Below are 72089 nucleotides of genomic sequence, written 5' to 3' on the forward strand. Positions count from 1 at the left end.
ATGAAAACCAAGAAAGCAGTCTTCCAATACTACCACCTGAGCAAAGCTGTTTTTCTTTTTATTCAGTGCATTAGAAAAACAGAAAAGTGAGTAGACACAAGAATGCATTTGGATTCCAGTGAACCTGCCTGGTACATTGAGCCAGAAAAAAAAAAAACCACTTATACATAAAATCTATGGAAGTTTGCTAAAACTGATCTAAAGCTGACATGATGAAAACCAGGAGGAAAAGGCTTTTACTGTGATTGTCAGAAACTCACGTTTCCCATTTTTCACTACAGACCATAATAAATGAGTTGAACATGCTTTATATTTCCCACAACTAGTAATTTCCTGTCTTTGGAAAGTTTTAGAGGGAGGAGCTCAGAGGTGCTGTGGGAGGGACTAAAATTCATATTAAAGTTTTGGCATGAGAGAGAAAATTGTCAGAGTAGAAGGTTTCTTCTGAGGTTTTGCCTTTTTTTTTTTTTTCCCCTAATTTAGGATGATAAGTATTCATGGTCAGATTCTTCTAATAATGCTTTTTTGGAATTCTGATTGTCAGATTATTCCCAGGATTGAAGAATGTGGACTTTCATGTTCTCAGGTAATCTCTTACTTGTTCCTGTTTGCTCTCTACTAACATAGTAGTTGTATGTTGTGAAAATAATTGGAAGAAATGCAAGAAAGCAAAAATGGAAAAATATTTATTCTGTCCTGAACATTCACTTTATATTCCTGTCATTCTGAATTAAGTATCCAAAGTGGCAAAGATGACTGTTAGTGAGGGAGTAAGGAAATGTATCTTGCACTATTTCCAGCTGCTGTTGTTAGTACCCTTTTTTATTTGTCTTTTGTATTTGAAAAAAAAATGATTTAGTTCATATTAATCACTTTGGAGAGTCAGTTTTTACAACAGCAGTGGTGCCAAAGAGATGAGGGAGGGAGGACTGAGAGGTTTCAGAATTGCTAATTGTATTAGGAATATATGAAACACTGACTTTCCTGTGAACAAATGAATAAAGTGTGAGAAAGAGTGAACTCTGTTTTTCATTTTGTGGGACGAATGTAACTGCAGTATTAAATTTAATGACTTATGTATGTGCATAAATGTGGAGTGTGAACCAAACCATCTCTTTAAAAGCTTTGAATTTTGTATGTTTCAAATATGCCCACAAAGGGGCAGTATGGAGATGTTCTGCTTCTGTTGGCATCCTGAAACTGTAAAAATTGGAGTAAATTGAAAGATAAATTAAAAAAGGATAAAATAACAGGGAATCTGACTTCCAGTCTTATTAGAGGATGGTAACTCTGTACTTGCTGTGGAGAAGTGGAATTGATGGTATAAAAGAATTTGGCTGTCTGTACAGGCTTCTGCTTGAAGATGTCAGTGTTTAGGACAGGCAATGAGACATAATGAAGATTATCTAAATGTTGTGGTACTACTAAGATATTAAGTTAGTACATGTTACAGCAATTTATTCTATATTTTATGTGTGTATCCTAGAAAATATCAGGAATAAAGATGCTTATAAAATACTAGATTGAGGGAAAAAATACCCCTCTATATTTAAACTTGTTTTATATTCCTGCATTAAATTTCTGTAGTCTCTATCAATTTAGATGATGCTTTTAGAATAATAAGATATAGTCATAAGATATTAATCTCTAGACATATCTGAGCACTTTTCAAGAAGTATTATGTGCTTATGTTTATTAATGCAAAACCACATGCATTTAAAAAAATTTATGCTCCTTGGTCTGCTGCAATGAGAGTTCAAAATAGAAATGATTTTCTGTTCTAATTTATTCCTCCAAATAGTGTATGACTATCAGACTCAGCATGTAAAAAAACAATAGCAACATTATCTGATGAGATTCAGTCTAAGGGATAGGATTTACCTCTGGGGACCTTAAGGGACGTCTTTCTCTGTCATATGTGTTAGGTGTGCATGTTAGGAACACTGATTCACAGGATGCCCGAGATATAGACACAGCCCCGAGGTTTGGTGGGTGGTAGGCTGGAGCCCTTTATTTGCATTCAAGAATTTCTTACAACTTTTCCGATACTGAAGGTTGAACAACTGAGAAAGGTGTGGATTTTATTTTATTATTAGTTTTTTTAATTTACAGGGGAAATACATAGCTTCCAATATAATGAATCAATCAATCATTTGTGATGTTCAAGATAAGATTCAGTTCATGTTCTCTGTGTAATGTTTCTCCTAGTTGTATTCAGCAGAATCTTGAATGCGTTCATGGCTTTTTAGGACAAAAATATTTTCTCATTAGGAGCAATAATGGTCTCAATGGGACAAATTACTGCCAGCGTAGCATTTTCAGTCTAATGCAAAGCATTTTAGCTACATGAACTTTAGAGTCTCATGACTAGCTTGTTAGAGAAAACTTGCTTGTCCTTTGGAAGTAACTTCAGTTTCCCTATGTAACTGCCCACAATTTGTGACCTCAATCCCATTTCTACCTCAGTCACTTTAAAAGCGAGCAGTTTATCTTCTGCATAATTTATAACTCAACGGTCTTCATAGGGGCACTAACCAGGGGTTACAATTTATCTTTGTCCATGTGCAATATATGTGTTCTTGCCTTCTCCTATAGCACATCATGTCACAAAGTAGCGAATCAATGGCTTTTTTTCAAGCAATATGTTTAATGTTATAATGAGATATTGTAATTTTAAAACTATAAGAAGTTTTCTGTAGCTGATATGGCTACAAGTGAGTATTAAAGGGTTTTTTCCTTTACAAAGTTCTCCCATATTTTTTATAGGGGATTTCTCTTCTGCAGAGTCAACCCTGAGGCCGTGTGGTTTTTCATAAAGCAATAGGGGAATGAAAAGCAATTAATTTGCATTTTTCTGCATTTTTCAAAATATCTGTGTTCTCAAAAGGTTTTGAGTAGGTTTAATAACTGTTGAGTTTGACCAGCAGACTACAATTTGAGGTGGCTGTGTCCCTTGAATATTTGCAAGCAATTTTGACCTTCTCACGCAATCCTGATCTGAGTAAAGTGCTGGTTGTACTTCAGAGGGAAATAGTGGCATAACTGTTTTCAGGTATGTGACCTAAAAACCCTTACACCGAACTGTTTAGATTTTGGATCTTCTTACAAATTCATGGATCATTCTTAGTTTGCCATGAGTATTCAGCAAGACATCCTAGCATTGCCCTGTATAAGGCAATATCCAGGTTTCATTACTATAGCACAAACTGCACTTCTGTCCAGTACAGGAAAAGAAAAAACAAAAGGACTTTGGATGTTTATACAAGTATTACGTGAAGACTTAAACAGCATGAAAATATACAGTTGTGGGTTCAGCAATGGCAAAGGAACAACCAAGCTTTTATGTCTTACAATTGATTTCTCCTTCCTTATTTTAATGGCTTGGCTTTAGAGCTTGCGTGATATTCTGGTATTGAAAGGTTAAATACAATGGATTGGTCTCCATGCCTCACCCAACAGCAAACACAATTATCAACCAAGTTCCCCTGTAAAACATTGGGGAATCCCAGCCTGCAATTGAAATTGGGTTTGTGCACTACTCATTTTACAATCCACATTGTTTGCAGGCTGTACACAAAGCAACAGGCTTACACTAAATTTGATTCAACAGCTGGTAAAAATCAAGAGCCCTACATTTAAAAAAAAAAAATCTCCAGAAAATTATGAAATAGTATTTGTATTGTCTGCCATTAAATGTAGTGATGCTTCCAAAGTCCATGGGTAAAGAAGGAAACCCTAAACTGAATCTGGGATTTCCCTCCAATTATAAAGGTTATTGGCAGCAGATTCTTGATATAACTGCTGCCTGTTCATGCTATTCATAGTCAGATTATGTGGTGTTTCTTTACTGAATGTTTATGCCACAGATCAGACCAATCTGGCTGAATACTACCCACTGCAAAACCAGTGAGATAATACAGCCCTTAGGCTGCTAACTCGGCTGACATAAATCGACATTCTGTGTTCATTCTTTAGGTGAACAATTTCTATTTTAAAAGAAATCTCAAGCCTCTAAAAGATGGACATGATAATCCAGGTGACATGATTCAGTTGTTCTCTAAAATCTTATTGAAAAACTAGTTTTAGATGTGGAAAGTGTCTTAGGAGTCTGATCGGAGACCTGGTTTCCTCAGAATGAGAGATACAGCGTGAAATCCAAACACAGGAAGATGATTTATCACAGACTTTTTTGTGTATGCAATGATATACCTGATGACTGGAGGAGATGCATGAAAATATAAAACATAGCCTTTGCTAATATTTGCTGAGATGCAATACAACCCACGGCAGCATGCCCTAGGTAGAAAGCCTGGGTTTTGCATCCCTGCCTGTCATTGACTCACTTGTGTGGCCCTATTTGAGTAATTTCCTTTCGCCAGTTTTCACGAGCACAAAATAGTGCTGACCTTCCTGTGTATTAATTATGTGTTTTAATTAAGTGCTTTGAATACTATAATTAAGTGTTAAGTACTCATTAGTCAAACAAGTCATACTTAAGGGGCTCAATCATGTTGAATCACTGTATTAGAGTAATATAAATTATTTGCTTAGATATCACAGAATCACAGACTGGTTGGGGTTGGAAGGGACCTCTGGAGATCATCTGGTCCAACCACCCTGCTAAAGCAGGTTCACCTACAGCAGGTTGCACAGGAATGTGTCCAGGTCTCTTTTTAATATTTCCAGAGAAGAAGACTCCACAACCTCTCTGGGCAGCCTGTTCCAGTGCTCTGGCACCCTCAAAGAAAAGAATTTTCTCCTCATATTCAGATGGAACCTCCTGTGTTTCCGTTTGTGCCCATTACCCCTTATCCTGTCACTGTGCAGCACTTAAAAGAGTCTGACCACATCCTCTTGACACCCACCCTTGGGATATTTATAAGCATTGATAAGATCTCCTTTCAGTCTTCTCCAGGCTAAAGAGACCCAGCTTTCTCGGCCTTTCCTCATAAGAAAGATGCTCTAGGCCCCTAATCATCTTTGTAGCTCTCAACTGGACTCTCTCCAGTAATTCCTTGTCCTTCTTAAACTAGGGAGACCAGAACTGGATGCAGTACTGCAGATGTGGCCTCATCAGGGCAGAGCAGAGTGGCAGGATAACCTCCCTCGACCTGCTGGTCATACTCAATGCACCCCGGGATACCGTTCGTTTTCTTGGCCACATGGGCACGTGACCACGGTTAACTTCTTGTCCACCATGATTCTCAGGTCTTTCTCTTCAGTGCTGCTTTCCAGCAGCTTAACCCCTAACTTGTACTGGTGCCTGGGGTTATTTCTCCCCAGGTGCAGGACACTACACTTGCCTTCATTGAGCTTCATTGGGTTCTTCTCTGCCCAACTCTGCAGCCTGTCCAGGTTTCGCTGAATGGCAGCACAGCCTTCTGGTGTGTCAGAAAATCAGGACAATCAGCCACTCCTCCCAGTTTGGTACCATCAGCAAAGCTGCTGAGGGTGCATGCTGTCCATTAATTTAGGTCACTGATGAATAGTTTGAACAAGGCTGGACCCAACACAGACTCCTGGTGGACACCACTAACTACAGGCCTCCAACTAAACTGTGCCACTGATCACAGCCCTCTGAGCTCTGCCATCCAGCCAGTTCATGATCCATCTCACTGTCTACTCATCCAACCCACACTTCCTGACTGCACCTATGAAGATGTTGTGCGAGACAGTGTCAAAAGCCTTGCTGAATTCGAGATAGACAACATCCACTGCTCTCCCCTCATCTACCCAGCCAGTCACAGAAGTCTATCAGATTGGTCAAGCATGAATTCCCCTTGGTGAATCCATGTTGACTACTCCTGATAACATTATTTTCCTCCACATACTTAGAGGATACATCTAGAATGAGCCGTTCCATCACCTTTCCAGGAGGTGAGGTTGACTGGATTGTACTTTCCTTCTTGCCCTTTCTGAAGACTGGAGTGACATTGGCTTTCCTCCAGACCTCAGGTCACCTGTCTCCGTGATATTTCAAACATGACAGAGAATGGTTTAGCAATAACACATGCCAGGTCTCAGCACTCGTGGATGCATCCCATTGGGGCCTATGTATTTGTGAGTGTCCAGTTTGCCTAAATGATCTCTGACCTGATCATCCTCAGCCAAGGGAAAGTCTTTGTTTCTCCAGACTTTCTCTCTTACCTCCAGGGTCTGAGATTCCTGAGGGCTGACCTTAGCAGTAAAGATGAATCAGTAACTCTGCCTCCTCTCTATCCTCTGTCACCAGGCCACCCACCTCATTCAGCAGCGGGTCCACATATTCCCAAGCCTTCCTTTTGCTACTGCTTGCCTTCTCTGATGGCAGTCAGGAGACCTGCAGTTTTGCAAGCTTAGGTGATTTATCTCTTGGACTGTGTTTCACATTTGCTCTTTTAGGATAAAAAATAGCTTGGCAATGACACGAGACACTTAAGCTTCTATATTTCATATTCTGTCCTATGCTGCTGGTTGGGAGCCGTCCCATTTCCTCACTCCCTGAGAAGAAAATGGCCAGTGGCAGGTACAAGCAAGGACTTAAAAACTCTCCAGTGTTCCTCATTATTAGAGCATCTACCATCACTTATTCCAGGAGAAAAAGAAATGGAGAAAGCACTGCAATTCAGAACTTGCCAAAAATGCAACAATAGCGCTTTTTTTTCTTTCTTTCTCATTTTTCACTTCCTCAAGAACTCTGGAAAAAGGTTACAAGGTGTGGAAAGAGATAAGCCACCGGAGCAGCAAGAGCAGAGGTACTACAAACAGTCATGAAAGCTGGGGACACAAAATTAACAGATGTTGGAACCGGAACTGAGAAGGTGTCCTGAAGCTGAAACACAAAGCAGTGCTAGAAGCTTCACCACTGTCAGAGGGCAACATAAGTATGTGCAATCAGTATCTGTAGCTGGAGGTAAATGCTAAAAAAAAAAGGATGTATAAGCAAGCTCAGAAGGAGATGGGAGCATCTGACCTTTATTATTGGCAGTGAATTTTATCTCACAAATCTCTCAGCCCTGATCTTAAGGAAGAAAGATACCCTTCAGCTCCATTTGGACCCAGAGCTCAGGGGTGAATATTGAGATTTCAGAACAGGTGCTGTCCACAGCTGCAGAATGTTGCTGGCTGACTGACTGGTTTGCAGTTGGAAAGCTACTTGTAATTTGGTCAGGACAATTTTTCTAGGAGAGGTAGTAACTTTAACAAGAATTCTTGCAGTAAGAATTCTTGCGATAAGTATTGTTGCAGTAAAGTCTGGGATTAGCTTAATTTGTACATTTGCTGGAGCTGGCAATGCTGTACCTGTTACTTTGTCACGTTTGTTTATACTGTCCCATACTTCCTCTCTTGCCAGTATGTCTGTTCATGGAAGAGAACCAGGAATGGTCAAAAATGAGAAGAACCAAGAAGAGGTTTTAAAAGACTTCTTTCTGAGGATAGCTTTGGATTCTCCACTGCTTTTTGGCTCAGTATTGAGAAACTAGGCCTCAGTCCCAGATAGGTAGGGAACTTGGACCTAAGAATGGAGTTTCCTCCTATCCTTGACTGAAAATAGCTTAATTTCTGGCAGCCATGAATTCCCACACGCTGTGCTGTGGCTACCAGGCTGTTCAAACCAGGAACCCACAGTTGAAGGTTTATGCGTTTTGTTACCATCATCCCCACAAAAGATCCCTAGATTTTATATATCAACTCCGACACAGGTTTTTTCATAGTAGTTTTCATACTTTCAGGAAAATATTTGTCTTTGTAAAACCTTTTGTTTTCCTGATTTTGTTAACACTTATTTGCCGTTTTTTGAAGGCCAGGAAATTATTTGACATCTTAAAAACACAGAACAGAAAATATGCCCTGGACAGCACTGTGTTGCTGAGGAAGTTCCAGACCAGCTTTGAAGTACTTGGCTAGGAATTATCACAGAACCAGTAAATTCATGTAGACTCAGGTGTGATATGGACACATCACATCCTTGATTGTGCCTTCACAACTGTAGGAATTTAGTGGGCCAGAATTTCTGAGGTCATGAATAAGTTGGAAAGTCACTGTAACAAATGATGCTGAGCACTGGAATAGATTTCCTGCAGACCTTATAGAGATCTCCACACAGGCTAAACAAATATCTCTTGGATATGTCTCTGATAAAGATTGTTCTTCCTAAGGCAGAAATTTATTGTAGATGGCATCTTGAGTTCTTTTCTAACCCTAATATCTCTGCTTTCATGCATAATTTTCTCTTTTGTGGGATCTAAAGATTTTTTTGAGTCATAATTAACTCATTCCTCTGGAACAGTCAACGGAGTCTAAGACCCGTCTTGCTTTGTTCTTGCTGTGCCCTTTTAGCATGTGAAATATGGGACTCACCGTAAAAGCTATGGAACATACAATCTTATTCAGGAAGTGTCTGTGGAAAAATGAAGAGAATTTTAGTTCTACTTTGCAGATTATCTGTGGCTCTTTCTCTTGCAAGAAAAAGTTTCAACTTAGTTGCTTTGAGTACATATGGTAAATTTCAATAATTTCTGGAAAACTGATCGTCTTGGAGTTGCCTCTACTTGCCTGCACGTTTTCAGAAAGTATGAATCATAGAAACAACATTGTACACTACTAGATGTGCATTCATTGTCTTTTCTTGGAAAAACTTTGAGGAAATAGAATTTATTGCAGTTAATACATTTCACTGTCTCTAGTTTTGTTTTTTGCTTTCATCCCTACATATGCAAACTTCCTCGATCTTTTTCCCCCTTCATCTCCCTGATCGCAATGGCAGATTGCAATGGCAGATTTCTTCATTACTTTTCAAATTTTAAAAACCTTGTATTATATTTTTTCCTCTTTTTTTTTTTTTTTTTACATTTATTTTTGCAATTCACATTATAGTGTCATGCTTCATGACACTATAATGGTGGGTAGTAGGTGTTCTTTTATTTTTTTCCCTCATTTTCAGTATATTATGTTTACATATAATAGAATAATTTTTAAACCATGGTCACATTTGCATCAACCATTCAGTTTGCCTTTGTGGCTTATTTTCTCCTCCACTTAGGGAGAAAAAACCACATACACTTTTTAGGCAAGTGTGTACCATAGGTGCTTTTCATTGAGTAAGCGCTATAATTAAAAATGAGACATGGGATGAAGCAACATATGCAGGTACTGAACACTGATAGGTTTATGAAGCTGGGGCCATGCCCAGGAATTATCGCTGTCTCTAGAGACAACAGAGTGTTGAGGAGAGGCAGCTGAAACAATGCTGCTGTTGCGAAGTTGGTGGAATCTTGCCTTTTCGGAAGTCCTTCTTTTGGACCTCTGCCTCCTTTAACTGGACTGTGCTAACTTTAGCAACTACAGTATGTGGAAGGTACAGAAGGTGAAGCCAAACTATATGACTATTCCACGTTTTTTTGTTGTGTTTTTTTTTTTTTTCCCTCCTTCTCCCCACTCCCAAATTCCCACAAAATTATGTGTTAACAGTAAAAAGCTAAACAGACAGTGTAAAGACTTTATGAGTAATTATTTTTTATTTTGTATTTTATATGATTTAGTCTTCCTGATTAATTCACAACTGGCTTCTATATTGGTTGTCTCAGACTGCAAATGTTTCAGCTGAAATGCACAGATGTTTCCAGTAGGCCTTCTCTGCATGCCAAATTCTGAATGGTTTTTAATTTTTCATGTACTCACACTGCTAGCTATTTCAGGGAAAGGTATTTTTGGCTTTTGTTGCTCTTGATAGGGTAGAAAAGACATGTATGGAGAGATCGTGCTATAAGACTTCTGATGTAGGATTAAGACTTTCAGGTGCCATAACAATACAAATATGAATAGTTAGGAAATAATCCTCTCTTTCAAAAATTTTCAAGTATAAAGCTGCAAAAAAGCTGTGGCTAGAGTGTTTCTGTAACTCAAGCAAGCACAATTAAAGCGACTCAGGCATGTTTATCATTGTCTTTAATGGAAGCAGTTCATTAATTGATGCTGTGGCACGAGGAAGGAATGCAGTGGCCTCTCAGGGTTGCCATCCCCTACTACTCTACCAGTGCTTCTAGATGGCCTGAGGAATCATTTGTGCAGCCTTACAACAACATAAGCTAAGGCTACAATAAAACCAAAGCCAACATTGAAAAATATTTCTCAGCAGGAAGAGCTATAATCAAGGGTAGTTCCAAGTTAATTTAGGTATGAGATTCTTCTTTGTTTAAGGAGAAGAGGGAGAAACACCATTTTTATGGGAGCTACAAAAACCATAAACGTGCTCCTGCATTTATCTCCATGGCTCAGCCCTGATGTGCTCTCTAAAGTCTTTAAACTGTTAAAATACATTATTGGCAAGTGTGCTTCGATGTTCTAAATTTTACTCCAACTTTGTGATCCGTGCTGGCAAGGTTGAGATTAACAAGTTCATTTTTTTTTAAGGCTCTCTGCCCCCAACATTTCCGGATAGTATCTGTAAGACATCGACCCATTCTGTGACCCTGCTCTTTTCCTATGATTCCAGGTTATTAAATACAAATTAAATGGAGATCATGAGAAAGCATTAGCAACTTCTCAGGGCAGTATGAGAAACCAGCATGGTCAGCATGGTGCTGCCCCAGGTTAGGCAAGGGAAAAAGTTAAGCACTGAGTTAGTCTGAGCTCCACTCTCCAGAGCCCAGGCACCTGAGTTGTGAGCCAGAGTCTGACATTCTCTATTCAGAGCACTTGCCAAGAGCCACTCTTCCAAAGTTGCAGTTTCTGTTTTTTTTTTTTTTTTTTTTTTTTTCTGATGACTGCTTAAAATAAAATGTAAATGACCTCTGAAGTAGGAAACAGATGTCCCATTTGAATGTTGAAAGCATTCTACTTTAAAAATTAAGCTGTATCTTGGCTGTCCTTCTCTCAGACCTTCATTCTTGCATTTCCTCTCTATACAATATCGCTGCTCTGACAAGAGGCCTGGGAAGCCCTCTTGTATACCGGGCAGTGTGGCAAACAGACAATTTAGGGTTAGAACTGCTTCAGGCTAAGGAGGATGTTGAACCTCGCTGTCCTTTGAGACAAGGACATGGAAGCTAGAGTATTAAAGTGGGAACATGCCCATATTCCCCTTCCTTCTTCTAATATTTCCAGTTTGAAAGAAGCTGTGCGTGAGCTTTGTTTGTTTGACCCCTACGACTGTTGAATCTCCTCAAGCCACCTGCTACACTGGGGGATGCAGGTATCTCACAAGTGACTGTGTGCTCTCCCAAAAAGCTTTTGTCATTCCAGCTTTGTTTGGGTTGTGAACTAGACACCAAACTACATGCATCCAGGGAGCTTTCAGACCAGAAAAGGAGATAGGTGCCTAATAAGCTTATGCGCCTCTAGTGTAGAGGGGGCAATTAATAAGGTATTATAGATCATGACGTTTGTCTGAGATTACCACGGTTTGCTTAAATCATGTTTCAGGTACGGAAATCCTCTTTTTGATTTGGTTGACAATCTTATTTTGCAAATGATGGAAAACCTTGTCTTAATTTCACTACCAGTAGTAGTGCAAAATTTGCACAGCCAAAGTGCCTTACTTGGAAATAATGTGACAGTTTTCTCATGGAGAAAGCTGAAATTTCTAGAGGCAAAAAATTTTTCCCCACTTGGATCTCATTCAAAGTTCATTCAAATTGGTGGAAAGAGTTTCAATCAACCATAGTCCTCCACAACTTGTGAATGTGAGCAGGATGGAACTTACCGTTTGTAAAGGTCATAGTGTAGGGCAGAGTGCTGTTCTGCTCCTGGGACTGACTCTAAACATAAAAGATCAGTAGTCTATTAGAGCAATCTGGTGAGGATTTCACTGTGTGTGCCAGAGCACTGGGAAGCCAGGCCTACAATATATTCCCTCTTTTACTGAGCAACAGTGTAAGGATGTATAAGAAGACAGTAAATTGAACAGGAAAAGATCTTCAGGCCAAAAGAAAAACAAGTATTTCCAAAAGAAATAGCCACTTCCTCCAGCAGCAACAGGAGCATTTCTATCCTGGATGGTCTCTTCTCATGAACTTCACTTCAATTCTGCTTTTTTCTTTATCCCTCTTCTGTGACAATCTCATGGCCCACGGATTCCAGTCACCTCTGAGGCTCCAAGTCTCAGTTCTGTCAGTGCTGCTGAGGGATCTTAACTAAATTTTTCTTGCAGCTTCTTTTGTGTTATAGAGATCATTATACGGTCCTAACCTCGAAGCATGGGATATCCATGGTTGTTTGGAGAGCTTATGGACTCTACATCCTCCAGTTTTTCAAGCAATGGCCAAAGTAATGGCTGAATTGATTTGATGTTGGTGACAGTATTGCATCTAGCAGGAGGCTGGACTTAATGACCTCCAGAGACCCCTTCCACTCTAAATTTGTTTGACTCCATTTTATCATACTACATATGAAATTTCCAGTCATTCATTGGAAGAATCATTAATGCTGTGTTAGAATGTCCCTGTCTCATTGTTAGGCTAGAAGTGCTGATTTGGTGGATTAGTTGTCCTTTCAAGTAGCTGAGTGATCTGAAATTTTTGGAACTCCATGTGTGGGATTGTTCTGATTTATACCAGCTGAGGGTATGGCATTCAAATTCCATTTTAATTTTACTTTGTCTATTATATGCAATTCTATTTTGTTAACAACTTGTATTAGTATTTTAGGAAATGTAACATGAAAATTATTGACTTTTTTGTCTTATTATTTTTCTGTTGTTTTTATTTCTAAAGAAAAAAAAAGCTAGAGTATAGTGTTGCTTCAAGCAAATTCTGCTTCTTGCCCTGGAATTGGAGCATACAATAGAACAGGCAGCTTTTATTTCAGCCTGTCATAGCTCCTTTTGGTCTAATGAATCAAGTGGTTTCTGTGTAGGCCGTTTTTGTATCACAGCATGATTTTTACACACAATTCACTTAAAAAAAAAATACAAGGAGGAAATTTTCTTCCCAGTCGTGAGGATGAAAGCAATATTATTTTGACCATGCATTCACTTATAGGAAAAATGCACATCACTGCAAAGTGTTCCCAGAAATATAATTACTGTGCTGCCAACTCTTTCACTTGTTTGTCTTTGTAAAAGGGATCCAGCAGCCACAGTGATGGTGAGAAAACGTTATATGCCACATGCAGTCCAGACAAAATACGGGACAGTCCATTTAAAATATGGAAACAGGATTCCTCTGCATCAATATAGTACAGGAGGAAGAACATACTGACTTGAAGACAGAAATCTCTGTTATACCTGAATAGTTGCAGATAAATGGAAGGACAAACATCTAAGGAGCCTGAGGATCTCGTGTTAGTCATTGCTCCTGCACTACTGGGGTGCTGCTGGGCTGTAGCTGAAGTGTTGGCCTTGCGACAATCAGCAGGTTGTGGAGGACAGGTCCATACATTTGCATATACATGTGAAATGGCAAATGGTGCAGGAAACAGCAACTGGTACAAGGCTATGCTTTAGACTGTTGTGGAGCCTTACTGAAGCAGTAAACCAAATAATCTCTTCCATGTTTGTTCATCATCAGTTCACCATTTAGTTGAGAAAACTTTAATATGTCATTAAAACAGGGAGATGTTACCTTGCTCTGTTGGACACAAGCCAGCTCAAATTCAATAAGTGTGTGACCTCGTTAGCACTGTACTGAGCCAGCTTAACATCCCACTTCTCAGCAGTACTTATCCTCTCAGGTTCAGCACTGCACTAATGTGATGGGCTCATTTTTGTTCAGCTTGGAATGCACACAGAGGGGCTCAGAGCTGAATAACGTATAGGCATGACTCTGTTTTGTTTTTAGCATTCTGTAAAAATTTCCAGCAATATCTAGGCCGTATTGTAGAAGCAATAGTTTCAAGTAGTCCAAAATAATGCTTTGCCATAAGTTCAGGTGCCTATGTCTTTTCTGCATGGATGACAGTCCAAATATTTCATTCTGCTGTTGCTTAGCTGATCCCATTGCACACTGTTCACATGTATCTGATTACCACACTGTCAGTCAAAGTTGAAGAGCAACCTTGTGGTTTGCCAAGAATTAAAAAGGATCATCAGTAAGATAGTTTTACTTTGGCAATGAAAGTAATTAGGCATGACATCAAAACAAATGCAGTTGCTCCTATTGATAAAAGGTATTTTTGAGATGCTGTATCAGCAATACTAACTATGAATTTTTAAGAGTTCTAGATTTTCATATTGTTTGTATTTATTATCTCTGTGCTTTCTCTTGCTATACAGAATTCTGTTTCCTTACATTTGGTAAGATAAGTACAGGGGTGATCTTTAGAAGAATAGAATGAGAAAAGTCCTGCGAGGTTCAAATCCCCACCAGCATCATGTAAAGTGCAAAGCCATTATCTCCTTCACCTATGAAAATAGCTCTGGAAAAAGTTAAAGCATACTCGTTTTTTTCCATTTGTTAAGTTCCCCCTAGATAGCTTCTGGGACTGAATGCAGGAAGAAATTACAGTCATTTGTTTATGGTCAGAGGAGCTCTTATGATGCAGCTCTAAATCCTCTCTGTTTCCATCCAAAGTGTTTAAATTGTATAGATCCATAACACTTTGCGTGTGGCTGTCCACTGCTCAAAGACCTTTTCTTTATGGAGGTGATTGAGATCACATTAGCATTGTCTAGTTTGTCACTAGAGGCCATGAGAAATCATTTAGGAGTCTTATGACCCAGCATCTGTTGGCTCTTCCCTCCATGAACTGAATGGGGTGAGCAGATGGAGAAAAGAAAGCTGCTGGTAGATTGCCTACATAGAAAGGGGTAAGTATCTCCCTCTGTTTCGGAGGATAACTACTGATTTGACATGGTTGTGGTGCTCCCAAATGAGAAAAAAATATCACCACTTTACAAGGCTCCAAATGAACCCTTGTAGGAAACCATCTTCAGAATGGTGTATGGTTCTGGTCACTCCATTGGGAAAGATGCATTAAAGTGGAAACAGCTGCTGAGAAGGGTGATGGTAAAAAGGAAAGCCTGTTTTATTAGGGAGGAATAAAAGAACTTGGCTTTTATAGTCCACAAAAAAGCTGAGAAAAGTTATATTACTGGCTGTGGACAAATGGAAAGTAAATTCCAGGGTGAAAAGCATCTGTTTAAGTGGAAAGATAATGGGTGCTATCAGAAGCTGACCATTTCTGTGTTCAAGTTAGAAATGAAAAGATTTGGTGCTGTTAGAGAACAGGGCTTCTGGAGTAGCCTCGGCTATTGGAGCAGTGCACACAAAAACCTGACTGATTTTAAAATGAAGCTTCACTAGTTTTTGAAAGGAATTAGATGACGTAGTATCTGTGGTTATTGGGGGTTAGACCCAGTGATCTGGGAGATCCTTTCTAATTGTGTGCAGAATAAGACGGATTTCTGCAGAGCATCACCTCTTCACTGGAAATGAAAAAGAACATGATTAGATTCATCACTTTTATCAGCCTTTTGGCTACAATTTGCACATTGGTTATTGCAAGACCACACCACATTAAGACAGTACTTTTTAACGGTGGTGAAAGAACAGAAATTGTTGGAATAGATGGAAATGTCAGAAGACGGCCATGTTCCTTTTTCTCTGCCCTGTTTTACAGTTGAACATAAAGTAGGGATGTGGGCAATAGCTTTGCCACCGAGGATCTCTCAAAAGGGTGAAAAACTGACCACTGTACATTCGCTGACTCTAATGTAGGCATTTTAATGGATGAATGTTAAGTGTCTGACAGCAAGATTCCAATTAAAGAACACATTTTAAGGCATTTTCAGGCTTATTCCTTATGGAATTGTGGAAGAGCTGCCGCCAACTCTGCTATGAACAAGGTACAACAGAACTAATAGGTAGACTGTAAAAACCCAATTGTGCCTTAGAATCTTTCCTGCATGACAGAACATTCAGGGTATCATTTCCACACTTACGTGCTTGATTCAGTGCCTGGAGATGTAAGAGGAAATGGGGAGCACATCTAATCTTTGGGTTTTTTTTCTTGGCAATTTTAATTCATGAAAATACTCTCTGTGCCCCCAAATCCAAGTGTTTGTCTGCTGATCTCACTTTCTTCTCTATGGTCTTTAAATAAAACAATGTGACATTACAATTGGGTCAGATTAAGGAGAAGTTGGTGTGCTAGCTAAAAAGTTGGCACCACACTTTCTATTCAGAATGCTATGCATTGTTGGTGTCTGTTCAGATAACCTCTAGCTACAGTTGAGTAATACCACAAATGGGGAAAACCCTAGAGAAATAGGAAAATCCCTAACTGTTTCTGCATTGTGTAAGAATATTTTGCTTAGGTTCTTTCCCTGAGCAGATATGAATCAAAGATGCTCTCTATATAGGAATAAAGTGTACTATCATGTTCAGGATCTTATTTTTGCATAAAAGACACCCACGGCATTTGTGAAAGGGGAAGAAAATTTCCATTCTGGTTTTAGTGTGTTATGTTTTTCTGTTGCATTCATCACTGAAAATTCCTGAAAATAAAAGGTATGGAAAGTGGGAAAGGAGCTTCATTAATTTATTTGAGTCCTTCTTTGAGACAAATGGTCTCTTTTGACTATTCTGCAAAATGGTTAGGAGGTATAGGAGAATTTCTGCATTGTCTCGCAGCCCTACAGAAGTGAGTAGTTTTTTTTAATGTTTATAACTTAATTTATTTACATATGATTTGCATTTTTCAGGTGTCATAACAGGGGCTCCAAAACACTGGCCTTCTCCAAGTAAAAGTCTGAATCCTCTGAGTTTTGTGAGATTTTTGTTGTTTACTTCAATGGGATCTTGATTTTTAACTAATGTATGTTTGTACCATGATTGTAACCAGAAAAAATGCTTGGAGAAATTAGCTTAAAGATGATATTCTAAGAAATTTTGACTGGGAATTGGAAAATTTCTCAAGCCACCTAACCAAAATATTTTCAGTAGTCTGGCTGCAAAATGAGAAGTAATTTCCTGAATTATCAGCCCCATGAGAGATTAATTTCTTCCAGTAAGCAGTGTCTCAGTAATTAGTTCATCCAACAGTTAGGTTTTCTCACCAAGAAAGCTCGCTCCCTAACTCACTCACTCAATTTTTTTTGCAGTCATTTTGTGTATTTGTCTATTCCGCTCCCTAAGGCTGTGGAGAACGCCAAGTAAAGAGACTAAATTCAAGTTGTCCTTCTGCGTATTCCAGTGGGGTTTTATTAGAAATAATTCAAAAGGAGGTCCTTGAAACAGCAGTTAAAATTCCAGTGGGGTTTTATATGAGCTGGCATGTTCCACTTTTATTGGTTTAATGTTGCACTTAATTATTCAGAAAGCTGCAGTCTTCTTTCTATTGATGAATGTGCACTGGGAGAATCAGCAAACTACCAATGAAGCTTTTTTGGGAAAGGCAGAAATAATCCATAAATGACAAATATTTATATGAACTCGTTACTGCAGAAGTGGAGTTGCATCAGCTACATTTTTCAGTCCTTCGGGGGGATTTGAGGAATTTATGAAACCATTGAAATTGAAGTACCCCAGTTTTAGAAGAGTTATGTAAACAAGTTTGATTTCCTTTAGAGAGTAATAGAATCATAGAGTAGTTTGAGTTGGAAGGGACCTTCCAAGATCATCTAGTCCAATCCCCTTGAAATGAGCAGGGACATATTCAATGAGATCAGGTTGCTCAGAGCCTGGCCTTGAGTGTTTCCATGGATGGGGCATCCACAACTTCTCTGGGCAGCCCGTCCCAGTGTCTCACCACCCTCATCATAAAACATGTCTTCCTCATGTCCAATCTAAGCCTCCCCTCTTTTAGTTTAAAACTATTAGCCCTTGTCCTATCGCAACAGGGCCTACTTCTTTGAGTGTTGTTGTAGTATTCTGTAGCAGCAGCCAAAGAAATATCTTTAGCAATGTCACAAATAATTTTTATAATATTCAGTCTAAGAAAGTACATGACCATCTGTGTCTTATTATAAAAAGTGGTTTAAAATACCACCTTTTACGCTTCTAAACTTTTATGAGTAATAGTGACAAACTGCCAATTGTAAAAGGTGACAACTCACCTCCAGAAGTGATTATTAAAAATAAAAGTGCCAAAAGGACAAAAGAATGAGAACTAATACAGGTTAAATACTGGTCACTGGTTTTCCAAAGGCCTTCCTTAAAAACAAAGTTATCTAACAAAAAACTTAAAAGCAGTGATGAAGGACAGAAAACACACTTCTTGGGTACTCTAGGCAGCTGTCACAGGGTAGCCAACCTCCTGTCATTTCTTGCCTGCAGCAATAACAGGATTTTGCTCTCCAGCTGTGTTCATGAGGAGGACAGAGCTGCCTGTGGATGAAAGCCTCCTGGAAGACCAAGCAATAATTATTTTATGATGTGCTAATGCTTACCCAGGCTGCAGCCTCTGTTTTTCTACAACTTGAAAACTTCCCAGTGTCCACTGAGAGACTTTTGCTGGCTCTAAAACTCACAGGTTGTTGGCTTGTTGACAAGATCCTAAAATGTTTTGAAAGAACGGAGAGCTCCCAGTCCACCCAAGAAGAGAGGAGACAGGGTGGTGCCTGCTCCTTCTGGGGGTGTGACAAAAGTGTATGTGTATGTGAATGAGACATCGGTTTTAAAGGAAAGCAGAGGGGAACATATATGCTGCATACAAAGAAATACTGGTATAAGTAATATGGCAGAAACTTGAGTGCCAGAACAGGAGAAAACAGTATTCGCTGGCTAAGTCATAGCCTTTCTTTAGAATGTCATGCATAGCATTCGAATTAAGAGCTGTTGTTTTTATACTCTACAAAAATGTTAGCGTGTGGTTAAGGGTTTATTTTATTGGGAAAATGGATGCAGTCTGTCTGAAAGATAGCTGGCAACTTTTTAAAATCTCAGTGTTGGGTTCTCTTCGCCTGTTACAGTGGTAAGTACTGTGCCTGAGTAATTTAATTTTCAGGAATTGGAGCCAGATGGTTCTCAGGAGTAAAAAGGCAAATCTTGTTTCTAAACTTCATTTGCAATTACTGTAATACTTCCTTCCATTGGCCTAGTGTGATCTTCTGAAAATGATACAATATTCAGAAGTGTTCTAGCTCTCTTCCACCAGAGAAATCACTTGCTTTCTTTGCCCTGGTATGAAGCAGTCCATGGTAACAAAATAATAAATAAGCTACTGATCGATGCGAATGACGGTACCTTGTAAAATGATGTCTGTATTTGTTGGAACTGTTATACTTGTTATAACAATTACACCTCAGCAGAAATACGTGAAAAGAAGGATAATGCTGATCTTGTGTCCCTCTACGTATTAGGCTGTCACATGCAATAGTCATATGCGTTTTCGCTGTGTTTGAAAATCTTTTTTTTTTATCTTGAAAATGATTTATGCTATGGACTTTGAATATGTATACTTGTTAAAGGTATGTTTATGTTTGTGTACAATAACTTAGCAACATTTGTTTTTATTGCTACCTCAGCTTTTATAATATTTTTTTTCTATTTGCAGGGGATTCATTGTAAAAGCAAACCTTCCAGTGAGTATACATCATTCACGTTTTTACTAATTTGCTTTTGAAAAATAAAGATAATTCATTGCTGATAATAAATCCACTTTCCTGGTGAAGTCAGATCACTGTCATGAAAGGGTATTTCCCACCGGTTTCCTTGTACAAAACACTGGAAATTGGTAAGTTCTGATAAAGAATAGGTTAATAATGACTGTGCGTTGTTGCTTTATGATCTTCCTTACGATAGATGGTCATTGGGAGAATTTGTTTATTTATTTGATATGGTTTATTCATTCTATTTATTATTATTGCCTACAGTAATAAAAAAGGCTCTTGGATTACCTGAACTCTGAAGCCCCCATCAGCTGCTCCTCCAGTACACACTGTCACTTGACAGGGGAGCATGAGGCAGCTGCCTTCCAGGCATCCCCCTGAGGTCAGTGCTGCTGGAGGCCCAGCTCTCAGCATCACTTGTCTCCACGGTGCCTTTCCCGCATCCCAGTGGGAGAGAGTCCGCAGAAAGGAGAAGCTGCAGCACTGAGCCATGAGCTTGTGAGATGCTGATGCTGCGGCATGGGGCGTGAGCTGAATGTCAGCTGTCATGAGTCTTACTCTGAAAGCGTGTCATTTGTGGGACACATGTTGATGCAGAGAGAAGGGACATGGCAGTGGAAGGGAGGCAGTCCAAAGTCCCACCTGAATAAAGTCTCTGGTCTTCTGCCAGTGAGCAGAGTGAGCTGTTGGTGGTTGGTTCAAGGACTGTAAATTAAACTTCTTAGGATTAGGCAGCTGAGCTGCTAGTTACACAAACTATGTGGAAGGAGTCCTAGAAGAAGAGAGAAATGGGAGTTAACCTCTGCTCTGCCTAGCTGAAGCATGCTTCCATGCCATCTGCCAGCACAGGCTGAGGAAACCAAACCCTTCCCCCACGTCTCAGAGGGAAGGACACTTGGTTATGAGTTAAAATCTGTGCTGGGTATTACACAAATGCAGATCTAGATAGTGGAGACTCACTGTAGGTACCACGAGGTAGTGATTCATTCTACCCACCTTAGAACAAGGTGAATTATGTACTGGGAGGGAGTCAAGAGGGGTTCCCTCTGCCTGTTTGCTACCAAAGATGCTTAGATGATGCACATGAGCTTAAACTAGATGTTTGGCTATTAGCTGGATGTAGACTTTGGGCACTGAAAAGTTTGTAAACCAAAGATCCTTATCTCGTAGCATGATGTATGGGAAACAGAGCTGGTTGTAGGTTTTCCCTGCTGCCTGAAAATGACTTATCAGCTATCTTTAATAGAAGTAACGTGTAGGATGACTCAGCCTTATAGGACTGATGAAAAAACATTTTTTCAGTCTTCATCCTACTTCACTTGTGCAACAGTGGGTGTATACTAATTTCCATCATTTGGCACAGTATATCACCTTGTTGTCCATTATTTTGAAAGTTTGAAATACTTGCTGAAAGTACAACTGTGAAACCCTTCTAATTTACTGTGCATTGAAATCTGTCATGAAAGAGAGGCTCTCAGCCTGAAATTTAATCAATTTCATAATTGGTGTAAGTACTTTTTAAGTAGCAAATTTTGGTATTTATTAACTGAAGTGCACTATATGGTTATTTTAGGAGAGTATATTTAGTTTGTGAGGTTTGTTGGATCATCGTCATGCACAAATGCAGCAGATACTGTGGTAAATCACATGCAAATAGTTTGAAATGCCACTGTAATTTATACTCATGGAATGATGCTCCAGTGAAGCAATTTTAGTGTGCTTTAGATGTGCTCACAGATGTAGCACTGTCATTCAAATTCTTAAAATTCTTGCAGGAAAGAAATATCAGACAAAAAACCAGTTAGGATTTTCTATTGGGTGTTAGCCTGGGCCTGTCATTAATGGGTTTTTCCTGCAACTTTTTTGCTCTTTTTCAATTTCATCTTCTTGCCTGAGGCTGCAAATTAACCATCTAATCATTTCTATTGTGTATTCATGGCTTATCTCTGGCTACTATTATCCAAGTGTACATAAGGTGTGTTTTGCTGTCATGACAGTTCTGGGTTGATTGCTGCATCATCAGATTAAAAAATAATCTGCTGTGGTTGAGCTGATGGCAAGAGTACAAGGAAAGTATCTACACGCTGAATAATAAACCTTGGGTTCTTTATGCCTGGGCTAACATGTGTCCATAATTAAGGAATCTTACAGCAACAATCACTCTCTCACGTAGGGCTAATTACAGTTATAATTCATAAACATAAAATGTAGGCAAGATTTACTCCACAGGTGGTTTGTGTAGCAAGATGTCTCTTTATGTCCTCTGGGGTATAGATCATACCACTCGTGAGAAAAGAAAAGAGGTGTGTGTTCCAGAGGAAACTATCCAAGTGGGGGGGATTAAAAGATTATAAGGTAAGAGCTTACTGAAGAATTAGTCAGAAATGAGACTCACACTGTGATGACTTATAGAAAGAAAATTGTTTTCTGTCAGCTCTTCCTTGTATCATATATTTATTATGATCCAAAACTAATATCCTCATGCATGATATGGTCCATTTAAATTATTATTAATGAGTTTTGCTGCATCTTTTGCAATTCTCAAAGTGCCTCATAAAACTAATGGAAAAACATCAAAAGTGGAAGAGTAACTTCATTTTATCCAGTGTAATACTTATTTATTCTCAGTTTGAAGGTAGAAACCACAATCAAGGAAGACAGTGTCCCCACTTACAGACAGAGCATAGTCCCTAAAACTGTGTTTGTGCAGCTGCCTGATACTGATCCAATGACAGTAAAACACCTAGATATGACTTAGGATTCTTCTGAGATAGTTCCAAACCTGTTACATCTGACAATACCATAACTCAGGCAGTAGTAACTAGGGACCAAATTCATTTAAGTCGTGACAGTCTTTCCTAAAAATAAGTAGGGTCAAATAATATAGTAAAATTCACCCAAAGAGAATACTTTGTGAAGATTTGTCAGCTTTGACTATATTTATATATATACACATTGCTCTTCCCTTAAATTGTTTCTACATAGACATGGGAATAAGAAAGATTAGGCCTAGATGAAGAAATTTACACTAATAACCAAGGAGATGAGCAGAAAGAGTTGCTCCTAGCTGCCATTTGATTGCTACAACTCTATGTCATACGAGGCAGTCAAGAGAATATAGTTTTCGAGCGAAGAGTAAGAGCTAAAACTAATCATCACTCATCACATTATTAGTAACAATTATCAGGTAGTTCTGCAATATAATAATTTCCCAGTTGACTGTGAGTGGATTGATTGGGTGTTGTACAATAACTCTTAAGGATTGTTATACCACCCACTCTTGGAACACGGAATATAGTGTTCACATCTGGCTGCTGTGCACTGTATTTCTTAAGGCTGCATCATCTCTGTGGAAATATGTTTACAAATTCTTCAAAAGTCATTGTACTCTACTGCTCTTAAGTTCTATTTTGTGTATTTTGGATGACCTGTGCTTTTTCTTTGGTTTGCACAAACTGTCTTTTCTTGTTGCCAATATTACCTTAGATAACTGAGTGTTGATTTCACTGTCAGTTGAGGTAAAATGTCCTTGTTTTTCCACTCTTTTCCACTTGTTTTTTATCAGCATATCCTGTTGCCTCCAAAATATGCTTAATGGCAAAAAAACCCAGGATAATGGAGTGGATGTTCAGGTGTGAAGTGCTTGTCTTTTCTGACTTTTGATATGTATCATGCAGGGTTTATTTTTCCTGATACCAAGTGTGAGGGCACCTTAATGCCTGACAGAATCAAGCCAAGGTACCACATTCATGTCAGTCTATCTTCACACTCCACCTGTATCAGTCCCTGGCAAGGGGCTTCAGCTGCAACTGGACCTTGTGAAAGTGAGGATCTCATAACATAGAAAGAGGTCCTGTGCAGGTTAATACAGTTTCAGTCTTTAAATTTAGAGCACTGTCCTTCATTGGAGGGGTTGGAGAAGTAAGGCAAAGTTTTGCCCTTCTTCCTCCACATCCTACCCTTCTTCCGTGAGAACTGTAGATGTGTCTTTGTGTGAATTCATGGGCATCTGTGCTTGACAACAATTCTTGGCTAGATGTTGAGGAATGCACCTTTTCCTGATGATTTAAGACTGTTATCCTGTATTTTGTGGCAAGGACAGTATCATGGTACTGGTGTTTCGTACTATGTTCTTCCCCAAACTAGCCAAAGTCCTCCTAGGAATATGTTCAGCCATATGACTAATAAGAGTCAGATTCTTTTTTGTTCTTCCAGCCTGTCGCAAGGGAGGCAGGTGGAGAATATGTGAATTGCTTTGTTTCATTCAGGTATCTTTTAACTTTCATACTATGTACTCAAGTTGGAAGGGTAAGAAATATTTCAAAATTGCTATGATGTAGTTACAGCTAAAATGAAGTGCACTGCGTTGTACACCACAAAACCAAGGGAAAAAAAAATCCCTGGCATCTGTTCTGATGGTTTCTTGAGCTCTTATTTTTTGGGACTACAAACAATGTATGTGAGGTAGAGAAGCCCAAGGAATTTCCTGGGGATTAGATCCACTGTGCCAACTTCAATTCATAAATAAATAACTGATTTCTGTTCAGGGCAGTCTGAGAAGCAGAAAGAGATTAAATATGGCAAACTGATGAGCACTGGGGCCTTACGACTGTTTTTTTCTTTTGCACTTGCCTACAGAAGGTGGCTGTGCAAACAGATGTCCTTAGGTTTTGGGATAACTAAATTTGCATAGGAAAATAAGACAAGACACAGTAGCTGTGTTCCATGCCTACTGTTTACACCTTGAAGAAGGCCTGGATAATATTTATTGTGCTCTTGCTCTTCTGGTTTTAAAAAACATCCTGTAGGTGTAAGGGATTTTTCCACTACTAGGAATGCAATGGTGCCCTCTTGTGTGAAAACAATATTTTAACAGTAGTTGGGACCATCAGCCAATCCTAAAATTAAAATACTACCTATGAGAGTTCTCACAATATACAAGTAATGGTTTTGAAAAAAGTGTAAATAAACGATTAGTCTAGATACGATCTAGCAGATCTGATTATTTAAAAACACTGTTAGTCTGAGTTCACTCTGATAGCCTTAACTGTTTCAAGTGTGAATCCTTCCTCTTGTGGGTCAACACTTCCCTAACCCAGGAAATTTATTATCAAACCCCATCTGTAATGCAGTTTTTTCAACCCCTACTTGCATTGCTAGCAAAGCCCATCAGCTCTGTTGGCCATGTGGGAAGTCTTAGGTAAAGTACTGGCTTTGCTATTGATCTCAGTGGAGCTGAAGCTTCACCTTTGGTGATTTCACTTGGTCAGATATCCTATGCACAATGAGATTTCTCTTTCTTTGTATTTGTGTTTGCAGGTGGCATTTTTAACAGCTTCTGCCATGATGCGCCTGCATCTTTGTCTTCTATGGTACTGAAAAGCATGAAGATCTCAACAGTGATGAAATGTGTCCAAGGAAGCCCATGCTCTCTTCATTTGAACATTAAAGGAACTCTGAGTCTGGATGGTAGGAAACAGATTTGCTACTGAATAATTTCTGTTTACTTTTTTGTTTATAGCTGTTCAGCCAAATTTTGTTCCATATTGCAATATTTGTGTCAAAACTGTTTTCATGTAATTACATCAGAAAGCAATTTTTTTGTGAAAGCCCTGGCCCTTCTTGAGGGGATGAGAACTAACATAATGAATTCAAGACAACTGAATTTTTACTTGTAACATAATAGATGTAACTTGCCCTCTACCAGTACCCCAAGCATACTGCTGCCCTTTTCTTTCTTGCTCTGACATGCGTGCACGCACACACACAGGGTAATTTTGTCTGCCTGGTCACTCAGTCATGGGCGACTGCCCCAACAGGAGAAACAGTTTATGTGTCTGAAGTTACAATTCTGCAATAAAATAGAATGAAAGCACTCAAACTTTTGGGCATAGTCTATTTTTATTAACATCCTGCCACTCATGTGCTTAGTGTGTTACCATTGAGATATTTCCTGGTGTGCTTCACTCAGAGTTAATAATTTTAGTATTTTAATTTGCATAATTAAAACTTCAATATATAGCTATCTGCATTAAAACCTTGCTCCCATCCCCATGCATGTGTTATATGTAATGCCCCTTTTTTAACAAAGATGAAATACATGTGCCTTTCACCTAAAAAAAAAGCTTATGACATGGTATATTTTAATTTATTTTTTGTTTTTCTTAAAGATGCTCAAATGATGTTTTTGAAATCTATTCTTATCTCATTTAGAGAGCAGCTTTAGAGAGCAGCGTAGCGGAAAGGGACCTGGGAGTCCTGGTGGGCAGCAGGATGACCATGAGCCAGCACTGTGCCCTTGTGGCCAAGAAGGCCAATGGCATCCTGGGGTGTATTAGAAGAGGGGTGGCTAGTAGATCGAGAGAGGTTCTCCTTCCCCTCTACTCTGCCCTGGTGAGACCACATCTGGAACATTGTGTCCAGTTCTGGGCCCCTCAGTTCAAGAAGGACAGGGAACTGCTGGAGAGGGTCCAGCACAGGGCAACAAAGATGATTAAGGGAGTGGAGCATCTCCCTTATGAGGAAAGGCTGAGGGAGCTGGGGCTCTTTAGTTTGGAGGAGACTGACGGGTGACCTCATTAATGTTTACAAATATATAAAGGGTGAGTGCCATGAGGATGGAGCCAGGCCCTTCTCAGTGACAACCAATGACAGGACAAGGGGTAATGGGATCAAACTGGAACACAAGAGATTCCACTTAAATTTAAGAAGAAACTTCTCAGTGAGAGTAACAGAACACTGGAACAGGCTGCCCAGGGGGGTTGTGGAGTCTCCTACTCTGGAGACATTCAAAACCTGCCTGGACACCTTCCTGTGTAGCCTCATCTAAGTGTTCCTGCTCCGGCAGGGGGATTGGACTAGATGATCTTTTGACGTCCTTTCCAATCCCTAATGTTCTGTGATTCTGTGATTCTGCCATTTCAGAAAACATCCGTGGGCTCGAAATATGTTCTTTTTCACTGGACACACAGCAATCTCAATGCACGAATATAAGATTCACTAGGAAAAAAAGCAAGCTCCTTAATGGAAAGAAGGTAAACTCCCTTTTTTGGGGTTGCTTTTCATTTAAATGTTGAACCTTTAGAAAAAACAATATTTTTTCTCTCTCATTTTCTTCTCCTATTGACTTTGCAGAAAACTGCAATTAAATGTATGTTTCAGCATTGTGAAATGGAACATCATAGAAAAATATCCTTTTATAACCCATAAATTCAATTCTCTACCATTTTCATACTTCTTCCACTTACCTTTTTCCAAGAGAAGGTGCCTCTCCAAAGCCTAATTTTCATATCAATCTTGCTGGCTTTGTTTTTGTGCCTACCAAATTATGGGGAAGTTTTTGTAACTCCAATTGATAGGAAGTACAATGCCACAGGGATTTTAAATGCATCCATATGATTCATTTAAGTCCAACCATGTCAATGGAATTTAAACATCTAGAAGACAGCCAAGTGCCTAAGCACTTGTGCACATCTGTCCTAAATTCGTGGTAATAACTGCAAGAGCAGAGTATAATTTTTTACTTAATGAAACCCAGAAGTATTTGTTATTAAAATTTGCAGCTGGAAAAAAAAAAAAAAAAGAAGAAAAAAACCATCCTTGACCAACTGTTTAAAAGAGATGAATTTTTGCTTTCAATTACTGGTGGATAACTGTTAGTAAACCCATACAAAATGTGTTACTTGATGTTATATTGATTGCACATGTGAAACAAAGTTCCTCTCCTAAACTGCAATTGCAGTTTACCCTCTGTAGTACCATGTGATGATCAAATGTCTCTGTTGGCAATGCAGGGCCAGCAATAAACAATTGGAAGCTTTCAGAGTAAGCTAGGTTTCATAGGCGAGACTTGACAAACATATTTAATGAAATTTTCTTAGTTTCAGTTCAGTGACTAGGATGATAAGGTATCTTCTACCCTCCAAATGGCTTGTACCAAACAGGAATATATCCAGCATGAAAATCTATATGGAATGTAATAGTTTCTGATATCAGTGAGGGAATGACCTGCTATAATTGGACCTCAACTTTTGTCTTCTAAATTACTTTCTCTCTCACAAACAGTTACTGAAATGAATAAATTAGCTGAAATTGCCATTAAATCTTTGAACGGACATTTTTTTCCTCTTCTGCAAATGCCTATGCTTGTAAACTGCCTACAAACTTGGACTTTTGGTAGTATGAAAGACCTTTTTGTTTTTGAAATTCAATAAGCATTGGGTATGCTTTTAGGATTATTTGATAGCTTGTATATATTTGGATTTCTGTAAGTTAAGAAGATAGCAACATCCTGGATTAGAAGTAATGATGCTTTTTGAAATCCTTTCATTAAGTGTTATCTGCTTCTTTTACATTCTTAATGTTACAATATCTGAGACTATTTAATGCTCCTTGCAAATATAAATAAATCTAAACAAATAATATTGCTTGCTTAACTCTGATAATCAGTGGTTTTCATGTATTCTGGAAGTCATGCATAAACTTGATTTTATACATGTTTTAAACAGGTACAGATACAATTCAATTGCATTGAAGTCAATGTAGCACAACATATCTATGTGACCATGAAAACAGTACCAAATTACTGTGAAGTCAAGCTGAGTCAGGAATACTATGTGGAAGGTAGGAAAACATCTTAAACCAGATGGTTTTCAAGAAACATCTTTTCAAAGAAAAAGAAACAACAAACCAAACCAAAAAACCCCAAATGCGATGCCAAACCACGTTCTGGAATACACTGGTTTAACTGATGGTAGATTGTGCATGCCAGGACCAGTCTTACTCTACATTTCCATGATTTAGTTTGTGCATATAAATGTTTGACTTGCTATATTTTTATTAGTATTATGTAAATTATTATTAGGTACTAGGTAAAGAAATGCAGTGTTATATCCTATATTGCCACCTTAAAGTGCTGGTGATGTTTTCCAGTAGAAACCCCAGGCAGGTGAGATAGGTCCTTAAGGCAAGTTATGATATAATCTCTGTTTGTGGTAAGGGTACTTTTATGCTCTTTATGTAGGAATCGATATAAATCTGCCTTTAAAGAGGTGTATAAGAGATACGTTTCCTGTTGGGAAGCTATTGGATAATTTGGTAGTTTATTTAGACAGTTCTATAAAAAAAGCAGCTCTGAAGAAAACTCTGGTTCTGTTTTGCAGATTGCCGAAACAGTGATGTGGGAAAATACATTCCATCTTGTTCAGGTGAGCTGATCTTCTGTGTAACTTAAAGCTGTCAGGTATTTCTGGTGACCTATATAGTGATATGTTTTCATAGCTGAATAAGTAGGGAAAAAAATGTTGATTTAGGACTACCACTACTACTATGTAATTGATAGGTAATTGTGTTTCCTTATGTTGATTTGGAAATGCTAGATAACACATAGAGATATTAACAACCTATTTAATATTTAAATATTTGGAAATAAGGTTGTGTCCTTTTCATGCATTTTGGATTGCTGGTTTTATATTTTTTCTATAGACAGATCTCATAAAACTGAACATGTTCTCTAAGTAATGAAATTGCAAACTTAAAATAATCAGCTTTTGTAGTAGTATTAGTGTGTATATTTCAAGTATTCATACATAAACTACATGAGATTTTGAGTACTATGGTTGAGGTGCAATCTTTAGGTGTCCTGGCCTCTCAGTATTGCCAGTGCTAATTTAAATAAATAAATTGAAATTTATTCTCATGGAAATTATTGCATCATGTAAAATAAGAATACCTTTGGGAATATCATGATATGAAATGAATGAATTCCAACATCCTAGGTAATAATCTATAGATGTTGAATTTCATCTCCATCAAGTCACGAAATACATTCTATACCTTTTATAAATAATAATACCTTTTATAAAGAAATAACAAAATCAGAAATAATAAAGTTTTAAAGAAACACGTGAAAATTTTATGTTTGAATTTTATTTTTTTTCAGCTGGGAAGTTTGATTATAACGTAGACAGGGCAAGGAAAATCATATCAGTGAACGTATCCAGCTTTCTTGGAGATCAGGATTATTACATTCGCCTGTGTCACAAATGGTTTACCTGTGAAGATACAGGGGCATTTGCAGTGGTGAGTTAAAGCTCAAAGCAGTTTGTTGAACTGGTGGAGGGTGACTTGTAGGTGGAAATGCTCATTGAGGTCATAGTTACAAGAAATGGCCTTCTATATCTTTATTTAGCTTTGTTAAAAGTCATTCACTGTCCTGGATTAATGACCATCTTTTTTATTTCAGATAAAAAGGAAGGAATCTTTTAAATCAGTTTCTCTGAAATATTCGCAGCTACTTCCTTGTCTTTGCATTGAGGTAATACAGTCTGGAATTTGATATATATTTGTGTTTCAGAGCAAAGAAATTTTATCTGCGATTTGTGCCAAGAAAGGAGAAAAAAATCTGTAGAAAAAGGCTCTAGACCTAAGATTTTGACTAAGGTTTGTCTGACCTTATGACTGTGTAAATGTAGAAGAGATTTTTTTAGGAAACACTAATTAAAACATGGAGACAGTAAGGAAATGTGATACAGTTTACATTAATTTATAGAAAGTATTATGTAAGATTAACTTGATTTTTTAATGAGAAATGAAAAGACAGAAAATTTAATCTGACTGAATTTCAGCATAGCATTTGATTTAGTATTGCATGAGAAACCAAAAGAAGAATTGGGGAAGCTGGGGATGAGAACAAGATTTGTATGGTAGATAATACCTAGCTGGAGGGCTAACTCAACTACTGTTGAATGGGGCTGTGCTAGTAGGAAGCTTTTTTAAGGACCACACTTAGAGCATCTCTTATATAAATATTTTCGTCAATGACAAGGGCACAAAATACGGGAACCTGTTAATGAGATTTACTGATAATACAGCTGAGGGATGTAATCAAAATGGAAGAGGGTCAGGATAAATGGAAGAGACTAGAGATCTTCAGATATGAAATAACTAAAGGAGGGTGAAGAGTAATGTATGAGGTGAAAGTTCATACACTTGCTCAAATAAAATAATTCTTGCTCTAAGATGTGGGTCATAATTTAGAAATAATAGTGGATAAAAAAAGATCTGGGTGTCATATGCTTAAACCAACATGCTTACATGATGTAAATGTGAACAAAGCGGGTCCAGTGGTTTAGATTATTCCAAGCTAGCAGGAAAGTATGGGCAAGGCCGCCTTTGAAATACTGTAGGCAATTCTTGTATCCATATTCAAGAATGATTAATTAAAATGGAAGATGTACATAAAAAATCAAGAATGGGTCAGAAATTGAGAGACTGTCTTATAAAGGAGATCCAAAGAACATGTTTTTTTAACGTGGTAAAACAGGTGCAAAGAGAAAATGTCATCAGAAAGGTCACTTATCAGGAATAAAAAGTCACCAAACCAATTTAAAATGATCGTGGTAAGCTATAAAGATACTATGTGACCTAGTTTCTCAGTGAATTTTGGGGCAGGATTTACCTTGTGGATTAAGATACCTAAATGTAGATATTCAGATGGAGATATCTACATTTTAATTAGATGTCCAAACTCTTATAGTCGTTGGTGGATATCTAGTTAATGCAGTCACTTACTCAGCTGACCAAATGTCGATGGCTGTTTTGGGATGTCCTGGATAGCACTGTAGACTCTGTCGGTTGCATTGGCTGGATCTTCATACAGTTACTGTAAGAGTAATTTGGGCACTTTAGTCACACTCAGATGTGTACAATGTAGGCACCTAAAATCACATCCCTTAATATGTGATTTGAACCACAAGATCTCTTACAAGCCCAGGTAGTTTTTCTTTCATTTCACTCTGAAAGGTATGAGGTTACTGGAAAGATACAGCACATACACAGGGAATGCCACAAGATGATTGCTGAGCAAGCAGATGGAAACTGTGAGTAACAGAAACATTTGCAGATGAATTTAAATAATTAGGGTATTGTAACAGCCATGTGCATACACTTGCAGATTGGATTGTTATTCCTCAGATTTTAAGGATACATCCTTTGCCATAACAAAGGCAAGGAGATCTGATATTATGATTCTTGAATGTCTTTTGATACCCCTAGAAAGTGATGACACTGTAAGAAACTTAATGAAAATCAAACTGGAAGACTTTCTAAATGAAATTGGGCTTTTAAATATGTGACTCACATGTAGTAGGAATATAGTGATAGAAGCGATCACCTTAGTTCATCAGCTCAAATCACCCTAATGATGAAAAATAAAAAATATATCTAGTGCAAAACATCCTTTTAAAGATCCTGCTTGTAAAGATTTTTGATAAACACAGCATCTTTATCTTTGATGGAAATATTTTCTGTCACATTATATATGAAATGTTAAAAATGGATGGATCTGAGAATCTCTAGCTAATGGCCACTTTTTGAGTTGTAGGGTTGGCTGGCAATTCCAGATGCACGGAGGATACAACTTTGCCCCTTTGAAAATGGCAAGTATTGTGTGATTACTCTTCATGTGATTGATTTTCCACAGCTCCAGTAGTATGTCACAATTTGAAATTCATCTAAGTTGAAAATCATACATTGTAAAACTCCAAGGAAATTGTCACATTGGTTTGCTATATGCTGGGTAGAAAAAATAACTTACTTTCAGACCAAATTGTTCAGAAAGTTTATGCCAATGTAAAAACTAAGTAACTTTCTAATAATTTCCCATGTTTTCTTAAGTCACATGCAAACTGGTCAGAAGGAAGAAAAGCCACTGAAGTCAGCTTTGAAATGCTGATGTGAGAGGAGGACTTCAAGAGGAGCTTTGAAGAGGGTATCTGACACCAAACTTAAGGAGGGAACAGGGATCTGAAAATAGGACGATTATCTGCATATGGGAGTACCCATACTTAACGGGAAGTTATTCACACAAAGTGTTCCAGCAAAATCAGAGTTTGGTCTGAGATGACAGCTGAAAAAGCTGAAAAAGAAATATAAAGGCCTTTAGTGGAAGCTTTACCAGTCAGGTAGAAAACAGCAGAGCCTGAAAAAGTGTTTTATTGTGTTAAGTCCAACATAAATGCAACATTTTTTCACCCAAACTATGCTAAGAAGCCTATTAAGGGATTTTTAGTATTTGACTTAAAAAAAAAAGAGAGAGAGAGAGAATAAAAGCATCAAGCCATAACAACATATCCAAACTCCTATAACATTCGAAATGTAACTGTGAAAACTGTCAGAACTGTTGGGAACTAGGACTTTGCAGCCAGGTTAAATGTTCTCCAAACATTAGCTTTATAGTACATGTCCATTTATTACAAGCAGCATTTTTACAAAGAATAAAAATTTCCAGCATTTTTTAAAAAACAGAATATAAATGTCCACTTCATACAAAATGTCAGGATTTTGATGTATACATATTGGGACACAAAGTTATGACAGCAAGAGGCTTGGCAGAATTAAAGGGTCTGGAAGTTATCTATTAGAAAATATGAAAAGGTTTTATTTCAGGACGTTTCTGGGAGAAGCAATAGCAATAGGAATTGTTATGCCTGATAGGAGCTGAATTTGGACACCTGGTATTTCCGCTCTGATGTAGACTCTGCTTCTTCACTTTGCTACATTTTCTAGTCACAGGTGTTGTTTGTTCACTCCTCTTGAGCATCCACCTGGCCATGTTTTCAAGTTTTTGTTTCACAAACAGTTGCAGGAATAAATTTTTCTCCTACTTCTGACTATTAGACAAACGTAAAACCTTACAAATTACTTCCAATGAACTGAAATATCAGTTTAAATTTCATGCTAGAAATTCTCTCATTCACATGCAGCGAAATGGAAAAAAAAGTCAGTACAAAGTAACTAATCTGACCAATCAAATAAATAAGAGAGCTTTTATTTTATAATAGTACCTTCTTAAGATATCCCCAAATACATGTTGACCAGCTCTGAAATGATGGTGTTCTCAATGTACATAGAAAGAAGATTTACGTAAAAGTTGTAGAAAAGTTATTTATTATCAATTACTTGCACATCTTTGTTTGCCATTAGAGTTCTTGATATTCAGCTATGGGCTTGAATTTATCTTCTTACATACACGTTGTGTGCATGGAAGTCCTACACAAGGTGAACAGAATCTGAGTCTCCAGTACCATGACCGTGAGTCACTGATGTACAGATTAATTCCGATTTACCATACACGGTTAACTGAAGGTCCTTGGTTAGGAATGTACTTGCGTTACACTCCCCTTGTGACTGATGGGCAGAGAATGCACTTCCAGGAGCTTGTGCAGCCTCCTTCAGAGCCCTGGGGATGCCTGTCTGTCTATCACCACAGTGGGAGACTGCTAAGACTAAGATCGCAGGTTGAGTACCTCTGGTAAATGCCAGGTTTATACCGCTACAGTGTGAAACACTGCATTTCTGATTGATAAAAATGACAAGGAAATGGAAAAGCAATGCATTTGTTTTTAAGCACATGTATAGGTACCAGATTTATGAACAGTTTTGATTCATTTTTAGACATCTTGAATTATGTTTCCACTCTTTGTACACAGATACGAAGGCACTATGGGATAATGTTGTATATAACCCAGCGACACAAACGCTAGCTTGGGAGCCAGCCTGTCCTGTGCTTGTCATGGTTAACCTATGCAGGTTAATGAAATCTAACGACCACTGTGAAGATATACAAAACTCTTTCAAGAATTCTTCTGAGAAAGTAAGAACTATGCAGGTTTATTCAAACGGCCAGATCGAAGGCCACAACCAAGGACATAATGTGAAGAGCTAGACCTTGGAATAAGAGCAGTTGAAAATTCCTGTCTTCTCTGATACTTAAAACTATCGACAATAGTACTCTGTACTTGTACACTAACCACATGATTTATTCAAAGAGCTCACTGACTCACTATTAAGAAATAAAAAGTGGAGATGACTGTGAAGCTAGTAATGTTTGCTAAATTCTTTGGGGTAAATAGGGTCTGCTTTTCATTTGTAGTAAAAGCATAATTCATCTGCCCTGACTTTGCTGTCTAACAGAGAGGTGTTCAAGTCTATGCTATTTGTGTCAGATTTTCTTTAAAGTAAGTGAAACCGATACATGGTGAGGGCAACTCCTTTCATCTGAAGATAGGCATATAAGAAAAGTCAGAGGAAATTCTCTCTGAAGGCACCTCTTTCTCTTCACTGACTATGACAAGAGTCTATTGTCATTAGATAAGATTTGGATATTTAACATTTAGACACATAAAATGTGAGATGAAGCTACATCTCTTTAAATCTTACTGGAGACATAGGGGTACCTTGGTGGGGCACAATTGTCTTGTACTCCATCTAAATCTCTTTGAAGTGCCTTTATCGTCCTGGTCCCATGTCTTGAAATTATGGGTTTTCTCAGTTCATTCAGCACTTGCATTCTAAAGTTGAGAAGGGTTTTAATCAATGTATGTTGAACTGCTTGATACTTCATCTGAAGTCTCATGATGCTGAATGCACTGGATTCATAAGGCTGGTTAGAATTCTGTCTTTCATCCTGAAATGTAGGTTTCAGGCTTTCCTGACAGTGGAGAGAAGTCAGTAAATTTGAGGTAACAACAGAAAAGGCAAATAAAATGATATACAAATTCTTAATTTTTGAAACTTTATGAGTAGTATTCTGACGACATGATTTGGGAAGGGCTGACTCAAGACAGTTGAATGCCTTTTTTGATTAGGACCTTCTGGCCAAGTGTTTAGTGGTTGTTCAGATTCACTATTTAATGGGTTACAACAAAGCTTTGATATTGCAAAACCAAATATATTTAATTTTACACATGCGAGCATCCCCTGTGGGATTTGTCATCTACTGACAAGAAGAATAACTCATTGCTTGCAGGGAAAAAAAAAAGCCTAAAAAAGCTAAAATGAGGTTTGGCTGGTAACGGCCATATTACCCAGAACACAATCCAAAGTTAGTTTATTACAGACAATGAGTGCTTTCTTGTATTTATTCATTGCATTTAATGACTGAATATTAATATTAATGGAATGAATTATTTTTCCGTTTTTTTCTAATTAATCCTACAAGGTCTGATATTGAATTTGGTGCATTTATTGTACTCCCAAAGAACATCTCTATAGTGTGCTGGAGACTACTGCAGAGATTTCTCAGGTAGTGCCAGCTTCCCCAGTAAATCCACACAATGCCTCACACTCTAATACTATGCACGTATGCAGATTTAGGCCTCAAAGCTATTATATATAACGCTTCTCTGTAATTAGGCCTAGACTTTCTCTGTTGTTGGCAAGGCTGTCTCCATATCTGAGTGGACTCTTACAAAACGGTCTTCTGTGACCCTAGTGTAGACATATCTGATGACATCTATTATATTCTTCTCCAAAAAGTTACAGGAAAGAGGTGTTACTCTGGTCACAATACCGTGTGTTGTGCTCAGTCACCTGAGCAACAGTGTTTATTTAAGTAAGAGTGCTTCTTTGGGTACTAATTATTTACATGAGACAGGGCTTATTATGGTGAAGCATTTGGTGGGTAAACAGTTGTTAATCAAAAAAAAAACAATTTGTAGGTCACTTAGTGGATGTCTAAAATTCAGTCTATATTTAAGTATTTTCTGGAATAGGGATATGGAAAATTGAAAAAATTCTGAAGGTGGAACAACAGTTTTAGGTGTATGTTTAAATGTTCTGCTGAGTCATTGGTGAAAAATAAGGGACTGAAACAAGACGACTGTGTAATGAGAATTTTATACACGAGCCACCATAGAATCAGTTCATTTACCTCTAGTGGGCCAGACTGACTATAAAAAATGATATGTTACATAGAAAAAGAAGCAAATTATTCAGTAATCCAAAGCAGCATTATTTCTATTCTTACTGTTTTATGTGATTAACTTCCTGTCATATTTATGATGTAAACAAACCAGTTCCTATCTCAGTAATCTAAAAATGAAAATTTTAGGTAATTGATTTTGTGGAACTAGTTAATAAAACTAGCTAACGCTGAGTGTTTTCTTTTCAAGCAGGTTAAATATTCTCGTGTGGACACTCACCCAAGACTTTGCATGAAGGTAAAAGTATTTCTTTTTAAAACACCTATTAACTGCCCTCTTTCTGTCAGCTCTAAAAAAAATGAGTTGCTAATGTTCTTTAGGATCAATATTTTGTTTCATAGCTTTGATAAATGGGAAGTAAGAATGAAGGAAATGGGAAAGATTAGATAAAAAGGAGGTTCCTTGGAAGTGCAGCAGCAGTGATAGGTAGAACACAGGTCAAATTTTCCCCTCTGTTTTCTCTGCTTAAGAAAAGCAGGAAAAATGTTTTAGGTCAATGCAAACTCTGAAGCATGCACTCAATGTATAATTTTTTCCATGTTAATATTTGATAATAGAAAATATTTGTACACTACATTTACCAGAGTACCTTCTGTTATTCTAGTTGAGAAAAAAATGCCACATAAGGTTAATAAAGGCATATTATTGTTTTATTTTAGATTACTTTAAGTCAATGGAACTACATGTTTCTGTAAAATAAGTATGTGTAATAATACTTGAAGAATTGGGGGACCTAATTCAAAGCTAGGGTTGGAAGATACTATAGAGCAGGAAAGCTGTGAATTCATCTTCTACAACTTTCTGGAATGCACTGATCATCTCTAGTTAAATCTGTAGCCACAGACTGAAACTGAAAATTCAGTTTCCTAACTGATTTCTCTGCTTTCAGTTTACAACTAAGCAAGGCTCCTGGGTTAAATGTCCATTTGCTCATGGAGAATTTCCAGGTAAATTTTTTTTAATTACGTAATATTAAATTGTGAAAAACATTTTAATCAGTCACTAAATATGAGCCTTTTCCATTAAGCAAGTGAGATATATTCACATCACTGTAGCTTGTAAATTATAGCAAAGAGATTTGACAGCTTAATATTTCTATGTATCCCCAGTAGATCAAGTATTTATGAGTATAAAAAGTAATAGTGGGAATCAAAATAATTACTTGCATATCATTTGATGGCACTTAACTAATGAAAGAGGCTTTTATTTTAGATATAAAAATTGAGTATATTATACATGAACCTTGTACATCTAAAAGCAAGTCTTTTCCTCTAATATCAGCTTGGAAAATGAAAGCTGCTGCAGTTGCAGAACAAATACAAGTTTTCTTCACATCCCAAACCAAGGCACAGTTCTCGGTGCTTGTGTGTAACAGGACGCAGCTGGCCTCGTGTGAATCTATCGGGATGCACCATTCAGTCTCTGTGGTTTGTATATATTATTTCTTAAACATTGTAAGACTTTTAAACATACCTAACCACATTCATTTATGATCCCATTTACCACTCTGCAGCTTGAAAGCATTAATGAAGCCTTCCATGTACATACTGGAACAATTACTGGAAAAGTTTTTGAGCATGTAGTTCTAATTCTGATCTCACGCTGAAGTGAGAAATGAATAAAGATCTTGAAGTCAAATGAGTCACATCCAAGGAAGTGACTATTGAGTGGAACCTTAATATTCATTTGACATCATTTTTGTGGTGTAGTATTTGTTTTATGTGTGTAGCAAATGTTACTATTAGTATTTCATATATGGGTCACTGATCCAACTGACCTGGCAAATCTCACATCATGACATGTAACACTTGAGGAATAAAATCCATGATGATCTTGAGCCACTTTAATCTCACAGCTGCCGAAACAAACTCAACACACAAAAAAGGCAAGTTTTCAGCCAAATTAGCTTTTTGAGTCAGCTGACTGTATGACTATACAACTACTCCCAGCAAAGTGGAGGCAGAGAGGGAAAATATTATGGGAGGACGAGACTTCTTTTCAGGCAGCAGCTAGTCATGAAAGGGGAGCCTCATTCCTCTCTTGCAACTAAGCCTGTATCTCATACGTTTTCAGTCCAGCACTGTGGCTTGCCCTTGCCCTTCAACCCTGCCTGCCAGAGTTACCTTGTTGGCCTGACCTGTGATCTTCTGAGAGGTCCCTCTGGAAAGTGAGGTCATAGAGCAGAAGAGTGGCCATAGCATTATTTTTCAAGTAGGAGGACATTAGCAGGACAGGTCCTAGGAGCTACTAGGACCACGATGCTGAAAGGCATCCTGCTGGTTCAGCAGCCAGCTTCTCAGTGGCCTTATATTCACCCCTAAAGGTGTGCTCCTGCTGTCTGATACGCTGACCAGGTTTATGTCATATGATGGAGTTTGAGTAAATTGAGAAATGCAGATGTTGTGATTTCTATGGTTATTCCTGACTGTGCCCATTGACTTCACTCAGCTGCAGAGTGATGTGCCTTAGAAAACACAAGCACATTGTAGCTCCTATACCTGCCCTCTTCTAGGATATATTTCAGCTGAATGTCTCTCTTTGCCACTGTATGCAGATCCATGCTGCACCTGTGACTTTTTCAAGTAGCTCTGATGCTTTCGGTGTGCAGGGTGCACATACCAGGGGGTAGCTGACAAGTAGATGGCTCTTACACTCAAAGGGGTGGAAAGTGAAAGCTGAATTTGTTTTCTAATGAATCAGTTCAGGTCTTCATTACACCTCTGGTGCTGAATGTAACATAGCAGCTGTTAAAAGTAGAGTTTCCCAACTCTGAGCTTTGTTGCTCAAGCTGAGGCCATGCTAAGTGGAACATGATAACTACTCCTGCAGGACATCTCAAAGCTGAATAAACATGGGGAAAGGCCTGGGAAAAAACTGCTCTCCTAATCAACACAAAGCACAGAAGGCATTGGTACTGCTATCAAAAGTCTTTCCTAGTAGGGCAAGATATCTGGGGAAATGCTGCATTGCTGGCAGAGATGGAGGTCTGTACAGTAGGAGAGTTGTCAAACACTCTGTTCAGTGAACACGTAGCAGTGGCACTTCCCTGCAACTGGCTTATTTCACGTGAAATCTGCGGAGCTCAGACTTTCTGGTTTTAAAGGTTCCCTGTGTGAACTGCTAAGTGAGAAGGGTAATGGTGGAGGCACAAAGAAATCATAGCCAGGTGTTGAAGTGTGCGTTTCATGAAGGGCACTGATGCATCAAAAAGTGCTGTTTTCTTCCTTCTGGTACAAAGCTGTTATGTCCTCTGCTACTGTGACAGAATGAGAGCCCGTATAAATTACACAGAGTTCCTGTCTCAACATCACGAACAATATACACAAAGTTTTCATCAAGTTTTAGCTTTGAGTTCCCAGAAACCAATGTCCATGCTCTACCTAGTAATCCCTGTTCAGTCATGTCTGAAAAAGGACATATTCTCCTAGTTTGCCCCAAATTATTTTAGGAGTTTACCACACTAAAGAAAGCAGTGTAGGATTCATAGCTGTTAGTGGAGTAGCTAACATTATTTTGAGGACAAACCATAAGCAATCCAATGTTAAGTGTCAGAACAGTCATTTAGGACAATTTTACCCCAAGGCTGAACTTGTTCTTAGCATGCAACATGATGGTAAATCCAGAAGAACTGTAAAGACATGGTGATTCCTTCAACTCATGTATACCAGGAAAAAGAATTAAGATCCTCTTTGGTCAACATGGTGGGAGCAGCCACAGGGGGAGGGTATCCTGCCTTATGATGCTTCATAAAATGCAGGAACATTAGTCCTCTTACTCTGCTGCCCAAATTGCACTTGGCAAAGCTACACCAGCTGCTTATGGTCACTGAGATCTGGGGATATCTCTGAAAATAAAAAAATGTTCCATAATGTATATACATTTTATTAATTTTCTGATGCAGTAGAACACGTAGTATTATTGGCAAACAAGCCAAAGAGCTGGAGAGACACAATGCATTTTCATTGTCCCAGGGTTTGGAAAATAATACTTTTCAATTTTTTTCTTTTCATTAGGGAGATTCTGTATCAATTGCTTTGTCACAGGAAATGTGTGGAACAACAATTTGCATTCAGGTGTGTGTCTTGATTTTGCCAGCTACTATGTACAAAATAAGCAAATTATCACACCAAAAAGAACAAAAAACCAAGCCAAAGCCCAAACCGAATAACAAAACCAAGCCAGCAGGCACTCTCACAGCTTCCTCCTCCCAGCCAAATCTGATCGCTGTGCAAATTGACTTGGCAAAGAGCATTATTTATAGCTTAATGTGCTGCCACCACCTCCTGTTGAGATTAATTAACAGAGAAGTTGCTCTCCATGATGGTGCAGCTTTGTCAGTGGCAGATAAAGGCATATCATCAGGAAATTGTTAATCTGTCATTATATTTTCCTTTGTAATGAAAAATTCCAAGATATCAAAAGATCCAAGTAAATCATAGTTGAATTTTTAAAAAATTGACATTAGCTGGAAAAGGTTAGGCACCCAGCAAACAGCAGAGTAAGTGCACAGTGTGCTAGAATAAGCACTCCTGAAAGTAGAGCTGAGCAAATTATTTCTGACATTTTTGCTTGCTATTTCCGTAGCCAAAATTAATTAAGACAACATTAATGGAAAATGAGCATGAAGCTGACAGGTTTATTCCTCTCTGGAGTTAATGTTCTCAGCAGATGCTGGGGCAAGAGAGACTGACAGCTGGAGTTGAGGCTCTAGCATCTGCCCTGGAAGGTCCTTGTCAGCTTCACTTGCTGCTGCTGGGAAGAAAGGGGCACAATGAAAGTGAGATTGGCAAGAGCCTTCTGGGTAATGAGAGTTATTCTTCTTTACCTAGTGAAAAATCAGATTGTGTGGTAAAATTGAAGTTTACCTGCATAAATTGTTTCTTTTGTAAATAAGACATTATCTGTCAGAATACAGTTCTCCACAAAGAAGGAAAGGAAAGGAAAGGAAAGGAAAGGAAAGGAAAGGAAAGGAAAGGAAAGGAGAGCTGATTAGCTTCATCCTTTAGAAACTTTAAAGTGATTGCAACTCACTAGCTATACTCCTGACTAGCTGTCTCCATATGCATTTATTTAAAAAAAAAATAATTTAAAATTCAGTCACTCAAGCAAACTAATAAAGCAATCTCATTTTGTCAACACAAATGTTTGCTAACTGTTCTGCTGAAAGGGAAATAAGACCAAACTCTTTCTTTTAAAAGGGCTGGAGGACAGATGTAGATTATTCAGTTCCACTGCAGATTTGTGATATCCACTGTGGTAAGTAAGAATGATAACGAAAGGTCTTGACTGTGTAGAAGAGAAAATCTCAGGTGAACTGTGTTTTTGCTGGGGAGCTGAGGTGAGATTCACCTGACTGAATGTGGATATCCGTGTATGAGCTTTTAATAGATATGCTCAGCTTCCATTACAGACAATGGACTCGTGTGCCTCAACTACTGTTTAATTAGCTACTGCGAGGGCAGCTTGTGTGGCTGCTTCTTCCTTGGAGAATTTTCCATCCTGTGCCAAGTTCTGCATGCCACACCTATATTTACCTTGCTGTCAGTACATGAGGTAACTAGTTAAAAACAATCCTTGGCAAGTAGGCACATGGTGCTATCATGGTAGTGGTTGCAGCACAGCCCTACTGTTAATTCCCCACCTCTGCAAACAGGACAGTAGTCCTTCCCTCTGCTGCAGAAGTATGGTGAAGATGTTATTACAATTTGAGGTATACTCAGATACACTCATGGAGTCAAAATATTCCGAAATCTCCAAGCCCTGTAAGTAAGGTGTTATAGAAGATAATGAGTTTAGAGTGAACTAAGGCTCTGGGTTTTATGGTGAAGAGTGCAGGAGTGGATGGACTACATTAGAACTAAAAAGTCTAGAAGGAGTCAAGCTGAGAGAAGGCTCAACTGCCAAAAACCACCTCCCCAAACCCACCCACACAAACAACCTGCCCTCCCAGTTAATTGTAAACATGATTCCTATGACAGATCTTCTCCGTTGTCTAAAAATATCCATCAGTTAACTATAGCTTCAGATTTGGAAGCCTGATACTAAAAAGGAGGGGGCTTGAATTTGTAGTCTAAGCGTAGTTATCTGTGCAAGCCCTTGCATAATGCAGGTTCAGGTTTCTTCTCCACTTAAAAATTCATAACAAGCCCACTCAAGGTGAATCAATTAAATAGTCAGAGAGTTGTGATTCATGTAGTCTGGATGCATCTTCCTTACTCATACTTTCCTTTTAACAAATGTGAATGGTATGATGAAAGTATGTAACATAATGAAAGGCTCCGGAGATGGCAGTCTGGGAATTCCCTTCTACCTTATAGTAGGAGAGAATGGATCTGTCTATTAAATGGAAATGGTAGAACACCAAAAACTGAGTAAAGAACTTTTTTGGGCACAATATTTGATTAAAATGTGGAACTTTTTTATCACAAATTTTTGTTCTGATCTGTGGAGATTCAGAAAAAAATATGAGAAACTGTGCGCATATCAAGAATATCAGGACTGTAATACATAATCAGCATGCCTATTGTACAAAGGATATTAAGTACATGGATTCTACCATACTTTATATTTTTGAGATAATGCTGTCCACATTAGAGGGTGGATAATTCCATCTCTGTCAACTGACCAGGAGCGTGTTCTGAAACCTCCCTCTGAGGCAGATGGTACAAGTCAGTGTCAGAGATGGGACACTGAACTAGGTAATTCTTCTGTTCTTTTTGACTCATCAGGAGCCATCAACTGCTTGTCATGTGTAAGAGTTCTAATGTAACAGTAAAAGCATTACTACTAAGGACTATCATTTTCTTAAATGCTTATTTTCTGTAACAAAAATATTTTCTCAAGCACTAGCTTTTTGAAATCAGATGATGAAAGTTGCTTAAAGACAATGCCACTGAAGGCGATAATTCTTACACTGGGATGCTATTGTGTTTGAACCTAAGATGTTAGGAAAAACAATCCACATAAATGTAAAGGAAATGTTAAACCTAAGATTTGTCCATATTTTGTGACAATTTGGATTATAAAAATTGTCAAAGTAACAGAGAAATAATCTTATAATGGCATAGTGAAAATATTTACTGCACACATATTTGTAAAATAGAAATTTCACATTGTTAACTATCACTGTTAAAGGTATCAAGCACCATCAATGTGTCCAAAAGAGCCATGATATTATTAACAGGTATTTTGTTACTCAAAACGGGGATTCCAGTGCTGACAGTTTCTATTATTAAAAAATCAGTGTAGCTGACCATCATGGAGGCTGCCCTCTTTCCAGATGCAAGAAGAGTTTTCTGGCATGTAGAATGTATTATACTGCAATGCATTGTGGGTTTTTTTGTCTGTAGTTGTGCATTAGAAAGGGGAAAATCCTAAATTTTCTTTTTTCTCTGACCACTTTTCTGGATTCCGTTTAATGTAGCCACACATTCTGAGACATTATTTCACCTATTTGAGACAAAACTTCTCTGTTCTGAATGAAACAATAATGCAAATCAGTTAATTTGAGAATAAATGTGTGAACCATAATGAAAACAAAATGGCAACCTACATTTGAACTTGTTTCTTCAGGTTTTCGTGGTCAGACTTACGGTGATGGAAACCCAGCAAAGGTCATGACACACAGGTATCCATCCAATGTACAGTCTAAAATGTCTTGGAGAGTTGATGGAGTTGTTACTCCTGAAAACGTGGAATCATTCTCTCTAATGAACAGAAGCAATGTCTGAGTGAATTTTGTACTAAGCGGCAGGAACATCAGGTTTCTGTCTCTCTCTTTTCCTTATCCTCACTGAAGACATCTCTTGCTCCTGTCCTCTCTCTTCTCTTGCTCTCTCTCTCTCTCTGTTGCACCATGGTACAGTCTGGCATCAGAGGGAGCTGCCTTCTGCTGAAGACAGAGGTTGAAGGGAAACAAATAACCAGTGTAAGTGAGACATTTGTAAAGTAACAAGACAACCTTCAAGAGCTCTGGAAGAATCTCAGATTTACTGAGCATGAAGTTCATATTATTACCACGTGGCCTGTGCTTTCTCCCTGACATTTGCAGGCAGATTCAGTCCCCTCTGTGCTCTCATTCATTCCATGTGTCTGCTCAGCTGTTCCAGTGCATATTTCATTCCCACAATCCTTCGCAAAACACCTATTCCTAGGTTATAAACAAGTCAGTAATTAATGCAGTCCACAGATGTGTGATTTGGCAGACTCTGAGCTCTTAGAAATGCTCTTCCTTTAAGGATATCCTTTCAGAAGCAACCTAAAATGGTGGGATCAATGTAGAACTCCAAGGAGACTAGAGATGCTCTGAAAAACCCTTGTTCAAAGATGGGAAAAAGATACAGCCTTGCAGAAGTTATGCAAGACATGTAGTTGAGAAGGGGGTACCATCTTCACTTTGAGGCAGTCTTTGGCTTTTCTCTTGTCAGAATATACCATTCAGAATGAAGTATCTTGGTTTTGTTTATTCGGTCATGTAAGTGCTGTTTGGACTGTGACAGTCCACAAGTTGTAGACAAATGGTTAGATTTGTTTAACTTCAACTATATATGAATGCAATGAACTCTCTCACACTTCAGAGTAAAAAAAGCCAATCTTTTCTCTTTTTCCCCTAGAATGAAGAGTGTGCATTCCTTGCACTGAAGTTAACACCACATTCTCAAGGTCCTTAGTATCTTCTCAACATCAAGTTGTATTTTGATGTAACTTGCAAATCTTGTCAAACTGGTCATCTCTCATGTTAGTAGTTCCTGCTAATTGCTGTGAGATTATTCTCATGAGTGAAGAATTTAGCAAATTAAGCCTATTCTAACATGTCCAAAAGAAGCTAGATTTTTGATTCCTCATTTCCCAGTATTTCAAAACAAAAAATGTCTTAGATCACTTAGAGACTCAGGTTCATGTTTTCATTCTAAATTAATATTTTATATACAATATGCTATAAATGAGTACTTTTATAGTACCTTGTGTACCTATGGAACAAGTATTTCAGATTTTCTTATTTGTAACCTTTTTTTTTTTTAAACCACAAGCAAAAGTTTTTGAGAAATGAATGGAGGAAGTTTTTGCAGCTTTGTTACATTATCTTTCTTTGTAATTTCCTTGGTTTTCTGATACCATTCTGATGATCTCACCATGACCGACCATATTCCTTAAATATGTCTAACAACTGCTTTCTGTGTTTACATTTGTGTTTGACTTGGAGATAACTTTCCTATTTGTCTGAGGAGGTACATGTCTTTGGTTTGCTAGCTATTTAAAACTGCCATGTGGAAATCTAGCCATCTAGCCTGGAAGGAAACAGTTTAGTGGAAAGAACTGAAGTTTGTTTTGTTTTGTGTTTGTGTTTTGTTTTGTTTGTTTGTTTGTTTTTACCGTTATGTCAGTATTTATACTCAACAGTTGAGAATAATATTATGCACCACACTGATTATAAAATATTTGGCCTTTATTTCACTGAATATCCCTGTCAAACATCCTTAGTTTCTGTTGTGTAACAAGGAAACAAAGTCAACAAAAATATGATTAATAGCAAATCCTGAAACCATGTGGAATTACTCATGTGGGATCAGGAATATGGGTGGGGAGTGAGGGTCTGGAACAAGAAGTTGATCAATAAAAAATATTTTCCATCTGAATGTGCTTTTTTGTTTCAAGTCTTTCAAAGAGACAAATGTGGTGTAAGAGACATATCTGCTGTGTTGAAACACAAGGGTTTTGGGGGCCCTGAGGAGGATGAATTCTGCTTGGCTCCTTTGATATCAAAGCTTTGTCGTGTAGACGGCACATCTATTAGCTATATTCTTATTCCAAACAGAGTTATAGCTCCAAAAGCAGAGGCGGCAAGGCAGTTTTCCTAAAGCATTTAGTTACTTGCTTTGGCTGTGAAATAGAAGTGCTGGTCTATTCTGACATCTGCTTCTTGTTTAATGCCCTCCAGGCTGCAGCCAGAAACAAGACATTCAGCCATTCAACTGGGAGAGCACCATAACGTTACTCTCTTCAGTTTCCTCCAGTGGAAAAGTATTTTCTGCAGGAAAGGTTGATTTGCACAGTGTTCTTTTTCTTGCAGTAAAGACTTAAGATATAAACTTTTTGAATATGTCCTCAGACTGAAAATGAATTAAAATTATACAGGTGTGTAGGATCTGAAAACTTAAGTGTAGCTAAGACAAAACACCACCTCCAATGACAAGCTTATATGAGGTCCTGAAGCAACAATAGCTGTACTGAAGCTGGATGCTTTCAATAGTAGCATTCTGTTTCAGCTCCACAGACACTAAATCCTTTGCAGTATTTCTTCTCTTGTTGGCTGCAGTGATAGAAGTACTAAAGAGAAGGTGACCGGCCATGGTCCTGATCACTTTGGTGCTGTTCACAGGAAAGCTTGAATGGTGAACATAGCAGACGTGTCTGTAAGTAAAGTGTTCATTCATTCAAAGGTAGTAGCCTAGGCTCCCATGATGGCCACTGCAGAGAAACAGGTACGTCCCAAGCCTAGTTCATTCTGCTTGGATACTTGTTTTAGAGGGAGCCTAGACAACTTAGTCTGAATCCTTACCATTAGGACATTCCTGCTTATAGCAATGTTTGCAAATAATCCCTAATAGTATTTCCGTACTTTGACTCAGGTCTACCTGTTTGCATTTGTGCAGTGAGAAAACTGCTGGTAGCTTTTCTGATTGACTACCAAGCTGACCTTTGAGATTCCTGTTTCTGATACACCACTTCAGGTAAATACTGTCTCTTCTGATTATAAAATTCCTGCTCCACCTGAGATCAGCTCCTCCTGCTCTCTCAAATAGTCACTGGATGAGTCTATACATGTAATGCACTGGAAGGACTTCCACTCACTATCCTTGTGACATTACAGCTGCAAATATAGTGTTTATTTCTTTTTTGAAGAAGGCATTCAAAACATTTGTAGGTTAATGCTGAAAGAAGATGGTACGAGAATCTTTCCCAACTCTAAAAGTATTAATTTCACTCTGCTGACCACTAAAATGTTTTCTTTTTCTGACCCAAACTATGCAATAGTTTTGCAATATTGACCAACACACATGTAAACGTGCTGTAATAACAGTCAAATACAAAAACCCACCGTGTGATTGCCTATAGACTTGGCTAATCCTGTAGAGTCTCCATTCTTTTGTTGCTTATTGTGGGTCCAGTCCAGTCACACTATCTTGAGACAACCTGCAGTTATTTGGTTTTCATTTCATTTCATGTGTATCTGAGTCCTGGAAATCACTTTGCTGCAGTTTTGTGGGAATATGCCTAAACTAATAAGATTTACTGAAAGGCAGGATAGACCATTTTGACCACAGCACTAATGTGGTTTCCAGATTGAGGATAACTTGCTCTGGCCAAGTCAGAGCACAGACAGCAATCTGGCATCTGTACTCACCTTGCTATATAAACAAAACTTCAGCTTTTTTTTTTTTTTTTTTTTTTTTTTTTTTTTTTTTTTTTCTGGATATACGTTCTGTAGTGTTATTTGAGCTATGTTTCCCAAATCAGTTCTTTTTGTCATGACTTATTTAAGGTATGAGACTGAGCTGAACCTAATGACCTACATCTTTTGAAGTTCCCTCAGAGACTCTGTGTTTTTTTAATTATTCAAGCTGAGGCATCCTTCCTATGTTCCTTTAAGTTTCTATGAGTTGATGATGAGAAGAAAACTGTCATAAATATCTAGCCTGACAAATCTCCTTTGTCCTGTTTTCAGGCAGCTGACTTCTGTAGAGTTTTGTGACCCTCAAGTTTCTTTCTAGGGGCACATTTCTAGCTCTTTAAGGGTGTGTTATGGCCCACCTTTATTTGTGAGCTCCAACATGATCAGGCTCCACTTGCTTCTACTGCCAGAAGAATGTTCACCAGTTAGTTGTTGCTAGCCAGCTCACCAGATATCATCCCCACTTCCAAAAAGAAGTGCTACAACAAGACTTTTTCTTCTGCTTGACTTTATGTCCTTCAGATGTTGCTGCAAAACCTTCAGATGCCATCTTATTGCATTGTTTTTTTAATTTTGTTTGCTAATTTTCATTCCTGGGAGCTGTTTCACTGCAGCTCCATCTGGCCTCCACATGAAAATGAGCTCACAAGTTCTTGAATTGGATACCTTGGGGTGGATTTAGGCCTTTGTGTCATGCCCAACGTCTGACAAAGGCCAGGGGGAAATAAGAACCTATTCCTTCACAGCTGAAGCATGTGTTAGTTCCTCAGTGACAAGCAATCTTCTGACTTTTCTTCTGTGAGCAGAGCTCTTGAAGTTCAGAGTTAGACCTTTGCTCCTCTGCTTTTCTCTAGTCCAGAAATGGCTTTGGAGATCTGTTCTTGAATAAATGAAATTATTAATGAGTTTATATTTTTCTCGCTTCTCCTATTTTTCCTTGTGGAAATGCCTCCAAGGAGGCAGCCCTTTCAGTCACAGCCAGCTGGAACTAACTTAAAGGAATATTTTGTAGAGACAAACACCAACAGGATGCTGAGGTAAATGTGTTCCAGTTGCTACAAAGGTCTTATCAGGCACTTAAAAGTGATACAAGGCCAACTTTCAGGAAATTGGGTCTGAAGAGTTATTGTGAAATGACCCTCAGTCTTTGGGGAATACAAAACTCTCTGATATTTTGTTATTTTCTTTGTCTAAGAAGCATTTTGTAGTCCCTAGGGTGAAAATGTATTGTTCCATTTTACTTCAGGGTTCTGATCATCCACATTACATACATATTAATTCACTCCAGGACTTTAGTTTGGAGCAAACCAACTTTTCCCATCTGAGACAAAGCATGGGCACAGCTTAGGCTCCAGGGTATTTTCCCTCCCTTCAGGGGTGTGGATATAGCCAGTCTGCTCTTGAAAGAGCCCTGAAACAGTGTATGTACAATCTAGTCTGCAGACTAAGATTTACTCCATGGAAAAGATCACAAAGATAACGTAAACGTACTCGTGAGGGCTGTTTATCACTTGTCATGACCTGCTTGGCGCAGAGACATTTGATATCATGGGAAATAGCTGTACAAAAATCTCTGCTGTTGTGTCATTGCCTCAAATGAGAGAGGATGATGATTCCTGATTGGATGCTCTACTGCACTCCAACTTTGCAATACTCTGTCATCTTTACAAGATAAAAGTACTGAGTGTGTTTGAAGAACGTAAGACACCATCTATGTCTCCGGTATTTTATAAGACTCAAACACTACAGGCTAATTTGAGTTAGATTCTCACAAGGTTTCCTTCTCTTTCTCCATTAAATACCCCAGGATTTCGGTTCCAGCTTACAGAAATGATGAACCTTTGCATGGTCTTCACTGGAGCCAGGTTTGTGTGGGACTCAGAATATAGGGTAGCAGCACTCCCTTATTTATATCTTAAGGTCTGTAATGAAACTTTTAAGTGTAATAGTCAATTTACTGGCATTCTGAAAAACTCCAGCAAAGTGGGAGGGTCACATAAAGAATGTTCATTGTAATACAGTTCACAACCACAATTCCCATCCCATGTCTAATCTCACAGTTGTGAATTTTTGTGAAGGGTGTGTGTGTGCATGTGTGTGGAAGTGTGAGACAAAGGGAGAGGAAGAATGAACTTAACCACGAGAAACTTTCTTTCAGTATTGTCTGCCTTGTGAACCACTTCTTGACAGCAACAATTGCTGTGCCTGCCAGAAACAACAGTGTTCACTGCTCACGTAGTATTCTCCTGAAGAAAACAGACTTTATCCCACCCAATCCCTCCAATCTGTAAGTCAACTGTAGCAATTAGGAGCAAATCCCAGTCAAATATGGATTCCATTTTTCTTATGTGTTATTTTTCACTTGGCAATATATGCATACTGCCGAGTTTCATTTCCCAGAAGCACAAAAGCTCTTAATTCTCCTGTGAAGTCCAGTGATTCATTTCCAGGTAAGTGGAAAGCAATGCACTTTTTAGACTATGAGACATGTGGAACAGCCTTTTAAATGTGGGTAATTACAGATTTTGTCCAGAAAGTACAAATTATATACATGGTATAGAAGAATAAGAAAATAAAAATTTTTATGGCCTCTGGATCAGGCCATTATGAGCTTCCATACTTTTTCTGCCATCCTTCCTAGTTCCCCTAAATGCTTGACTTTAGGTCCCCATCAATATAAGCCAGAACAGGATGCAGTTCTGATATTTTGTGGGGGTATCTACTTTTTTCACAGCTGCCGGAACTGTGTCCTGTGACAAAGATGCTCCTCCTTCAACCATGTTGTACCACGTGATGGGACGGCTGTCTTCCCTTTACATCATGTCTAAATCAAGTCCAACCTGGGGAAGGAAGGTGAGGCTGGAGCTGGAGGCACACATTCCCTTTCTGCCATACAACATTGCCTTTTCTCTCCAGTTCTTGGAGCCCAGCTGGTTGGCACCTGGGAAACTGCGGTGGAGGAGCAACAAGAAGCAAAAAACACTGTTTGGGGAACGTAGGGAATCACAGACACAGGTAGGAAAAGTTAAATATCTTCTACTGTGTAGCCTGTCCACAAAACCATTTTTTATGAGTTAGCCAGGATTTCAATGCACAATGGAAGCAGAGCTTCTCTGCGCCACATTTTTTCACATTTTTATCCAGTCACATCCAGCTTCCCTGACATTGTATAAGGACATATGAGAGTTTGTACTCAGTCAAATCAAAGGTTCATCTAGCTTGTACTCTGCCTTCAACAGGTACATCTGCAAACAGCCAGGACAAACTTGTGGTAGTGTTCCCCAGCCTCAATGTCTATATCTTAAGAACTTTATAAGGGATTTTTTTTTTTCTTTTAATCTCTGAGTTTTTCTTATCTCAATTTAACTCTTTTTTTTGGAACTCATGTAAACTTCTCAAACCTTCTATGTCTTTTGGCAAGGGACTCCATAGTATAAGCAGGTGATGTGTGAAGGATCTGTCTTTGCTTTAAGCCTGTCACCAGCCACCATGCCATTCACCTATCTCTAGCTCTTGTGCTGTAAGGGACAATGAACAGTTTCTCTTTATTATTTTCTCAAACTCATTATGCTTAATTGACCTATACATTATCCCCTCCTGATCTTTTTGTCAGTCTGAAGAATTCAGGTCTATTTAATTGTTCTTTACATGGAAATAATGTGAACCGTATACAGTACTCAAAATATGAGTGTTTCATGAGTTTATACAGTGGCTTAGTGATGTTCTATCCTGCTCTCTGTTCCCTAACTAATAGTGCTGACAACTACATGTCTGCTTTTAACTGAAACTACTAAGTACTGAACTGTTGACAACATGGAACTGTTAGCAATCTGAGATCTCCCTCCTTAGTGCTTATGGCTAGATCAGAGTTTAGCATTATATTACAAAAAAATGCAGCTTTATTCTCTGTTCAGACCCCACTTCTTATAGACTGGGCAGAAAAAGAGAGGCTTTATTATTACTACTTTAACTAAGCAAAATATGAAGGCAAAAAAGACACCTGCTGACACTTCCCTTGTATTAGACAGTTTTCGGTAACACTTCCATGCATGTTAATATGACTCTGTGCCAATCTGTAGTGAACACCCAGCCAGAGGATGTTCAGTCTGTACCTGTGTCTTCATACGGTAAGTTGTGAAATATGGTGGCACCCATGCATTGTTATACAATAACTCCGTGCTCTTTATACAGTCAGATTTCAAGGGAACATGGTCCTGATCTTCCAGTCCAAATCACTTCTACCTAGAGCAGGCTGTATGTGACTATATCATATATGGACTACAATAGGTTTCTGCACGTCAAGTAGCTTTAGAAAAGTTTTGCAATCTACTCATTATGGTTGTTTTTGTTTTCATGAGTCTACAGAGTTACTGTGGTCAAGCATAGGACACATTCTGCACGTAGTTACGGTTTCATGGCAGGGATGAAGATGGTGGGGAAGGATCAATGGTGTTTTCTGCAGCTGTAAAGATTGTATTGTTTTTTTCCCACACACATCACTTCATTTATCAGCACTGAATATCACCTACAATTTTATCACCAGCTGCTCGCTATTATGAAACCCATTTGTAATTTGGATACCTTAGGAAGATCAGCACATGTTTTATATCAGTGCCTAGATAATTTATGAGCATATCGAACAGTTGACAAACCAACACGTGCTTAACTACAGCAGTAAAAATTTACATCAATATTTCTTCTTAAATTGCTGGATACCTTTTCCGTGCCCTCTATCTCATCCTCAGGGTTTTTTGTCACTAGAAGACACCGTTGTCTTCAGATAGATTGCTTAATAGCACAGCTGGGGCCAAAAATGAAAGCTGTGGAATGGAGTTGCACTGACTTGCAATTACCCGTGGAGTACTCCAAAGGGAAATACTCTGTAGTGAATAATATCTCTCCCTGTATTTATTTCTTAATTTATGCAAAGTACTCTTTGCTTTGGATTAGTCATTCTTGTTCACCTTCTCAGTTGTGATTTTTATCAACATTTCTTAACAGCTGCGTAGGTTTAGCATTTATTTGATTCATTGTGAAAAGCTGGACACAACATTCAAACCGCAATGACTGGTAAGGAAAGAAGAGACTATCTGTTAGGCTTAGGCTGAAGTCTTGCTGCATTTGGGAGTCTGATAGGGGGAATTTCAACCTGTGTTGAAATGTACTTCCAAAATTGCATGGTTCCCCTGAAACTGTGTAGTGAAATTCTCCATGCAATATCCAGGACACTTAGTTATCTTCTTGTTTGTTTATTCATTTGTTTGTTTATTTTTTTCCTTAACATCTGTCAGTCTCTTTGATTTTCAAGACAGACCATTTGGAAAACTCTCCGGACACCATGGCTTTGCATGTTTTCAAGGCCCAGTGGGACTCCTCAGCAGCAACTCAGCCTCTCTTTCCTCTTAAAAGTGATGCAGAAGAAGAAACAGAAGCCTTCCCTCTCTTGGTGCACTTGAGTACTGAAGGTTATGGTATGATGGTTTGGAAGTTAGCTTCTCCAGTAGCTTATTCAGTAGGATGTGAAACCAGGTGATTGCTAACACTGGGGGTGTCTAAGCTCTGGTATTGACTTTTTGTACTGCCCCATCTCCAGAATTTGGGAATTGCACAAACCAGCTTTTGAATCTGACAGAAAACAGGAAGGGGAAGAGGGACTCACATCCCTTTACACACTAATAAATGCAAAGCAGAGGCTTGAGGTACAGTGAGGAGAACAAACAAGGATGGAAATTGCCTCTGGGGACTGATGAGACTGAACCTCAACACAAACCTGTCATGACCAACACCCCAACACTGATGTGTCCTGAGCTGCCTTTTCCTGGCATCTCAGTAGCTCATGGGAAGGAACAGGAGTCTCTTGGACAGAGTCTGAGAGCTGGCCCCTGAATATATGGCTGTGCTGTGACACCTGTGAAGGTAGAACCACAGCTTTGGTTCAGGTGGGGAGTGCAACATTTTTGCTGTGTGTGCTGAAGGTAGACTGCAAAACCTGGGGCCTGGGCCAGCTTGCTGGGACAACCGAATACGTGCCAGGAAAACATCTCCAAAGCATTTATTTGGAAAAGAGGATAGATAATAGGTACATGAAATTCTCTACCTTCCTGTTCTAACGTGCATTTCATAAAGCAAACACATATATATGCAATGTCTATTAACATGAGGTACAGGAAGCAGACCTGGGTGAGGCTCTGTTTGGGCTCTTGCTCATAGCAGAGGAGAGCTGTTCAACCTGAGGTGGAGGGATTGCTCTGGGAGTGACTTTCCTGTTGCTTCACTGGAAAAGAAATATGGTTTCCTAAAAGCAACTGAAACCTAATTACAGATTAATCAGTTAAATTGTGGTGCTTCATGATATTATTTACAGGCAACTGTTTAACTCGTGAAAAGCAGTGGTGGCTTTGCCACGATGGCTGCAGGGCTTTGTTGCACTCTCCATAGATGTGGCTCCTCTGGTTTATCTAACATTGCTCCACATACAGCTTTCAGAGGAAAAATGGATTGCTTACCATCATGAAAATTTTTGCAAAGCTTTAAATCCACAGTTCCCTAATAGTTTTCTGTCAAGGCAGCTAAATAAATTTTTCAGATGCCTTTTGTTTCTCATCTCTCTTCAGACACCCATTTCCTACCCACTTGTATCTACTGTAGATAATCCTCAGCAGTTTCCTTTTCATGGTGCTTCTGTTTGAGCTCCAGGGTTCACAAAGCATTCTTCTACTCTAAACATGGAACCGCAGTCAGAACAGCAAATAGTGCTATTTTTACCTCACAGCTTTTTAGCTCTGAATTTTTGACTAACTTTACTTATTAATATAGCAACACCAGACCCTGTGGGAGGTCCTTCCACTTTGCAAAGACGAGAATGGGGAAGTGAATGCAAGTTTTCAAACAATGTTCTTTCCTATAAAAGTCTCAGTTCCACTAAGATGCAAGTGAAACAAAAGGAGAAGAATGTTAAAATGATGTATAAAAGGGAGAAATGTGCAACGTATGACTAATGTGGAATCTTTAGAAGCAAAATACAAAGGATATATCTACTGTCAAATTATCCCTTCCTATGAGGTAACAACTGAGGTATGAATTGCAGAGCCAGGTCTTCAGGACCACACATGCACACACGAAGAGGTAATTTTTTAGGAGAGAGTACTGCTTGATTGTGAATTCTGACTTTGAAAGTGACTTGGCTTTACTGCCTTGGTTTTCCTTATTACAGAGGTATAAGTTTGTGTTAATACTTCTTCCAGTATTGCACAAACAAGTATCTTCTGGTCTGCTCATAGTGTCTTTGGATCCAGTCATGCAGACCAAAGACTGGCCTCCATCTCTGCACCCTCTCTAGCACTTATTTTCTCATAGCTTCCATTGGAAGAAAACAAAAAAAGCCCATAGACATATTGTTTGTCATGGTTTAACCACTGCCAGCAACTAGGACCATGCACCTACTCACTCACCTGCCAGCTGGAATGGGGGAGAGAACCAGAAAGGGAAAAAAACCTCCTGGGTTGATATAAGAACCATTTAATACAACAGCAAAGGAAGAGAAAAATCATAACAATAGAATATACAAAACAAGAGATACACAACACAATTGTTCATCACCCACGGCACCTATAACCCATTCATTCCGGAAAAGTGTTATTTGCCACCTGGCCAACTCCAGCTTACATACTTAGCATAACATCATATGGTAAGGAAAATCCCTTTGGCCAGCTTGGGTCAGCCATCCTGGCTGTGCTCCCTCACAGCTTCTTGTGTGCCTGGTAGAGCATGGAAGCAGAAAAAGCCCTTAACTACCTAGTAACAAGCAAAACATCAGTATATTATCAACATTCTTCTCATACTAAATCCAAAACACAGCTACTAGAAAGAAATTTAACTCTACTCCAGCTGAAACCAGGACATTGTTTTATTGCATTGTGATGGCACAGTCTTCTTCCTACTTTTTTTGGCCAGAGATATTAAAATGTTTATTTTGCTCTGCATGTTCCTGTGGTGAGAAATTGGCTTCGGAAGTAATTTCTGCATTTTCTCGTTATCAGTTATCCATTCTACTTTAGTAATTTATTATCTGTTTTACTTTAGTCATTTGCATCCTCCAGCTGTTTCTGTGGACAGACACGATTTTTCATTGGATAGGAAGAGGGACGTAGTATCAGTGTTTGCCTTTCAGGTGGATTTTAGTTTATTTGAAGTTGTCTTTGAGAATTGTTTCACTATCAGATAGGAATCTAAATGCTGAAATCAGGTATCTTCTCTTATCTCTTTCATTATCTCTTTCCTCATCTCTTGTTTTCTAGGCCTCCCTGAAAATTATTCCAGTCCTTGAACTCTGTTAACTTAAGGCTGAATTCCTGGACTCATTTTTACTGGACCTTCACCACCAATCCAACCATTTCAATATAAATTCTCATTCCAGAATCTGATTTTTAGCTTCAGTCAATTGCATAAGATAATGCCTTGGAGTGATTCCAGGTGCTCTTTCAAGCAGACAAGATGAACAAGAAAATTATGCCAGAGGTTTCAGAGGGAGAATTAATCTAGTCAATGCCTGTGCCATGGTGGCCGTGCCACCACAGGGAACAGCCTATTGCTGTGTCCAGGTAATTATGTTACTTCCTCGGCTCCAATGGATGCTTGCTGTGTTAGGGAGCTGAGCCTCATCATGGAAACGACAATAACCAAGGTTATGATCTGACACACAACCTATTATAAAATTGCTGATCCTTGGCCTTCCAGTTACAACACAGCTTCTTTTCATTTTCAGAAGAGGATAACTCAGGGAAAGTAAACCTGCTAATTCTAAAAGCGCAATCTGTCCCCAACTTCCTATAAAGAAGCTAAGCAAATATAATACAGTCTGTAATTTGTGTAAGTTTGTTCAAAGTTGGGAATTTCCAGCTGACAAGCACTTCTGAAAACTGGTGCAATAATCATGAATGATGAATCTTATGAAGAGTAATAAGAACAGGAATGACAGTTTTCAGTAAGGCTATCATGATAAGACCAAGTCAGCCAGTGCTGGGAACCCCACAGAACTAGAGAGCAACATGGTGTGACAAAGGGAGAAGCTACCGTAATACAGAAAATGCCCTTACTGTCAACCATATCATGTGGGTGTGTGAGGAAGTGTGACTTCCTCTTCTCTGCTGGTTGTGGGTTATTTCAGATGAGAAAACCCCTTGGAATTTGTGTAAATACCACTGGGAGCTGGATCTTTGTGCACTACCCAAGGGATTGCCGCTGCTCAGGCTACGCTCATCTGAATGGTCTTAACTGGTTTGTTGTAGAACTGAAAAAAAATCACTGCAACTAAGGAGGGCAAAGTTCAGTTAGGAAGGTCTAAGTCATTGTTTTTTTTCCATGCTAACCAATCCTGTTCTTAGCCAGTTAGCAGCTACTCAAATGGCAAGGTTAATGAAACAAAAAAAACAGTAAAACCCTCTACAGGTTTTATTCTTCTTAATACTATCCCATAAAGGGAGTAAGATAAGGAACCTCCACATGAGGTCAAGGGTATGGTATCCCAACTCCCTGGATATTTGGAAAATCTGGAAGAAGAGGAGGAGGCTTTAAGTGTATGTAGCACTGTCTAACCCAGAACTTGCTGTTGGAAACTACCCCTTCCACTAGGCTGCTTTCTGCAGGAATAGAATTATGGAATTATAGAACCATTTTGGTTGGAAGAGACCCTCAAGATCAAGTCCAACTGTTAACCCAACACTAGCACTGAACCATGTCCCTAAGAACCTCATCCATACATCTTTTAAACATCTCCAGGGATGGTGACTCTACCACTTCCCTGGGCAGCCTGTTCCAATGCCTGACAACCCTTACCTTGAAGAAGTTTTTCCTAGTATCCAATCTAAACCTCTCCTGGTACAACCTGAGGCCATTTCCTCTCATCCTGTCACTTGTTACTTGGGAGAGCAGACTAAACCCCACCTCACTACAACTTCTTTTCAGGTAGTTGTAGGGAGTGAAAAGGTCTCCCCTCAGTCTCCTTTTCTCCAGACTAAACAGCCCCAGTTCCCTCGGCTGCTCCTCATCAGTCTTGTGTTCCAGACCCTTCACCAGCTTCACTTCTCTCCTCTGAATTCTCCCCAGCACCTCAATGTCTTTCTTGTAGTGACAGGCCCAAAACTGAACACAAGATTTTAGGTATCACTAGTGTTGAGTACAGGGACATGATCACTTCCCTAGTCCTGCTGGCCACTCTATTTCTGATATGAGCCAGGATGCTGTTGGCTTTCTTGGCCACCTGGACACACTGCTGGCTCATGTTCAGCCGGCTGTTGACCAACATCCCAGGTCCTTTTTTTGCCAGGCAGCTTTTCAGCCACTCTTCCCCGAGCCTGTTGGGGTTGTTATGGGGTTGTTATGACCCAAGTGCAAGACTTGGCACTTGGCCTTGTTGAACCTCATACAATTGGCCTCAGCCCAACAATCCAGCAAAGGGAGGTGGAAGGTCTGCAGTGGGCAGGCTGATAGTTACCCACTCGCATTTTACACTACTGGGATTTCAAATTGGAAATTTGGAGATTGCCAGTGGATCAGTAACACATGGAGTTGACACTCTTAAGCTGCAACACTCTGGAGATACAGTATTAGTTTTGCTTTCGGCAGAGCTCCAGGAGCCTCAGGGATATGGGCTGCTGAGGACAGTCATGCTGAACGCACTCCAAGCGGTGTGGTTTAGCACTGCTCCTCTCCACATGGGTGGTGAGGGAATGAACTAGCATTTTCACTTTTAATGAGGCATAATAAGTATGAAAGCTCAGAAAGAGATTGATCACTGACTGGATATGCTCTGTTTGCTGTAGATGTTTGCTCTTTATCAGGCTAGCCCATGCCACATTGTTGGATGATGACACATCGATCTGAATTATGGAAATACTTAACTGGAATTTATTACCGATGTAAGCCATAGGAGTGTAAGCAAATCAAAGGTAATAACAAATGGCTGCTTCCTCTTTTTGGGTGAACTTCTCAGCTTTCGTGTGTATGCTGAACTAATCAGGCAGTCCTAGGTGTTAAAATGTTGTTCCTTGGCTAATGTACTGTGCAATGACTTTTTGGGAAAATAATAACCTATACTACATCAGTCTGATTAGACCTATCTGAAATATAACTGACAAATTTATGCTAAACAGGAAAGGGTAGCAATTTTTTTTCCAGCTTTTGAATTGTGATGGAGTTGGTCACTGCTGTAACATACATTTAAAATTTGGTATAGAAAGGGAAATCAGGATTTTCTCCTAAATAAAAACTCATTTGGGGTGTGCTTTCTGATCAGTTGTTCTGATCAGGAGTCTTCTCTGAACCAAAAAGATTTGCATTATGTCTTTTCATAAAGAACTGTGCCCCTTAACGTAATTTGTTATGTAGAGTTGAATAGGAAAGAGTTAGTGTCTTTTTCAAGCAGGAGCAGACCCAGCTCAGCAGCAGAAGAAAACTTACGATTTCTGTGCAGATACAAACAGTGAAAAGTCCTCTGTGGACTGGGAAATAAAAATAGAGGATAAGGCTGTATTGATATAAGTTACCAGACTCTTTGAGATCTAAGTACAACATGCAGGTGTTGTGGTATAGATAGAATTGCCCACGAAACGAGGAAATACACACCTCTCTGAAAAATCTTCTGTGAAGTGAATGTGGGTTTATCAAGCAGGGACAGACAGGTACAGGCTTGGGGACTGGAATGTGGGTGTCACTGGTTTTCTTCCAGCAACACCAGCCATGTGCTGTCCAAAGAGTTTTTAAGAGATGGCCTCGGGCAGCCAGTCATTTGACGCATTATATCCGTGCTCTGTGTTTGTCTCTCTTCCTGCAGCAAATTCCAGTAAGGAGCTGCCTCCTGCAGCTGGCATGTTCCTCACCAAATGACAAGTTATTTACTGTAATTCTTCCTTCTGCTCACTCAGGAGCATATCTCCACTGCCTTGTTTACTTTGATTCCCTTCCCATAGAGTAAAAGGAAAGATGATCAACTTTGGCCTGCTGTCAAGACCAAATAAAGCTGTGGCTTCCCATTACAAAAAAAAAAAAAAAAAGAAAAAAAAAGAAAAAAAAAGAGAGAGAAAATTATTTTGCACTCTGAAAACTCTGAATTGCAGGAAAACCTGAAACATTTCAAGCTACTCTAGCCAGTAACTGTGATTTAGTTTAAATAATTAGAGTGCAAGATATATGGACTCAGAGGTCATAAAACTGAGTTACAGAGAGACAGTCTTTGGGATTGGTAAAATATTTGCATATATGTGGATTATGGGGATGAGGAAGAGGTAAAGTTATTTGACAGGACGCTTGTTACCACTTCAATAAAATGAACAAATATTATAGCCTGTGTTTAGCTATATGCCTCTCATGTTTGTTTTCATATAGCTCATGGTTACTCCCATGCCAGCAGAACTACAGCTTAGTCAGTCACTTTCCTTTCTTACTGACTTTTGAAAAATACCTAGAACAGATTCCTTTTCAGTAGCATAGGTGTGATCTAATTTACAAGCTCATTTGAGTGACTTCTCATTTTGCCTTAATATTTTTGCAATATCACTTCTTCCTAGAAATCAAAGTACATCTGTGTTACCTAATTCCTAGTACAAACCTTCCAAAACCTATTTTTGGTTATATCATCAAGTCACCACGCCTTTCGAAACTTCTTTTGGTGTACTTCCAGTGGTCACCCTCTTTGCCGTGCCACACTGACCGAAAAGGAGACCTTGAGGTCCAAACACACAGAGTGTAGCACCAGTGGCCAACGCGTGGCCACTGGGTCTCCTGGGGTGGCCTTGCTGCACAGCTCCTTGTTGGCCCTGTGGTTCTGTAGCTAGCAATCCTAGCATATTGTTGGTGGGTGCAGCAGATCTGGCAGGAGATAAGTATGATGGATTACGCATGGGACTAGGCACTGAGACAGTAAATGGTGGGTGGGAGGCAGTGTCTGTGATGCTGAGTGGAGATGGCAGCAGGATGGCCCAGGTTTATTAGGCGTTTTGGGTGACGCATAGCAGAGAGCGATGCACTGGTACACCGGGGATTTTGGAGGTAGGCTGTGGGGCAGCTATTGGGTATTTAAGCAGTTTGGGGAAAGAGGAGCTTATTTCTGGAGGTGAATGTCTATGTGTGCCTAGCCTGGCAGGCAGAGTCCCTGCCCAACCACCTCCCAGTCCAGGGGAGCAGGTCCTGCTCTGCATGAAAAAAAGGAAAAGTCTTCTTCATTTAATTGAAGATCTGAAATTATTTCACATTTACTACATTGTTTATTGCTATTGCTCTGAAACATAGTTCTCTGTGAGGAGTCACCAGTCAGTCAGGCTAAGATTTAAACATGAAAGTGTGTAAAAAAAAAAAGTGATTCCTTGGGTTTTTCCTAGTAGATTACAAACCTCTATCAGCAAGATTTTGCACAGTGTCTTGGTTATAGTAACTATTGTTTCTACAAAGACAATGAAAATAAAATGCTTGTAGAGAGCTGGAATTTGGCTGTGAAACACTGGTCCACCACACAGATTTATTGGTCTATAAAAATTACAAGCATAAAACCAGCCTTTTTTTGAGGTTTTATGAAATCTATTAAAAAAATCAAACACTATAAAAATGTGATATAATTTGTAACATCCCTTAAAGTTACAAAAAACCAAAAAACAAACTAGATCAGGGCAAACCAACTGAAATTTAAACATACTGTCTATGCTGCTGCCAAAAATATAAAACCACGTTTGAGTGCCACAGTCTTATTTTATAGCACATGCCTGAAGATAAATTTTATGGTTCAGATAAAGCCTTTTCATTTATGAATCTTTTCTTGTAGGGGACTCTACTAATGTAGACATGGCCAGCATTTCATGGTAACGAGCATTATGGTTTGCTGCAGTAAATGTAAAAGGAAAAGACTGCAAAGCTGTTTATATATGGTAGGTTCTTCTTTGCTGCAATATTTTTGTAACTTCATGACTTAATTGGCTGAAGTCAGTTAGTTTTTAGTACAGTTAAACAGAACCCAGTTTCAATCCCAAGCAAAATTCCAACATTTCAACATTTGTTTTTGTTACACATGAAGAAAAAACGTGAGCACGTAGCTATTCACAGAACAGATGTTCCCACAAAATTTTAATTAAAAATCTGGAAGTTTTTCTGGTGCTTTTAAAATCTAAATGAAATGTTATCATAGTCCACAATCAAAAGAATCCACTTCGGTTTACTGAAGTGAGCCCAAATGATTCATTTTCAGGTCTTCACATCCCATCATACACCCAGCATAATGAAGCAATATGACTGTGCAGAGTGATCAAACAAAAATATGTATTCACAATAAAAAATAAAAGAATTGAGAAGCCTCTGATCTAGTAGCTGGGGTAACAATTTGGCTGGTGATAGGATTCATCTGATCAGGTGTAGACATCTACTACTGAGCTGGTTGTCTGCTCTCTTATTATAGGCACTGTTTGGAAAGAGAACAAGGTTCAGTTTCTGAATGTAACTTAAAAACATAGACTCAGCTAATGACCTAATTCTAGGCAATTTTAATGAGTAGAAACAGGCCTTTTGAGGTGAAATCCTTTGCCAATATTTACTTCAGAGAGAGAGAGAGAGAAAAGGACCCAGAGGCAGGCATAAAACATACTCAACTTTTGTATTTCATCATACTCAGGCAAATGTCTGTCAGATATTTTACTGCCCATATTGACCGAACCACAGGACATTCCCTGCAAACTCCTTCAGCCCAGAAAGCCTGTGAATGGTCTCTGTAGAGTGTCTCAGGACAATCAGTATAACTAATGACAGACAAAGACAATGAAGTGAGAAGAAGTAAGATCTTTTCTGAATGCCAGGAGGTAATCAAGCTTTTGAACTCGTGCATCTCACATCAGATCACTCTGTGCTGCAGTTATTAGAACAGTCTGGTGGATAACTTAATTGGGCACGTCTTTAAACGCCACAAGTGAACAGTCATAGATTCTGAACAGATTTTGTACTTAGTGTGGGTTTGACTTGTTTACAGGGCTAGCCAAAAAGAAATGAAAGAGTTAGGAATGCCTTGTCAGTGTCTCCTGGACAATGGAGGAATGTATCACTGTAGGCTTGCTCTCAGCTCCTTCTGACTGCTATGGCTCTTTCCAAAACCAGAGGGGAATCCTGTGACTCCACCCAACCCAAACCTTCTGTACTCCATTCTGTTATCATAGAATGGAGGTGGGAGGAAGAGCATCCTATTACCCCTCAGCCTAAAACTAAATGGTTGCTGTGATAAGTGAAAACCTGTTCTCTACTAGTCTTTGCTACCTTAGTTGTCATCAGCAAAACCTTGATAGGCAGAACTACCACGCTTTATGATGAGGTCTTCTATCTGAAAAAGAGTAACACTATGTGACATATTGCAACTCTCCACACCAAGCCACTGTCTGGAGATGTAAGAAGCACTGAAGCAGCCTGTTCCTCAATTTCATCACGCTATGTTAGAAGATTATGACTACATTGTTTCTACCTGGATAAGATATTCCTTAAAAATCCACTCTGCTGACAGAGACTGGAGAATCTTTGCTAATCTAAAGAAGCCGAATTATGCTCTTCCTCAGAGCTATCAAACCCTATATAGGAATAGTGACCTAAAATCTAGGTGCCAGACAGTATCCCATTCTTTGTCTTCTGGATCATATATTTTGGATGTTGCTATGGCCATAACAGAGGTGGAGGGTATGTCAATCTCCAACCATTTAGGAACTCTCCAAAAGGATGGTAGATTGCACAAAGAGCTCTGGCAAGATGGCCAGGATGGACTTAGTTGTGAATGTAAGAGTATTTTTAGCATTTTTAATGGACCATTTTCTGTTGATGTTGTGCTATTTACATTTTTTTCATATGCAGTGGAACAGGGCACCAGAGATGTTTCAGCAGTGTTAGTGAAAAAAAGACATTTGAAAGAGCAAACTCAGATCTCTGATGACACAACAATTTACAGAAGCCTCTGGATTTAATAGGTAGCAAAGCACTCCTGTAGTCATTGTTCTTCTTCACTTCTGCATACTATGAATTTGGTGTTGCCCACAGCAGATAATCCTTCAAAGGTCTTCCTTCCTTGACCATGAGTCAGCAATGTGCCCTTGTGGCCAGGAAGGCCAGCGGTATCCTAGGGTGCATTTAGGAGAGTGTGGCCTGCAGGTTGAAGGAGGTTCTCTTCTCCCTCCACTCTGCCCTGGTGAGACCGCATCTGGAGTACTGTGTCCAGTTCTGGGCTCCCCAGTTTAAGAAGGACAAGGAACTACTGGAGGGAGTCCAGTGGAGGGCTATGAAGATGATTAGGACCCTAGAGCACCTTTCTCATGAGGAGAGACTGAGAGAGCTGGGTTTGTTCAGCCTGGAGAAGAGAAGGCTGAGAGGGGATCTCCTCAATGTTTATAAATATCCAAAGGGTGGATGTCAAGAGGATGGGATCAGACTCCTTTCAGTGGTGCCAAATGATAGGATGAGGGGCAATGGGCACCGACTGAAGCACAGGAGGTTTTGTCTAAGTATGAGGAGAAACTTCTTTACTTTGAGGCTGCCAGAGCACTGGAACAGGCTGCCCAGAGAGTTTGTGGAGTCTCCTTCTCTAGAGACATTCAAAACCCACCGGGACACATTCCTGTGCAATCCACTCTAGGTGTACCTGCAGGTGGGTTGGACTAGATGATCTCCAGAGGTCCCTTCAAAGCTCAACCATTCTGTGATTCTGTGATTTTTTTCCCAGTAACGTACGTTACAGTAGCTGGAGTTTTTCAGACTGTGTTGCCTACTCTTATCTGCGTTGTTTTCCTCAGCAAGGGTACTGCTATGTGACAGGCACAGGCTGTCCTCTGGCCCATGAGGCACCACAGGGTACATGCCCACTACTTATCTATATAGGCAGGTATAGATCTTCACTGTTGTCTCTTGAATATACACAGCAAAGAGACTGCGAGGCCAGAAAGAAGTGCCATGCATATGCCAAAAGCTCTTACACAGTTCCAGGAAACTTACACACTTGCAGGAAAAATGGCTTCTCACTTCTAAAACTGCTTTCCTTTCATAATCTCATTGCTCTCTTGCAGCCCAGGGTGCTGGTAGCTCTGGTATCTTCACTCATGTAACTCTTCTGTCAGGGACTGACTGGCAAAAAGGAAGGCATGATTCAGTCTCTGGGCCAAGCTCAGCCCCTGGGGATCCCTAATAAATAAGCACAGGCACACACTGTTTTGCACACTGATGCAGAACTGTGGGGAAATTAAATTAAATAGAGGAAATTAAACCAAGCTCTCTAGGCTTTGATGAAAAGCTTTTTCCTCAGGCATAAGCAATACACTGTACAAATGGGTATAAACAAAGGGAACATGGGGGGAGAGAAACAAAATACACGTCATGAATATCCCCAAAGGCAAACTACCACCCCCAGAAGATACTAGTGCCAGGCTAAATACAAGTTTTTCCCCTGTGAGGGTGGAAGCAGGATGTAGTGGATCACCTCAGACAAATACAACAGCCATCACCTTGTGTGCTCATTGATCTGGGAGACTGGAACCTCTACTGCTGAAGCTTATTTTTCAGGTCACGGCTGAAAAGTAAGGTCTGGATTTCCTTAGAGAACTACCTGAAATTCTTTTTCTTTAAGCCAGTTGCCAGTGGATAACGAAAGCTGTCTTCACCTGTAGCTGTGCTGGGTGACAGGAGACCTGAATGGAGGGCAAGTCACTTGAGCAAATTATTAACATTATATATGACAAAGAGGCTGAAAGAAAATAATGCAACAAGAAGAGCAAAAAGATACGTTTGTTGTACGATTCAGCTTCCCAATCCAACTTTTGCCACTGCAAATGACAAAAGATGGATGTGCTATTAACTGGTAATTTTTCCATGGTAAAGGTTTTGTAATGTTGCTGTGTTGTCTCTCCAATATAGAAGTAATGCGACATCTTTGCTGGGTTCTGGGAACGGGGAATTAATTTAAACTGTGGTTACCTTAGCTCATGTACAGGAATTTCAGTGGTAGGGGAACCTTCTTCCAGGGTTTTCATTTTACATCGTGACTAGAAATTACCTGCCCGACTGCATAATCAACCAGAAAGGATTTAACCTTGGGAGTTCCTCTTTCACATTTCGGCGCAGCAGCGGTTTCTCTCTGTACCTTCCCACATATGGGATATTTTGAAATGTCTTGTGCACCACAAGTTGCTCATATGGTTTGGGAATCCCTGACCAGAGGCCACTTTGAGCTGCCTCCCTCACTTTCCCAGCCTCTCAGGCGTATTCCAAGGCTTTGCTTAAAGCAGAGTTTTTTTGCTGTTTCAGAAAGCTATGTTGTTTATTCCAAGAACCCGTCTAAAGAATTTACACATCAAAGCCCATGCTGCCAAGCAATTCAAAGAATGTTTAATAAAACCAAGACATGATCCTAATGAAATAAATGCTTATTGTGTCCAATGTGATATCAATGTGTATCAAGGTATAGGACAAAAATCCTCACTGTTCAAAATGGTGGTACAATTATTTTAATATGATAAAAACTAGGCGAAGACACATTCACATCATGTCAATTACATTTGCCTTTTACAAGCAGAAGTGCAGAAATCGCACCTGTAAATGGGGAGACGGTATTCCTCTGGCTCGTCCATAAGCTGTGGACATGCTCCCATGGCAGCTGAAGGGCAGGACCTGCACTGTCCTCTCTGCAGGTATCAGCTGCTGCTCACCTTGGCTGAGATGTGCCTGAACTTGCTGCCATCACTCTTCAGCCTGCATTGCTGATATTCCCACTGTTTCTGCAGATTCCCTCTCACAGACTGATGTTGCCTTTTAAAGTACATGTCAGATCTTGATGAACAGTCAGTATCTTGACAAATGATAGTCCCATGTGTAGTAATACAGCGATGCAGAAGCAAAGGGTCCTCCTTCTCCTGGTACTTGATTGACACTGCCATTGGTAATGCCACCCAAACCAATGTCTGTGTGTGTGGAGAATGTGGCGCTGAGCAAGATTGTTGCTCTTCTGGAGGTCATAGTCACCACCATGAGAATCCACAGCATTGTCAAGTTTATTGCTGCCCTCCAGTGAGGTGTGAGAAAGTTTTGGTAGTAACCCAAAGGATTTCTCAAGAATGCTTAAGAAAAAAGTAAAGCCAAAAGCAGGAGTGGCATGTACTGCTCTTTCTGTGCAAGTACAATTCTGGGAAACTGAGAAAATAGCAAAAGTAAGAAGTTACATTGCAACATGGGGCTACTTCATCCAGGAGCAGTGAGTGCTTCAATTTTTTTGTGAAGGTGGCTCAATCAACACTGTTTTGCGATCGAGGAGAGAATGTGTGCTTGAAGTCAGGACAGTTTCATCCACTTGGGATCCAAGGAGGTTTTATTTGTGTATGAACTTTGTCTTTTAATAAAACTGGTTGAGAAAAGCCCCTGTGAAAGGACTGAAAACTGGTGGTCTTTTTTTTTTTTTTTTTTCTTCCCCCCTTTCTCTGTAACATCATGTATACTTTTAAACTAAGGTCACCTACAGAAGGAAAGGAGTCCAGATGTGAGGAGCTCCAACTCTGTTCTTCACTCAGGGACGAGAGGCTGGTGTACACAGTTTGTCAGCTACTGGTGGTGGGGCTGATGGCTTAGGACTGCTTGGGCCAGTCATCACAGCTGGAGGACTGAGGTTCTTCACCTACATTTTTCTCCTCTCACCCTCAATTGCACGATTTTCCTATTCATGTTGCACCTATCTGCACTCATCAACCCCTGAACTGATTTTACACCCTTACTTGGCAGAAAACTGAAACAGGAAAAAAATGATTTTCTGCTTGATTAGATATAGGCTGGGGCTTCATGGAGAGAGAGGTAAAGATAACAGGAAGAGCAAGGTTTTTAGAGACCGTAACTCTTTAGTAATTTTGTTTGAATTTAACCCTAGCTTCAGAGTGGGTTTGATCCCTGAACTGAGAAAAGGATCTAGTCCCAGAGGTACTGAACTAAATGTCTTAATGCTCTTAATGTTTCACACAGAGAATTAATTCCTGCCCTCTCTGAAATGGCAGGAATTGGCGTTAATGGAATCATGGTGTTACCTCTCTTGATGGAAATAAAATTGTGGAGATTGCAAATGAGAATTAGTATACCAAGCTGATAATGGTTCTTTTCTGCTTCTGCAAGACAGGTTTTCAGGGTTGGCTTGACTATCTTGACAAAGTTGCTATGAAATTAAAGCTGTGCAAGAGTAGTACAATGGAAAGCATCAAAATATATTATGTGGAACAGTGTAAACTGCTGCAGAAGTATGGTACTAGAGTTTTGTGTTGGATAGGGACGTGGACTGGAATTTGGAGAATCTGAATTCTGGTCTCTACTTTGCCCACGACTTAGTTTATGACCCAAAATGAGGCACTCGACCCTTCTGTGTGTTACCTTGTGTACAAATGAAACCAAGTAGATATTAACCTCTTGTTTTGACATCAAAGAACCACAAAAAAAAAGCCTTATGTAAATGATAAACAGTAAAGGTTCACAATAAAAGATACGCCTGGAGATTGCATCTTATGTTACCCTTTTTAAGTTAGCTGCTTTACCAAACCTCCCTCCACTTTTTTCAAACCACAGAGATCCTACTTACTGAAATGTACAAAGTCTTGAAGAGTTTTGTCCTGGAGACAAGCCTCTACTGTTGCAACTCATTACCACATGTTGATTTCCTCGGTATCATTTGGCAACAATCTAAATGGCATTTCTGGAATTTCATCTGCTCTTGCCCAGGAAAATAAACACAAAGTCCCGGTACCCTGGTGAGGCTCACTGCTGCTCCCCCTCCCTGTGAGAGACGGTGGCTGCCAGCATATGCTCTGAGGTTGTGTGAAAGATGGTGGGCCTTAACACATGGTATAAGTGTGGAAGGCTGAGATATTGTGAATTATTTGTTTCAAAGCTTGCTTGCTAAAATAATATGCTTAAGGTCTGCTTGTTATAGAAAAATGCTTGCTCACGCTGCTTGCTGAATTGGGCCCACTGTAAAGGCCTAAATACAGTGAATTAAAGTGCAAAATGCATGATCACTGTGAATTGCTAAAACTCAAAGAATGCTTGAAGCTTATGTAAGCTCAAGTGAAGCTCCGGCAATATCAGCCACCAACATCTGCGACAAGGCCTGCAGGATGCTCAGGCAACGCCTGCCACCAACTGCCATAAAATGACCAAGTTACGACTTGCAAGTGTGGCCATCCACCACCAGGACCAAAACCTGTCACCTGGGACCGGCAGACCTGAGACCTGAGCACTGCCAGCACCTATCTGGACCTGGACTCTGATACCGGCACGACCTGAGACCTGCAAAATAGCGAGCATTACCAGGACCTGAGACCTGCAAATGGGCACAGTGCTACCGAGGCCTGAAACCCGAGAGCTGCCCCACAGGAGGCGATGCTTGGAACCCCGGCGGTGACTGTCTCTTGCTTATCTCTTGCTTATCTTCTTGCATGCTTGCTTAACTTTCCTCCTGATTTCTTCCCCTTTGTTGCTATAGCTTTAGGTGTGAAAATGAAATAAATTTACTCTGTCTTTAGGCATAAAAGTAATATAAGATTGTTTAGCGGTATCTGACCTCGTTTGTGTCTTAATCTCACTCTTGGAACCATTTTTGAACTTTCCTGAGTCCAAAATTGGACCGAGACCCCACACTCCCCTCTCCAGCTACTGCTTTTTATTGGAAAGACCAGGACTCTGTCACGGCAGCCCAGTGAAGCTACGGGAGCTCCTTTCCCCGGGGACACCCGCGCCGTGAGGAGAGCGAACCGGGGGGAAACGGCCCTTTTGCGGGAGCTGCGAGCGGGCGGGACAGCTCCCGACACACGCGCCGCCCGCGCCCCCTGGCGGCGATGTCGCGTCCTGTTCCCGGGCGGTGGCTGCGGGGGCGGGGGAGGCGATGGCGCCCCGGAGGCTGCTCGGGGGCACGGCCCGCCGTAAGGACTCGGGCACAAAGGCGGCGAGTGAGCACCGAAGCGGACTCTGCTTTCTCCTGTCGTGTGGGCAGCGATCCTGCAGAAGAGCTGCCGCACGCCGGGTGAAGGGCGATGAGTCCTCCGCCTGCTGCTGGCAATTGCTTTCCCGTGTCGCATTCCCGGGGGCACCTCCTGCCCGCATGGATGGCGCTGCCTTCGCTCCGCAGCCTCAGCGGGACTTGGGGTAAACTGCAGAAAATGAAGATGGATCGCTGAACGCCTACCATCCCTTGCGATTTACCGATGAATTAACCTAGGAGATTGAACAGAAATAACTCTAAAGTCTCAGGGTGTTCAGCAGAGAATTCTAAGAATTGTTAAATAAAGTGGAGTTGTATAACAGGGATACAGCAGCTTTGCTTTCTTGTGTATTCTGACATTGCATGTATCTTTCATGGTGCAGCACAGGCTGGTGGCTCTCACGGGCTGGGGTTGGGAGCAGTGGGGGCTGCCCATGGGATCTGCCAGGGCAGGGCCTGACTCCTAAAAAAAGTGTCCATGCCGGGCTCTCAGATTACTGGCTGATCGGTCTGTCTCAGTGGTGATAAGGAAGGACAATGTGAAAGCATTTGTGAGGCCCTAGACAGTGGTAGAAAATCCTGGTGGCAGAATTTTTGCCTGCCACCAGCCAGGTCCCCCTGCACTTGCACAGCCTGAGGGGTGACTGGCTGGGTGACGGTGCTGCCGAAAAGTACCTGGGATACAACAAAAGTTATTACTCAGAAATGCACCCTTATGTGAAGGTGGCCAGGTGGGCTGCGATAGGTGGTGGCACCAGCAGGTTGAGGGAGGCAATCCTCACTCCCTGACTCAGCCCTGGTGAGACTGCAGCTGGAGTGCGCTGTCCAGGTTTGGCTCCACAGGGCAAGAAAGACATGGACATGCTGGAGTGAGTCCTGCAAAGGAACATGGAGATAATTAAGGCATTAGAACCAATCCTGACATACAAGGAGAAACTGAGATAGGATTGTTTAGACTGCAGAAGAGAAAGTGCAGGGGCATATTATCAATGTGTGCAAATATCTGATGTGGGTCAGCAAAGAAGATAGCCAGACCTTGCTAAGTGGTATCCAGTGAAAGAACAAGGGAGGATTATCACACACTGAAGTATGGGGATTCTCATTTGAACATAAGGGAAACTTTTTTCATTTGAAGGTGTTCTAACACAGGCACAGGTCACCCAGAGTGGTTGTGGAGTCTCTGTCCTTGCATATATTAAAAACTCAGCTGAACATGATCCACAGCTACCTGGTCTAGGTGACCTTGCTTTGAGCAGGGAGGTTGCACTAGGTAATCTCCAGAGGTCCATGTGGTCCAGACGTCCTCAGCCATTGCGATCCTGTGATTCCAGGAGAAGTGTTTTTAAAGCAAGAAATGTGCCCTCTTTTTAAAAGAAATATGAAGAAGAAAAAGGTAGTTGGAGAGGAAAAGATTTCCCTTGCTCTCTGCATCCTAAGGACTGAAATAGATTTTTTTCATCGTTTTCTCCTTTGTTGTTGAATTGGGTTGGGTGGAAATCTGAAAAAGGATGGGAAAGGCACTGGTGGACATAATGCTATTATTGCTCAGTCAAAAGGATTTCAAGCTTGAGATGGACATTTTTTTGCTGGCCTGTAAATCTGTTGGGAATAATCTTGTGTTTTGGCTGGCTGCCTTTTTCAGCGATGAGATTAGCATCTTCAGGCTGGTATAAGCCACCTTTACCATTTGAATAGCTTGCGTGGTCTTGTTCACTGCAGCCTTTTAGAAATTCATTTTAACCGTGTATTTTGGAGGCCACAGAAATGAAATTTAACTTTTAAACTGTTCGTCTGGACTTGGATTTAAAACATCTAGCAATACAGTGTGCAGGAATTTGCTCCTGCAATCCAAATGGATGCTCCCTGAAATATCTGTCACATAGCAATCAGGCTCTCTCTGTTAAACTGCACATTGCAAGATCCTTATCTAAGGAAAACCTCAGCTTCAGTTTTTGGGTATCTATTAATCCTCTTCATAAATTTTCCATAAATACTATGTAGCTAGTAAATGCACAGAGCTGAATTTTGATCTTGTCTAGCTTTCAGGAGATGCCAAATTATGTGATCTAATTAGAAAATCCATTGCCCAAATGCTGGTGTTGTTGTTCATTCCTGTGTCTATCCATGAAAACTCAGTGAGATGGGAACAAGTATAACACTAGAATAGTGGAAAGAAAGACTGTCAGATATTTTGTCTCTGTTTGCGACAGGCATAATTAGTCCCTTCAGGTCCAAAAATATATATACATATAAAAAAAGGGGAATAGAAATCTGGCTAGTTTTCTCTGGGATTTTTTATGAGATTGTTTTCAGTTTTATGGGCATGTTTCTTTTCCATGTTTGGATTCAAGCAAATCTAGGAACCTAAACCAGAATTTAGTCAAAATATCAATGAAAGCAAGTATC

At 39.6% G+C, this 72089-nt stretch overlaps 1 protein-coding gene across 3 annotated transcripts; it reads left to right on the forward strand.

The window, feature by feature from the left end:
- The first annotated feature begins 366 nt into the window (after window positions 1-366).
- On the forward strand, window positions 367-45866 carry IL17REL (interleukin 17 receptor E like). Of its 3 annotated transcripts, XM_065048937.1 has the most exons (18): window positions 385-449; window positions 545-586; window positions 19414-19441; window positions 24788-24937; window positions 26393-26502; window positions 27976-28090; window positions 28630-28674; window positions 29409-29548; window positions 29712-29783; window positions 31851-31905; window positions 33958-34121; window positions 36421-36468; window positions 37121-37178; window positions 37513-37658; window positions 40245-40304; window positions 41430-41487; window positions 43804-43858; window positions 44844-45866. In XM_065048937.1, exons 4-18 carry the CDS (start codon window positions 24838-24840, stop codon window positions 44869-44871), a joined length of 1254 nt encoding a protein of 417 aa, XP_064905009.1. In that variant the 5' UTR covers window positions 385-449; window positions 545-586; window positions 19414-19441; window positions 24788-24837; the 3' UTR covers window positions 44872-45866. The 3 variants fall into 3 exon arrangements, with proteins under 3 accessions (XP_021154073.2, XP_013225159.2, XP_064905009.1); XM_021298398.2 differs by having other exon boundaries at window positions 367-586; XM_013369705.3 differs by having other exon boundaries at window positions 367-586; window positions 36424-36468.
- Window positions 45867-72089: the final 26223 nt, after the last annotated feature.

Source organism: Columba livia, chromosome 1 (genome assembly GCF_036013475.1).
Source record: "Columba livia isolate bColLiv1 breed racing homer chromosome 1, bColLiv1.pat.W.v2, whole genome shotgun sequence".
In the NCBI taxonomy this organism is placed as follows: domain Eukaryota; kingdom Metazoa; phylum Chordata; class Aves; order Columbiformes; family Columbidae; genus Columba; species Columba livia.

What these genes read in the sequence shown, in the direction of transcription:
- IL17REL (XM_021298398.2), top strand. Translation starts at nt 485, where the DNA reads ATGATAAGTATTCATGGTCAGATTCTTCTAATAATGCTTTTTTGGAAT. An exon ending in GATTTGTGATATCCACTGTG is followed by an intron (nt 41,488 to 43,803) that starts GTAAGTAAGAAT and finishes TTGTTTCTTCAG; the next exon opens with GTTTTCGTGGTCAGACTTAC. An exon ending in GCAAAGGTCATGACACACAG is followed by an intron (nt 43,859 to 44,843) that starts GTATCCATCCAA and finishes TTTTTCCCCTAG; the next exon opens with AATGAAGAGTGTGCATTCCT.